The sequence below is a fragment of the Rana temporaria genome, unplaced genomic scaffold (assembly GCF_905171775.1).
Source record: "Rana temporaria unplaced genomic scaffold, aRanTem1.1, whole genome shotgun sequence".
NCBI classification, from domain to species: domain Eukaryota; kingdom Metazoa; phylum Chordata; class Amphibia; order Anura; family Ranidae; genus Rana; species Rana temporaria.
This window is the reverse complement of record NW_024404540.1, coordinates 26,134-98,222: the sequence shown is the minus strand read 5'-3', so window position 1 is coordinate 98,222 and position 72,089 is coordinate 26,134. Positions and strand designations below refer to the sequence as shown.

Here is a 72,089-nt window from a genome sequence, read left to right as displayed (position 1 = left end):
GTGGGTTCTTTGGAGCAGGTCTCCTCATCTCAAAGCACCATGTCCCCACCTAGGCTGTGGTTGTGGGGGTATGCGGGCAGGAAGCTTATCAAAATATGAAACCAGATTTTTTTTATCGTGATTTAACAAGGGGGCACCCAGAGTATCCCCACCCAATCACCAAAAAAAGCGTCAAAAGGTAATAAAAACACAGACGCGTTTTTTGACAATTCCTTTATTAAAAACCCAATGTCCCCCAATGTAAATCCATTGTCAATCAAGGGTCGACCGCCTCCTGCAGGATCTTCTGTTTGACAGTTCTTATATAGGTAAGGGTGGGGCCACCTGGCGATGTCACCTGGTGGCATCACCCCCCTTGTGACAACACTGATGCAGCATTCACCAGCCCATGATGTCACAAGGGGGCAGTGCCACCAGGTGACATCACAAAGTGGCTTCACCCCTTACCTATATAAGAACTGTGAAACCGTGGAACCTGCAGTAGGTGGTTGGTCTTTGTGGATGGCAGGAGCATTTTTTTTTGTGTGCGGCAGGTAACATGATTGATGATGTATTTACATCGGGAGACACTGTTTTTTATTTTTTTAATAAAGTAATTGTCAAAAACTGTCTCTGTGTTTTTATTACTTTTTTATACTTTTTGGTGAATAATATGGGCCCGGATTCACAAAGCACTTACGCCGACGTATCTCCAGATATGCCGCGTAAGTGCAAATATGCGCCATCGTATCTATGCGCCGGACTCAGAAAGATACGCCTGAAAATAGGCTTCATTCGACCGATGTAACTTGCCTACGCCGGCGTAGCGTGGGCGCATATCAACTCTGGACGTATTTAGCACTCCCATTGATTTTCTATTCACATATGCAAATGAGGGAGATACGCCGATTCGTGAACCTCCGTCCGTCTGATGCAGTGCGCGTAAAGTCATACGTCCAGGGTAAAGTTATGCCCCATAAAGGAGGTTTAACCCAGCAGCATCCATGCAAAGGGCTGCACCAGGGAACACAAGCCGACGTATTTTACGTAGTTTACGTAGGACGGGAATATGACTAGGCGTAGGTTACATTCACACCGTAGGCAGTGATCCGGCATATCTTAGGGAGTAGTTCTGACGTGATTCTGAGCATGCGCACTGGGATGCGTCCACAGGACGGCACATGTGCCGTTCATTATACGTATCTGTCTGAGACTCAGTCCATCATTTGCATGGGTCACGCCTCATTTGCATGGCTCACGCCCACTTCCACATACGCCAGCTTATGCCTAGGAAACCCAGCGCAGATTTGGCAGCACTGGCTTTGTGAATCCAGTGCTTGCCTCTCTGCGCTGCATCGGCGTAGCGTAAAGGAGATACGCTACGGTGGCATAAATGTATGTGAATCCGGGCCGTGGTGTCTATGTACCCCATACTTATTCACATAGGGGGGGGCATGATCTGAGGACCTCCTTGTTGATGGGGGCTTCCAGTTTATGATAAGCCCCCTGTCCACATACCCCCACAACCACAGACCATCGTTGTGGGGATGAGGTCCTCCTTGTCCCCATCACGTGACTCCCAAACAAAATTGACGTCCGTTTTTCCCCACAAATAGAGCTTTCTTTTGGTGGTATTTGATCGCCTGTGCGGTTTTTATTTTTTGCGCTATAAACAAAAAAGAGCGACAATTTTGAAAAAAATACAATATTTTTTACTTGTTGCTATAATAAATATCCCAATTTAAAAAAACAAAAACATTTTTTTTTTCTCAATTTAGGCCGATACGTATTCTTCTACATATTTTTGGTAAAAAAAAAAATCGCAATAAGCGACTGGTTTGGGCAAAAGTTATAGCGCCTACAAAATAGGGGACAGAATTATTATTTTTTATAATTTTTTTTTTTTTTACTAGAAATGGCGTGATCTGCGATTTTTATTGGGACTGCGACGTTATGGCGGACACATCGGACACTTTTGACACATTTTTGGCGCCATTCACATTTATACTGCGATCAGTGCTATAAATATGCACTAATTACAGTATAAATGTGACTGGCATTGAAGGGGTTAACACTAGGGGGTGAGGAAGGGGTTAAATGTGTACCCTAATTAGTGTTCTAACTGTGGGGGAAGGGGGGTGACTGGGGGGGGGTGACCGATCTATGTCCCTATGTACAAGGGACACAGATCGGTCTCCTCTCCAGAGACAGCACCGCTGTCTCTGTGTAAAACGGCAATGAGAGATGATCTCACTCTGTGCTGGCCAAGGGACACGGCCAGCACAGCAGTTCCCCGCTGCGCGCTCTGGAGCGCGCGCGGGGAACGCGCAAAGGGGCGGACGTCAATCGACGTCCACTTGGATTTTGGGATCCGCGCTGTAGCCGTCATTTGACTATAGCGCGGGTCCCAAGAGGTTAATAGCCAGCAACTGCAACCGTGGGTCATTTTAAACGGAATTGTACTCTCATTTTTTTCTTTAGAAGTATAATTTTTGCTGCAGCAGGTTCTATACACATGAAAAGAAGGGAATAGTAGGTGTTGGCGCCTGCTAATATATACAAAAAAAAAAAGATGCAATAATGTGATAGATAAATAAATAAAGATGCAATAGTGTGGTATTGAATGATAAGCCCTCACTCCTGTAAGTGCACGTGTTGTGTTTGTATAAGTACACAAGTGCATATATGAAAAATCAAGTGCATTGCAAGAAACATATACATAAACACGTGATTTGAAAAATAAAAGGAAAAAAAAAAAATATATATATATATATATATATATATAAATATATATAAATTAGTCCGTGTGACTTTTTCCTTTTATTTTTCAAATCACTTGTTTATGTTTCTGTGTACTTACCAATGCACTTGATTTTTCATATATGCACTTGTGTACTTATACAAACACAACACGTGCACTTACAGGAGTGAGGGCTTATCATTCAATACCACACTATTGCATCTTTATTTATTTATCACATTATTGCATCTTTATTTATTATTTGTATATATTAGCAGGCCCCAACACCTACTATTCCCTATATAATACAATTTTACCACAAGCTCTTGCTACACAACATCATTATTCAACACTTATACTTAATAACACTCAGTAGATATCGTTCTGTGGCTCTACATACTTATGTAAATAGGCTAGGTAAAAGGACAATTTGGGAGAGATAAGCACTCTCCCAAAATAAGTAAGAAGTGTCAAATGCTGTTCAAAGGCAAGCATGCTAAACACAGATTGTTTTAAAGAAATATATCAAAAGGAAACAATTGCTGTGTGCTCACCAACTCTGCTAGTAACTCAGTTGGTGAGCACACAGCAATGTTTTCCTTACTGATATGAATATGTAATGTACTACTATATTATACTGTTTGATGTGTATTAATGATGTACTTTTATGTCCTTCACAGACCACTAAATTCAAAAGAAAAGTTCCAAGGCCCTGACGAAGCACCGCTGTGCGAAACTTGTTGGCTACCTGCATACTGTCACTTATTTTTGTAACTACTGTGGTCCATATTAATTTTTTTTAACAATTATTATTACATTTTGATATATTTCTTTAAAACAATCTGTGTTTAGCGTGTTTGCCTTTGAACAGCATTTGACACTTCTCACTTTAAAATCCCTTATTTTGGGAGAGTGCTTATCTCTCCCAAATTGTCCTTTTTCCTTTTATTGTACTTAACAATGGGACTGTGAGATATTGTCATCTGTATCTGGAAACAATCCCACTATCCATCTTTTTTATACTGTAAACAGGTTCGGTGTTGGCTTTAACACTTGTGATTCTTCTCAAAACAAATGGACCTCCAAGCTTACACTTTAAAAAGGCCTTAGACAAAATGTTATACTGTGCACAGAGCTTGACAATTTAATCCCCCCTAGAATATGGGTGTGGAAATGCCTTTCATGTCATGAGTGACATAAAACACATGTTATTTCCTGGATAACCCTTATAGAAAAAGTTATTTCCTTTATTCACCATTGCCAAACGGGGCAGTGTTTTATAAAAATGTACTTACAGTAGTTTAATTAGTGAATCACCTTTTGACTTTGGCTTAGGCTTAGCAGAAAGCCGTCAACTATCAAATATACTGTCTAAATTCTGTCATTCTCTTCAGACTTAGTGAAGATTCCTAAGATTCCTAAGATCTATTACTTTAAGAAAATATACCCACACTAACCATAACCCTCTAACCCTAACCCCGTAACCCTCTAGCCCTAACCCTCTAACTCTAAACCCTAACCCTACACATTTCCTAACTTACATTTTCAAATTTAAAATTTTCAAATCAACGCTTTTTGAATTTCGAATTTCCTAACTACAAATTTTCGAATTTCCAAATTTTAGATTTTCAAATTTTAGCATTTCCGATTTTTGAATCTCCTAAATTTTGAATTTTTGAATTCCAATTTTCCAATTTCCCAAAATTCTAATTTTCCAATTTCTGAATGTGGAATTTCCGATTTTTACAATTTCAAATTTTTGAATCTCAAATTTTAGTATTTTCAAATTTCACATTTTTGAATTATGAAATTTCCAAAATGTTGATATTCAGAATTTCGTATTATGGAATGTTCAAATTTTCGAATTCTTGAATTCTGAATTTCCTTAATTTATAATTTCCTAATTTCATATTTGTGAATTTCGGAAATTTTTAAATTCCGAAATTCGAACTTTCGAAATTTTGAACTTCCTCACTATTCATATTTCAGAATTTTCGAATTTCCGAATTTGCGAAATTCGAAATTTGGAATTCAAAATTTTAAATTTTGGAATTAACTAATTTGTCAAAATTTGTTAAAACATTTATTCGGAACTAAACAAATTGCATGTGTCTAATTGTATTGTATTAACCAGTTAGCAACCGCCCTATAGACGAAATACGTCTACAAGGCTGTTGCTTAACTCTGAGAGGGCGTCAATGTACGTCCTCCCAGAATCGCGCTCCCGCGCGCCCTGTGGGGCGCGCACACGGGAGTCTCCGTGATCGCCGGGTCCTCCGGACCCGACTGATCACGGATCACGGTAAATCGCCGCTGATAGCGGCGATTTACCACGTGATCGCTCCGTCCAATGACGGAGCGATCACTAGTAAACAAACCGGCGTCATGTGATGACGCCGGTTCCTCCCTCTCCTCTCTGTACCGAACGGTACAGTGTGAGAGAGGAGAGGGGAGAGAGCGGAAGCAGCAGCAGCTGCTGCTGCTGCTGCGGGCTGGATCTGTGACACATGCAGTCACAGATCCAGCCATCGATCCCTCCCTGTGCAATACTCTGCAGTACCAGCCATACTCTGCAATGCCCCCACACTCTGCAATGCCCCCACACTCTGCAATGCCCCCACACTGTGCAATACCCCCACACTGTGCAATACCCCAAAATACTCTGCAATGCCCCCACACTCTGCAATGCCCCCACACTGTGCAATACCCCAAAATACTCTGCAATACCCCAAAATACTCTGCAATGCCCGCAATACTCCGCAATGCCCCCAATACTCCGCAATGCCCCGCAATACTCCGCAATGCCCCGCAATACTCCGCAATGCCCCACAATACCCCACAATACTCCGCAATACCCCGCAATACCCCGCAATACTCCGCAATACCCCGCAATACTCCGCAATACCCCGCAATACCCCGCAATACTCCGCAATACCCCACAATACCCCGCAATACCCCGCAATACCCTGCAATACCCCACAATACTCCGCAATACCCCACAATACTCCGCAATACCCCACAATACTCCGCAATACCCCACAATACTCCGCAATACCCTGCAACGTTGTCTATGGGGATTTTTAAGTAGCAAAGTTTGGCGCCATTCCACGAGCGTGTGCAATTTTGAAGGGTGACATGTTGGGTATCTATTTACTCGGCGTAACTTCATCTTTCACATTTATGCAAAAAAATGAAGAAAAAATACTAAATTTGCCAAATTTTATAACAGAAACAAAGAAATTTTTTTTTTCTTTTACAGAATTTTCAGTCTTTTTTCTTTTATAGCGCAAAAAATAAAAAACCCAACGGTGATTAAATACCACCAAAAGAAAGCTCTATTTGTGTGAAAAAAAGGACGAAAATTTCATTTGGGTACAGTGTTGTATGACTGAGTTATTGTCATTCAAATTGTGAGAGCACCGAAAGCTGAAAATTGGTCTGGTTATTAAGGGGGTTTACGTGCCCAGTGGTCAAGTGGTTAAGTTTCAGGACTTACCCGAATGGTCCAACATCATTGATCATAATGTAGTGTGGTAAAGTACTTGGCACCTTGTATTTTTATATCAAGCATTGATCATATATGGCACGGGTTGGCCGTACATATACACTCGTTTATTGATCTGCATAAGATCGGCATATAAACACATTGACCATTTGGTGTAAGAATACCAAGTATAGGATTATCATAAGAACTGTGCACCGCCCCACAATGTTCCCTTCCTTCAGACTCTTAATGATTTCCACTAGAGAATCATAACAAGCGAGGGGGAAGACAGCGATGCCGGATATAAATAAGAGGTGGGTCTGGATCAGACGGAATCCTGGCAATGTGTATGTCTGTTACACCAATCACACAAATCTTTTACCAACCAGATTTTTGAACTCCATGAAAACGTCTTTTTACCATGTGTGTGGGATTTCCTGAGACTCTTCTATAATACATCCTGTCTGCGAGGAATATTAATGCCACAGGATTCTTCCAATCTTGTCCTATTTATACCTGGCTGGGTACATTTTATTTATTAGTACCTGGAGGAAGAATGACCTTGTGTGGTTCTAATATTCTTACTACATGTAGCAGTAACTAAGAGGATTTGAGGGCTTCATGTTCATTTATGAAACTTCATGGGTTTCCTTTTACTCTGGACCACAATGTGGAATTTACCGGATCCATGTGTGTAGCAAAGTGATGTCATATATTGTAGCCAATGTAAACGTGACATTTTGAGTCATTGATTACCATGAATATATGATTGGCTGTTTTCCCCACCATAGAAATGGATAATATGTATTTATCAATATATTATGACTATCAGAGTCATTATCCAGATCATGGAGCCAATTATCCTGAGGGTCTGAAGATCTATTTATTTTAGGACTGGCCAACTATTCTAGTAACTTTCTACTAATGTAATTATATTCCCGGCATAAATCTATTTGAACCTTTTTAATATTTCCCAGGTCATTGACCTTTAGGGAAGAGAACACCTTACCATACACCTTTCCAATCCTGGGAAGAGTTGAGTATAAAGACTGAACCCATTAGAGTCAGTATATACTGGATGGAGGGGAATAGTGAGAACATCACCTTCCAAGCAAACCTCTCAACCTTTTCCAGGGGACATACGTATGGTATGATCCTCCTGTCCACCATCTGTAGTGGCAGTTGGAGTTTCTTGTAAAAAGATGCCACCTAGAATTGAATTATTCCATGAGGTGGATCTCACTAGAATCCAGTCTTTCCTCATCACATGGCAGTTGCACCGATTGAATATGGGACTGGGAAGGTTCATATTTAATGGCCTTTTCACGTGAGACCAGAAAACCTTTTTAACAAAATCACAACATGGGATTTAATCTTTTAAGAAGATTGATACTAATAATGAATCGATCGTAGGGCACATTGACACACGTACCCCCCTGTCGCCATCTGGTACCCCATGAGTTGGCAGCCACCCTCCCCGCCTCTTGTGTGTTTTTTTTTTTAGGTGAGCAGTCAAGTCCTTTTGTTCCCCTATCTATTATCTTATGATGATTATGTAATATTTAATTGTTTGACGTTTTGTCATTTTAATTGTAGATGCTCTTCTGATGAAGCGGCAGAAGCCGCAAAACTAGTAAAGATGCTCGATATGACTTTCAACCCACTGTTCCTCCCCCCTCCAGGGACTACTACACCGGTGTTATGTTGGTCTTTTTGTTTTTTAACTCTGTACCCTTATTGATATTGTATTCAATAAAATATGTTTTTTTTATTACTTACCTGTTATTTTTCATACTCTATACCTATGTTATCAGTACTGTGATAGTCCAACCTTGGCCCCAATTTCCCCTCATTTGGCTCTTTGGCTCGGGGACCTTTGAGCCAATATATATATATATATATATATATATATATATATATATATATATATATATATATATATATATATATATGAATGAATGAAAAATTTATATAGCGCGGCACATGCGAACTGAATCGCTTATATATATATATATATATATATATACATGAAAAATATACGTTATAAAGGCCTTAGGGATTAATTATTTTTAACCCCAATAGTCCTGACAGGCCCATCCAGGAAAGGCTCAAAATGTGTGCTGGAAATCTTTAGTTTTTTGGACTTTAGTCTAAGGAGATAGATAATAATAGACTAAATATGGATGGCAGATTACCAGATGATGTTGACCATTTTTAATCAAAAAATAGGTCAAATGCGCTTAATGCAGGATGCACCTGCTAGATGGATCAATCAGTACACCTTACAGATCTCCAAACCGAATATGTAAAAACGAAAGGATATACCGCAATAGTGTAATCTTGTTTTATTAAAATTGTGTATACATAAAAACAGCCAAATGGCTCCTTACTTGAAAGAGTGCCCCGAACTCGACACTGAGGCTGTATGGCATGTCATGGGTGGATGAGCGTCCCAATGCTGTGTAAGCTGACATGGACTTCGTTATATATATTTTTTAATTATAGTATGTAATGGAACCCCAAATGGGACAGGGGTTAACGCCGTTTAAGATATTCCATTCCCGAACCCAAGACAGCTATCGACACTCCACAGTCAGGCAAACGAACCCCAATAACGAGACACACAGCTCTGTTTGAGGTTCCACATGAATAGACCCTTTATTGAGAAAATTAGGCTCTTATATACAGTTAGAGGAGGTAACCATAACATAAATTAACATGAGCTAATTAACTAATCATTTACCCAGACTAGGTGACTCCGAGATATTACCTTACAAGGTAGACATCCCGGCTCCTCTCAGTTTCTATACAATACACATTACCATAAGTGACACCTCCACAATAGCCGGGTCAATTAGCATCTAACAGTATGTGTCCCAACATGATGAATGAAACACTCTTACAATTAACCCGTTGAGTTCAGAATCAACAACCTGTAAATAGTTCTTACAGATATCCTGGAATATATTGTGGATAACAATTACTTAATAGTCCCATCTCAGGTAGTCCAAGATATATTCTGACTGTCCATCATTTTCTGGCTCATGCTTTCTAAGAGCTTCTGGGTCCCACGGGCCCTCCCGTTACATAGTAATTGATTGTTATGTATAAAGTGTTAACATGTATCCTTTATATATAATCATATATACGATCCGGGTCAATCCAGGGTCATGTAGGCTGAAGCATACTAAGCTGGTATTCACTGGGGGGCGTGTCCAAGATGGCGATGGGAGCAGACGTGTAACTGCTGAGCTCCCGGTCCGGAATCCCATCCTGCCTTAATCCTGTGCAGAATCACCCATTCCTCCTACCTACACCTCTGCCCTTCCTTGACGGAGTCTCCGGGGCATGCGGGGGACTAGATCCGGCGGCCGGGGGAGACGGAACAAGCCTGCTGCCCACAACCCACCAAAACTCGGGCCTACTACTCCACCTTTTGCCGGAAGCATGGAGGCACAGAAGGAGGCCCCGCCGGACGTCGCGATCCTCGCTGGCTCCCCGGCTTTTCATGCACTAATGCTGGCGATCTCGAACTGCCAAACCGCACTTACCACCAAGATAGACCATGTCCAGATAGAGACGGCCCTCATCCGTCGGGACATGGACGTGTTCCGTGAGCGGGTGACGGAGGTGGAGCGCAGGGTCTCCGACGTGGAGGACGTGCAGTGGGATCAACGAGCGGATCTGGTCTCCCTGAAATCCAGGGTGAAGGTGCTGGAGACCAGGGCGGAGGATGCCGAAAATCGGAACCGCCGCAATAATTTGCGGGTCCTGGGCCTGCCGGAGGGAGCGGAGGGACCGAATCCCGTCGCCTTCATGGAGCGGCTGCTCCCCTCTCTACTACCTGCTGCACGCTTCTCCCCGCATTTCTCCATCGAACGGGCCCATTGCATGCCGGCGGGCAGGGGCCCGCAGGGGGCCCCCCCGCGCACCTTCATCTTCAAACTGCTTCACTACAGAGACAGAGACACAGTCCTCCGCGCAGCCCGGCTCCAGGGGGAGCTGAAGTTTGAGAACACCAGACTCCTCATATTTCCAGACTACTCCGTGGAGACCCAGCGCAGCGTAAATCCTTTGATCACGCCCGCGCCCTGCTCCGGGAGCGTGGAATCCACTATAGCATGCTGTTCCCTGCTAAACTGAGGGTGCAAGATGGCGAGCGCGTACAGTTCTTTACTTCCCCCCGTGATGTAGTGGCCTGGGTAGAGACACTGCCGCACTGAAGGTGGACTGCAATTGCTGCCTGTGCTCCAACTTGTGAGTATGCTGTGGGGGGCCCCTACAGTTCCTTTGAGGGGGTCCTGGGTGTGGGGTGGGCGGCCTGGGGACACGTTTTGAGACTTGGCGGGACGGAGGTGGCGGTACCGAACTCTCTGACCTTGATGCTATTCCCCTCTCGAGGTGCTGTGCTCCTAGCCTCCTTCTCCTGTCCTTGGGGGTTATAATGGTCACCAATGAGATGTCGGAGGACACGATGCTGCCCCCCTTCCGGACCTTGCCCCCCCTTTTTTCCCTGCGTGTACCTGGGACGGACGCTCTCTCTCTGTGGCCCTCTGTGCTGACCCCTCACTGCTACCCTCCCCCGTCTGTTTAGGCATGGGGTTCCCTCAGGCTGACTGTTCCTGTTTCCCCACCCTGCTGCTGGACTATGCAGACCACTGGGATGCTCGGAGTGTGTCCCTTCAAGTTTGTACCCCCGGGGCTCCGGGTGATTCGCTCATTCCTATTTTACCAGATGCCTTAAAGGACTTTCTGTTGTTTGTCCTTTGTTTTGTTTGATTCTTTATTTTTCTCTCTTGTGACGCTCTTGGTCCAAGGGAGCGGACTGCCTTCTGTTCACTGCCCTCAGGTCTGGCCTGAAGGCTGGTTGTTTTTGGGATGAAAACTCTCCTCTATGTTTTGGGGGGGGGGGGGGGGGGGGGGGGGGTTGGTTACGTGGAGCCGCTCTGCTGGCTCCCATGTTCTTGTTTTTGTTTCTGTTCTATGTTGCATGACAGTAATTTTCTCCTCATGTATTGCTGCACTGGCAGGGAGGCGGGGTCCTCCTCTCAGCCCTGCGATGGCTGCTGGGGTTTCCCGGCGTCTCCTATCCGGTGTTGATCCTCTCATTATTTATTTTATCAGTATGTATGGCTACTCTTGATATCCTCTCCTGGAACACACGGGGGCTGAACGCCCCGATTAAACGCTCCTTAGTGTTTCAATTTATTAAAAAATATCATCCGCATGTGTGTGTGTTGCATTTGATAGGGAGTAGGACCCTCAGTCTTAAGAAGCCGTGGGTGGGACACCATTACCATTCCACCTATTCCAGTTACGCCAGGGGCGTGAGCATCCTTGTCCTCAAGTCGCTCCCCTTTAAGCTCCGTGACCTAGTTCTTGACCCGGATGGCAGGTATGTAATAGTGTATGCGTTGATCCATAGCTTACCGTGGGTGTTGGTGGGCCTCTACCTACCACCGCCTGTCTCCCTTGGAGTTTTGAACCTCCTTGCATCTAAAATGGCACAATTCCAGACTGACAACGTCGCATTGCTGGGTGACTTTAACCTTGTTCCGGACTCTGCTATGGACCGGTGCGCCGGACCGGGTGCGACCCGACAGGGACTGGCGGCCTGGGCGGACACGTATGGCCTTACGGATGTGTGGAGGTGGAGGTATCCGGGTGTCAAGGCCTTCACTTGCCATTCGGCTACTCACAAATCCTTCTCTCGTATAGACCTGGCCTATGTGGGGGCTCCGGTCCTGCCCAGGGTCCGGGATGTTCTTATCCTACCTAGGGGTATATCCGACCACGCGCCGCTGCTCCTATCACTGACAATATCGACTGACCCGACTGATAGACTCTGGAGACTTTCCAGATTCTGGATCACGGATGCGGAGGTGGAGCCTCGGTTCCATGACTCTCTCAGGCAATACTGGTCTGACAACCCGGGCACGGCGGCAGAGACCTCTGTATGGGACGCCTTTAAGGCCTCCTCCAGGGGACAGTATCAGTTGATCATAGCTGCAGTGCGACGGGAGCGCAGGGCGGAACTTGTTAGAGCCGAGGGGGACGCGAGCAGACAGGAGGCCCTCTATATTCGGACTCGGGACCATCGCCACTATGACCGGTTGCAGCTATTGACGAGACAGACTCTCCTACTGCGGACATCCCTGACGGAAAAAAGACTACTACACCAGTCGCAGCGTATCTTCGAGCAGGGGGAGAGGACGGGTAGACTCCTGGCCTGGCTGTCCAAGGAACAGTCCGGGGTCACCGCTATTGCTCAAATTCTGGACTGTGCGGGGACTTCCCACTATACCCCGGGGGAAATCAACCGATGTTTCGCCACCTATTATCAGGTACTTTACAGCTCTAGAGTGGATTACGAACAATCTGCCTTGGTTGATTACCTGGAGGCGGTGGACGTCCCTGTCCTCACCCCCTCGGTGGCGAAGAGGTTGGACACCCCAATCAAATTAGAGGAGATCCAGCGGGCACTAAAAATGATGCAGGGGGGAAGACGCCGGGCCCGGATGGGCTCCCGGTGGAATTTTATAAGACCTATGCCGAAGACCTTGCCCCCCGATTGTTGTCCCTCCTGTCCCGGGTGTCGGAGTCCGGGGCTCTCCCGGACTCGATGAATGAGGCGGTGATAGTGGTCATCTCCAAGGCTGGTAAGGATCCTGTCCTTTGTTCCTCGTATCGACCTATCTCGCTTCTTAACGTCGACGCTAAGATCTTCGCGAAGGTACTGGCCAACCGCCTGAATACTGTCATTACGGCCCTGGTCCACCCGGACCAGACGGGCTTTATGCCTGGTAGAGGCACGGATATCAATCTGCGTCGACTGCACACACATCTGGCGATTGCGGGACCGGATGCTCCGGGTGTGGTGGCCTCACTCGACGCTGAGAAGGCCTTTGACTCAGTCGAGTGGGGCTACCTCTGGACGGTCCTCTCCCGCTTTGGCCTTGGCCCCCGATTCCTGTCCTGGATATGCCTGCTCTATGCGCATCCCAGAGCTCGTGTCCGCACTAATGGCGCCCTGTCGGACCCCTTCTCCCTTGGGAGGGGGACTAGGCAGGGCAGCCCGCTGTCCCCGGCGTTGTTCGCACTGGCGCTCGAGCCCCTGGCCGCCCATCTGCGGGGGGACTCGGGGGTTAGGGGGATCCGGGTGGGACCCTTGGAGGAAAAGCTGTCCCTGTACGCGGATGATGCCTTACTGTACCTGGCGGACGCCTCCTCCTCTCTGCGTAATGCCCTTGCCCATTTTGATAACTTTAGTCAATTCTCGGGGATTCGAATCAACTGGGATAAGTCGGTACTGTTCCCGCTCCATTCGTCGGTGACCCGGGCGGACTCGCTTACTCCCCTCCGCTGGGTTGAGGAATTTACCTACCTGGGGGTGTGGGTGGGTTCACAACCGGGTAGCTACCTTACTAGGAACATACTCCCAGTGTTGGAACAACTTACTAAGAAGTGTGCGACGTGGAGGAGCCTTCCCCTGACCCCAGTCGGACGGGGGAACCTTATCAAAATGGTATATTTACCCAAATTGTTGTACTTTTTCAGGCAGACCCCGGTCCCTATCCCTCGGTAATTTTTCCGACAGTTAGACAGTATAGTTTCGACCTTTGTCTGGGCTGGGCGTCCACCGCGGGTGGCGCGGCGCACACTTTATCTCCCGTTATCGAGCGGGGGGGCTGGTGCTCCCGAACTTTTTGATTTATTACTGGGCGGCGGTGCTGGTCACGGTGCGATGGTGGTTCTCCCAGCCCAGGCAGAACCCGGCGGTGGTGTTGGAGGCGGCGGTGCTGGGTTCATATGCAGCACTCTCCAACCTGGTATTTAGGGGTCCCAAAGCGCATCCGTCGGTTACCGGCCCCATGAGGACTGTCCTACTGGTCTGGCGCACCTCTAGGGTCAAGCACATCAAACACGGGTCCATCTCTCCCCACACTCCCTTATGGGCCAATCCTCTCCTCCCCCACCTATACAGTCTCCCTGATCCTGCGTTGTGGGCGAAAAAAGGAATCCTCACCCTCCGGCACCCTTCCAATTTAGATACTGCCAGCTCAGGCATGCCCTCGCCTCACATTTCACGGCTCCTGTGACCCTCGAGCCTGATTCAATTGAGCGCCTCTTGATCTCGGGGGTGATGGGGAGTCCTTTGTCCTCCCTTTACCTCCGACTCACGGTGGCTCATGATGTGGACACAGCTGGGGCTTTGGGCAAGTGGAGTGCGGATATCCCTGATATTGACGAAGAGGTGTGGGAGGATTGTGTCTCCTCTTATATCCCCTCTATGATAGCTTCCAGAGACCGTTTCATCCAGCTGAAATTTTTGCATAGAGCATACTACACACCGCAGAGGTTGGCTGGAATGTTTCCCTCTAGGAGTCCGCTTTGTACCCGATGTCTGACTGACACTGGGACGTTTTTCCATATGGTTTGGTCCTGTCCGAAACTACACACGTTTTGGAGAGAGGTGGCTGACACTCTGTCCGAACTCTGTGGGGTGGACTTGGCTATGGATCCTCGCATATTCCTACTTAGCTATTTGGGCGAGATTGAGGGCAATAGGTACGTCAAGCTTTGTATTACTTTTGCTTTATTTTATGCTAGGAGGGAGATTCTTCAACGTTGGAGAGGCCCGGAGCTCCCCACAGTGTCTTCATGGCGGGCAGCGATTGAACGGGTCCTCCCGCTATACAAGATTACATATGAAAGCAGAAACTGCCCAGCAAAGTTTGATAAAATCTGGTCCAACTGGGTCGATGCCTCTGGCTAGATGCCCTCCTCCTCCCCCCCCATGGTGATGGTGTCCCATCCCCCCCCTATATGTGTGGGTGTATCCCCCTTTTTCCCCGGTCCTATCCCCTCCTTGTGGGTGGCTCTCCTCCTGGTTGCCCCCCCTCCAGGGGGTGGGGGTACATAAGCTCGTGAAACGACGACTGGGGTGATCTGTTGACTTGAACCCCCCTGCTTGATCCTACTGCTTTGTTGATTTAGGTTCGGCTCACCTCTCTATTGGTCTGTGGCCCTTACTACTGCATCTGCCTCTGATTCCCCTACTTGAATTGTTAATGCAATCTTGACTGACTGTGTTCATGATGCTTTCAACTGTCATTGCTTCCTGTCACTTGTTAATTTTTCAATAAAGAGAAAACTTTTTACTGTCAAAAAAAGCTGGTATTCAATGCAGTTTAGCCGCTGGAGCCGGGACATGGGCTGTTACTAATCTCCTCCCCTTAGTTAATTTGATTGACACATTTAAACCCATTCAGTGCGTGACCAAGTACGCTTCCTGAAGACGTGGCAACGAAACATACGTCGAGACGGTACTCGGTCACGCACGCACCAGCGTAACTTGCGGTCCCGCTGGATCGCAGTGTGAGAGAGGTGGAACGCACGCCAGCTTACACAGCATCGGGACGCTCATCCACCCATGACATGCCATACAGCCTCACTGCCGGGATCAGGGGACTCTTTCAAGTAAGGAGCCATTTGGCTGTTTTTATGTATACACGTTTTTAATAAAACGAGATTACACTATTGCGGTATATCCTTTCGTTTTTACATATTGGGTTTGGAGATCTGTAAGGTGTACTGATTGATCCATCTAGCAGGCACATCCTGCATTAAGCGCATTTGACCTCTTTTTTGATTAAAAAGGGTCAACATCATCTGGAAAGCTGCCATCCATATTTTGACCACATTGGGTGTCACATCACGGACGGTGACGGTGGATCTCTGCACTTTTTATTTGTACTTATAGGAAGAACAGTTTGAATTTTGATGGACTTTATTTTTTATGAAGCACTGTATTCATAGGAATTTCCTTGTACAGCAGTCAACTGTATTCAAGTTTTTTTTGCATTGGTATTCTCACTATTGGTTAATGAGTATATGTTGCATTATTATCCAGTATATTGTTTGTTTAGTTGGGTAGTACCATTCCACATCACATTAATACCCGTTATAGGGATAGTTTTTTTTTTGCTTCACATCATATTGAATGGGCAGCTGGTGTGTTTTATTTTTGGTAATTAATATAATTAGTTTTTGTTATATCACCTACTAAATGTATATTAGTAATTTTTATTAATTAGGTCTTTAGCGCCCCACAAAAATTTCAGCCAAACGCCTGTGATTCACAAACCTTACGAAATCCCAGAAATTCACCACAAATCTATGGTAGCTGCCAAACCTTATACCTACACCTGTATTTATATAACAATAATAATATTATGAATAATAATAATAATAATAATAATAATAATAATAATAATAAGCACAGAATTATTGGCCATACAACTATTTTTTACTGTTTCATGTACAATATATCATAATGGTAATTTTATAACCTTCACTTTCTACGGTGCTGACAAAGATGGATTCTGTGTATTTTAGGTTTGGCCTTTTTTTTCTTACTCTATAAGCAGATTCATATTCCAGTCTATCAGTAATAAATAACAGAATTATTCTTTATAAACCTGACACTCTCACAGCCTTCAGCTCATCCATGAAGTCAGTGTCAGGATCCTGGGCTGCTGTCAGTGATGATGAGGTCGGGAGAAGAGGAAGAACTCATTGGAGTCTATCAGAGACTCGGCCATGTTGTCTTCAGATATCCACTTAGAATATTGTGCTTGTTGTCTTTGTGTGTGACCCCCTGCATATCTGACACCCAGAACTCTGCTCACCGATGTGATATGACTATGAGGAATTATACATTTGAGTACAAGTATTCTCAGGATGGAGACATCATTATAGGAGGGATATTCGCTGTACATTCTGTAGTGACAGAGTGGAAGCAGAAAGAAAGTCTTAGTTATAATCTCATGTGTTCAGGGTAAGTGAAATATGAAGTGTAAATCTTCCAATCTGATCTACAGAGCTGTGTCTTTAGGAGAGATGTGTGATAATGTGCAGGACTCGTTCAGTCTGTTACACGGCATTTATATAAAATCAATGTATATCCTTCAATGTGTTAGCTTCACATTTAGGTGTTCCATTGCCGGGTGTTAATAGTCACATTCATTCATTATGAATAGCTGCCAATGTACCACAATGGATGAAAAAACACACAATACCTGTTTGTTAATAAGGCAGCACACCACAGAGCATGGTATGTGTATTATGGAGCCAAGAGGTGTGTTGTGTGTTGGGATCTACTGTACAATGCATTGGGGTGCAATTCACAATGAATGACATCGCATTGCACTGCCCATAGAGAAGGGGCTTTGCCATACATTGTTATGTGTTAAGGTGTCAATTTTTACCACAATACACAAGTGTGAATGGGACCTTAAATGAGTTTGGCCCTTAATGACTCCATATCTTTTTTTTTACTTTTGAATAGAGTTGGGAAGGATAAAGAATCTTTGTCAGGTTTTGTACTGCTCTCTGGGGCTCCATAAAAGAGATTTCCCTCACAGAAATACTATATAATATATGTGGTGCCTTAACCGCTTGCCAACCAGCCACCGCGATATCACGTAGATCTACGTCATCTCGCCGAGCAGCCAATAGGGGCGCGTGCGCTGCCGGAAGCGTGCTCGCCCCTGACGCCGACATGCGTGCCCGGTGGGCGTGATCACCGCTGGGCACCAGCGATCGCTCGTTACAGAGCGATAACCGGGAGCTGTGTGTGTAAACACACAGCTCCCGGTCCTGTCAGGGGGAGAAATGCCTGATTGTATGTTCATACAATGTATGAACAGCAATCAGTCATTTCCCCATGTCAGTCCCACCCCCCTTCAGTTAGAACACACCCAGGGACCATACTTAACCCCTTCCTTGCCCCCTAGTGTTAACCTCTCCCCTGCCCCCTGTCCACCATAATGTTGCAGTACCGATAAAAATCGCTGATCGCCGCCATTACTAGTAAAAAAAAATATTAATAAAAATGCCATAAAACTATCCCCTATTTTGTAAACGCTATAACTTTTGTGCAAAAAATTTAACAAATGCTTATTACGATTTTTTTAACTAAAAATATGTAGAAGAATACGTATCACCCTAAACTGAGGAAAAAAATATTTTTTAAGATATTTTTGGGGGATATTTATTACAGCAAAAAGTAAAATATATTGCATGTTTTTCAAAATTGTCGCTCTGTTATTGCTTATAGCGCAAAAACTAAAAACTGCAGAGGTGATCAAATACCATCAAAAGAAAGCTCTATTTGTGGGAAAAAAAGGACGCCAATTTTGTATGGGAACCAAGTCGCACGACCACGCAATTGTTAGTTAAAGCGATGCAGTGCTGAATCGCAAAAAGTGGCCTGGTCTTTGACCAGTAGGGATGAGCCGAAACACCCCCCTGTTCAGTTCGCACCAGAACACACCAAAGGTTCGTGTGAACTTTAGAACCCTATTAAAGTCTATGGGACTCGAACATTTGAAATCTAAAGTGCTATTTTTAAACGCTAATATGCAAGTTATTGTCCTAAAAAGTGTTTGGGGACCCGGGTCCTGCCCCAGGGGACATGTATCAATGCAAAAAAAAGTTTTAAAAATGGCTGTTTTTTCGGGAGCAGTGAATTTAATAATGCTAAAAGTGAAACAATAAAAGTGAAATATTCCTTTAAATTTCGTACCTAGGGGGGGTGTAAAGTTAGCATGTGAAATATTGCATGTTTCCCGTACATAGAACTGTCCCTGCACAAAGTGTCATTTCTGAAAGAAAAAAAGACATTTAAAACCGGCTTTGCGGCTATAATGAATTGTCGGCTTCGGCAATTCAGAGCAAATTCATTCATAAAATTTTTTAAAAAATAGCGTGGGAGTTCCCCCAAATTCAATTACCAGGCCCTTCAGGTCTGGAATGGATATTAAGGGGAACCCCGCCATCAATTTTAAAAAAAATTACGTGGGGTTCCCCCCAAATATCCACTCCAGACCCTTCAAGTCTGGTGTGGATTTTAAGGGGAACTCCACCCCAAATTTAAAAAAAAAACTGGCGTGGAGTTCCCCCAAAAATCCACACCAGACCCCTTATCCGAGCACGTTAACCTGGCCGGCCGCAGAAAACAGGGGGGACAGAGTGCGGCCCCCCCTCTCCTGAACCGTACCAGACCACATGCCCTCAACATGAGGAGGATGTCCCCATGTTGATGGGGACAAGGTCCTCATCCCCACAACCCTTGCCCGGTGGTTGTGGGGGTCTGCAGGCGGGGGGCTTATCAGAATCTGGAAGACCCCTTTAACAAAGGGGACCCCCAGATCCTGCCCCCCCCCTATGTGAATTGATAATGGGGTACCATTTTACAAAGGGAGTGTAAATAGTTGGAAAAACACACACCGTAGAAAAAAGTCCTTTATTAATAAAAAATAAATAAAAAAAATCCAGCGGTGATAATCCACTTGTTCCCGGCTTCCTGCTCCAATGTTGTCTGTATCCAGCGATGGATGCGGGTGATCTCCGGTCCAGCGATGAGAAGATCCATCCATCCAGAGCGAAGCATCGCCGACCTCCTCTCACTGCTGGACACAGCCCAGCGAATGACGCGGGTGAAGCTTTGACATTTCTTATATAGGGAAGGCGGGCCACCTGTCACGTGACCCTGCACCATTTAATTTGACGCAAACACCCCAAATTGTTTGTTGTTTGCCGAACAGGCGAACAGGCAATGTTCGACTCGAACATGAGTTCGACTCGAACTCGAAGCTCATCCCTATTGACCAGCAATATGGTCCGGGGCTGAAGTGGTTAAAATGCACATCCAATCAAAACTTTTTTTTTTCTTTTGGACAGACACTATCCAGGGCTCCATTAGAGAGATTTCCCCTCACTTCCTGTCCTGCAGATAACATTCTACCATAGAAAGTGAGGGAATGTCTTCAATTGCAGCACAGAAATAAACTATTTTTTTATTAAAGTCCTGGAAGTCTGGAATCCCTGTCAGTCTTGTATTTCTGTCCATGTCCCTATTGTATATATTTCCTCTCCTCCTGTCTGTAAAACTGTTATGTGCAGGACAGGAAGCAGTGTCGGCCCATCCAAAGCGGGTGCAGGGGCACTGCCCCCCAAACTGTTCTTTATTATTTATTTTTTAAATGGTCACTTGTTTTTAACTTATAAACACCAAATCTCAGACAGAGGCTTGGTCCTTAAGTGGTTTAGAGTGACCAGGCGCCGGACACACAGCGGTCTATGGGAAGCTTCCCAGCTTGCAATCAGCTGATTGCAAGCTGAGAAGCTGATTTTCCCATGTTTAGGGCATGTTCGGGGGGGGGGGGGGTTAAAGCTCTGGGCCTGCAAACACTCCCACTCCCCACTCATTTGTCTTTGGCTTGTGTCCTTTATTTTAATTGGCCGGGCCTGGAGGACAACTAGGCAGTGCTTTTTCGGCACCAATGCGTCACTTCCAGTGTTGTGGAGTCGGAGTGGAGACACCAGGACCCTGTGTCAGGTGGGGAGTGGGTCACTGATTCAGCGGATGGGTGCGGAGCTGACAGTGCCTTAAAAACAGAAACGAGTGGACAAGAGTGTACTGGGAAACAGATACGACCTGACTACATGCCCTGAAAGACAGATACGTACCCACAAGCACCAACTGAACACCAGAAAACGATCTGAAAAGCACGGAGACTGAAAAGCGCAAATCGTCTCTCACCAAACTTTTTCTAACATGCGGTAACACAAAATCAGCAAAAGCAGCCCAAAGGGTGGCGCCGTTTGATTTGAACTTCCCCTTTATAGTGCCGTCGTACATGTTGTACGTCACCGCATTTTGGACGGTCGGAATTTGGTCTGACAGTGTGTATGCAAGACAGCCTGAACGGAATTCCGACAGAAAATTCCATTGGATTTTATCCCATCGGAAATTCCGATTGTGTGTAAAGGACTTTAGATATTGGTTGTTAGCCATGTAGCCGATTTGTCTATATGGGGTTAATGCATGCAAGGTTGAGGTGATCAGGGAATTGGGATATACACCCGTGGGGTTACACCCTGGGGTGGGATAACGGTATGATGTTTTGTGGCAGAATGTTACACACGGCCTGATAAGCCTGACAAAGGGCAGTGATGCTCGTAACTGTACAGTAGTGTACTGGCATTACATGTTTGTATTTTTCACAGATTTACCAGTAAATGGATTGCATCGGAGTGCGTGTCCCGTCTTTTTTCCTTGACTGAATTTATATATATATCTTTTTTTTACTATCTAGTTATGTATCAATTGCTACGTGCCATGTCATGTTCTGATGATAATAAACATGTTTACATTTTTTCAAATTGCTGGTCCTATGGAGCAATAAACACGCCCACCAATCCCACCATAGATCTTCAGTTGAAATGTGTTCTACATTTTGCCATAAAGAAATTCGGCTTGAACCCTTGTCCTGTAGACCAATGAAAAACTCTCCATTTTCTGCAGGGTTTATGAGAGAGAATACAGACATCTCCTGGCTTTTATATTTGCTATTGATGAGATAAACCGCAGTCCAGATATTCTTCCCAACATAACTCTGGGATATCATGTGTATGATTCTTGTGGACATGCGAATAAAGCTATAAAAGACGTTCTACAGATATTGTCTGGACATACAAAGGAAGCTCCAAATTATTCCTGTATGGAGCGGGGTGCCCTGGCTGGTTTCATTGGAGATCTCCATTCTGACACCACTCTCCAAATGGCCCAGCTGCTGAGTCTATATGGTTACACCCAGGTAAGAAAAGAAGAATTTCCTATATTATGTAACGTCAGGACAGCGAGTCGTCTTATGGTGAGGTGGGTCAAAAGGGTGCAAATAACCTTTGTGGCAAAGCATCAAAAAATATAACATTGTTCTAAAAAAAGAAGGCAGTGCTGTGTAGGGATGGGCCAATGGTTCAGTCTAATCTTTGACTTTTATGACATTTGGAAAACTGCCTGAACTTTTGCCCATTAAGTCCCCTGATGATCATACCCTATATTACCAAAAGTATTGGGACACCTGCAGTTACATGCACATGAATTGTATGGCATCCCAGTCTTAGTCTGTAGGGTTCAATATTGAGTTGGCCCACCCTTTGCAGATTTAACAGTTTCAACTCTTCTGGGAAGGCTGTCCACAAGGTTTAGGAGTGTCTATGGGAATGTTTGACCATTCTTCCAGAAGAGCATTTGTGAGGTCAGGCACTGATGTTGGATGAGGAGGCCTGGCTCACAGTCTGCACTCTAATTCATTCCAAAGGATTTCTATCGGGTTGAGGTCAGGACTCTGTGTAGGCCAGTCAAGTCCCTCCACCCCAAATACACTCATCCATGTCTTTATGGACCTTGCTTTGCTCACTGGTGTGCAGTCATGTTGGTAGAGGAAGGGGCCGTCCCCAAACTGTTCCCACAAAGTTGGGAGCATGAAATTGTCCAAAATGTCTTGGTATGCGGACATCTTAACCTCCCTGGCGGTATGATTCTTTCCGAAAAAACATGCTGAAAGCGGTACCATTATTTGCAAGGAAATTTGGCGTTTTATATTGTAGGTCTGTAATTTTTAGAAATAACTCACTTAAATCTGACCAAACAAGATTCTAATAGGCATCCCGGGTATGACATTTTTTTTAAAAACAAAATTATAAATTATAATATAATAAATAATTATAAATAATTATAACAAATAATAATATAATTATAATAAAAATTATTCAATAATGTAATCAAATTAAAATCACTGAAATTTGCTCAGTTGCAGAATTGTCGCTGTCATTATTTTTTTTTTTTATGACGAATTTCCCCACAAATTGCTATCGCACAATTCTGCAAGTGATTATAATTTATTATCGCTGTTTTTTAGCTGATCTAAAACTATTTTTGACATAAAGGGACACTTTTGGTTGCTATGGACAATCTACAGTTTGCAGGGAGAAAAAAAGGTTTTTATTATATAAAATGACATGCATGACACAGGACAGACCACTAGGGACAGGGGGGGTGTGTTTTTTTTTACATACAGTACTGTAATCTATAAGATTACAGTATACTGTATGTAATGTGTTTGTTTACTTTTTTGAATTTGGCGCCGTTCTCCGTCCCCGTGCGTCGTAACGTCTCAGGGAACGGAGATCGGCGTCACACGGAGGCACTATGTGAATCGAGCAAGGTCCCGCTCGCTCACACAGCGCGGTGGCATCGCTGGATCCAGGGACAAGGTAAGTAAAAAGTGCCTGTGGATCTAGCGAGGCAAGCCCGAGACTGACTCGGGGTTACCGATCGTAGCAGGAAAATCTAACCCCGAGTCAGTCTCGGGAACACCGCCAGGAAGGTTAAGAGTTCTCTTCACTGGAACTAAGGGGCCAAGCCTAACCCCTGAAAAACAACCCCATCCCATAATCCCCCCTCCACCAAATGATTTGGACCAGTGCACAAAGCAAGGTCCATAAAGACATGGATGAATGTGTTTGGGGTGGCGGAACTTGACTGACCTGCACAGAGTCCCAACCCGAAACCCGAAAGAACACCTTTGGAATGAATTAAAGCTGAGACTTGAGCCAGGCCTCTCAAATGCACTACCGGAAGAATTATCAAACATTCCCATAGACACACTCCTAAATCTTGATGACAGCCTTCCCAGAAGAGTTGAAGCTGTTCAGATTTTGTTCTTTCTATTTGGATATTAAGAGTTCCACATTATTTATACAGACTGTTTTCTTTCTTTCTAGATTAGTTATGGAGCCAGAGATACTTTGCTGAGCGATAGAAAAACGTATCCAAACTTTTTCCGGACAGTTCCGGATGATGAGATGCAATATGTGGCCATAGCAAAGTTACTGGAAAGGTTGAAGTGGAACTGGGTCGGGATCCTTACATCTGATGATGAATACGGAGAGAGGGAATTCCGACATCTCAGCAAACATTTATCTGATCATGGAATTTGTATTGAATTAAAGATTCTGGTGTCTGTAATGGATAAATATCCTCCAGAGCTGTGGAGCTCAACCACGGAAGTTCTTATTATTTGTGGCTCCGTTAGGATGACTTATTACCATGTTTTGTATCATAATGTCCCTTATTACACAGAGAAAACATTTATTATACCAGATTCTTGGTCAATGAGCGAAATGTTTTTTGATCTCAGTAACTGCAGCTTGGCGTTTTCATTCCCCCATCTCTACATAAAGGGATTGCTGGAACATTTTTATAGTATTCATCCATCCAACCGCCCAAATGACCCCCTGATAGAGGATATTCTCATATCTCAATATGGATGCTTTTCAAAAAAACAAATAAAAAATTACCTTATTCCACGCATACATAGAATAACTCTTAGGAACTGCAGTTTGGAGGAACTTCAACTTGATTTATATTATCCTGATGAGAAAACATCCGATAGAGTGTATATCTCAGTCTACATTTTGGCTCAAGCATTACATGACATGGATTTCTCTTTTAAAATAAATAACAAAAAATCTGAAATAAATCCACACACACTAAAGTATAAGGTGAGAGCGTCCAATGAAAGTTTACCAGGGATCTCATACTGACAGCCCTCCAGCTGTTGCAAAACTACAAATCCCATGAGGCATTGTCAGGCTGACTCCCACACGCAGAGGCATGATGGGACTTGTAGTTTTTCAACAGCTGGAGGGCCACCTGCCCTAAACAGTATACAGTACAGGTGGTTCTCAAAAAATTAGCATATTGTGATAAAGTTCATTATTTTCTGTAATGTACTGATAAACATATATTTTAGATTCATTACACACAACTGAAGTAGTTCAAGCCTTTTATTGTTTTAATATTGATGATTTTGGCATACAGCTCATGAAAACCCAAAATTCCTATCTCCAAAAATTAGCATATTTCATCCGACCAATAAAAGAAAAGTGTTTTTAATAAAAAAAAGTCAACCTTCAAATAATTATGTTGAGTTATGCATATAATACTTGGTCGGGAATCCTTTTGCAGAAATGACTGCTTCAATGCGGCGTGGCATGGAGGCAATCAGCCTGTGGCACTGCTGAGGTGTTATGGAGGCACTACTGAGGTGTTATGGAGGCAATCAGCCTGTGGCACTGCTGAGGTGTTATGGAGGCCCAGGATGCTTCAGTAGCGGCCTTAAGCTCATCCAGAGTGTTGGGTCTTGCGTCTCTCAACTTTCTCTTCCCAATATCCCACAGATTCTCTATGGGGTTCAGGTCAGAAGAGTTGGCAGGCCAATTGAGCACAGTAATACCATGGTCAGTAAACCATTTACCAGTGGTTTTGGCACTGTGAGCAGGTGCCAGGTCGTGCTGAAAAATGAAATCTTCATCTCCATAAAGCTTTTCAGCAGATGGAAGCATGAAGTGCTCCAAAATCTCCTGATAGCTAGCTACATTCACCCTGCCCTTGATAAAACACAGTGGACCAACACCAGCAGCTGACATGGCACCCCAGACCATCACTGACTGTGGGTACTTGACACTGGACTTCAGGCATTTTGGCATTTCCCTCTCCCCAGTCTTCCTCCAGACTCTGGCACCTTGATTACCGAATGACATGCAAAATTTGCTTTCATCCGAAAAAAGTACTTTGGACCACTGAGCAACAATCCAGTGTTGCTTCTCTGTAGCCCAGGTCAGGCGCTTCTGCCGCTGTTTCTGGTTCAAAAGTGGCTTGACCTGGGGAATGAGGCACCTGTAGCCCATTTCCTGCACACGCCTGTACACGGTGGCTCTGGATGTTTCTACTCCAGACTCAGTCCACTGCTCCCGCAGGTCCCCCAAGGTCTGGAATCGGTCCTTCTCCACAATCTTCCTCAGGGTCCGGTCACCTCTTCTCGTTGTGCAGCTTTTTCTGCCACACCCAAACTTTTTCCTTCCCACAGACTTCCCACTGAGGTGCCTTGATACAGCACTCTGGGAACAGCCTATTCGTTCAGAAATTTCTTTCTGTGTCTTACCCTCTTGCTTGAGGGTGTCAATGATGGCCTTCTGGACAGCAGTCAGGTCGGCAGTCTTACCCATGATTGCGGTTTGGAGTAATGAACCAGGCTGGGAGTTTTTAAAAGCCTCAGGAATCTTTTAGAGTTAATTAGTTGATTCAGATGATTAGGTTAAGAGCTCGTTTAGAGAACCTTTTCATGATATGCTAATTTTTTGAGATAGGAATTTTGGGTTTTCATGAGCTGTATGCCTAAATCATCAATATTAAAACAATAAAAGGCTTGAACTACTTCAGTTGTGTGTAATGAATCTAAAATATATGAAAGTCTAATGTTTATCAGTACATTACAGAAAATAATGAACTTTATCACAATATGCTAATTTTTTGAGAACGACCTGTATATTTTCTGAAAGCAGAGACCCTGGAGAAACAATGTTTGCCGTATCATTTTTCTCTGTCACATGATATTAGTGCAATGGTTTACCAAACATTTAGGGCATAAACATGTAATATATTACCCACTTATTTGGTAAAATATAAAAGATGAGGTTGCACTGAATAAATAGATAGCCAGTATGTCAAGTCAAACAATGACCGGCGCCTCTGACATGGTGACAAACTTTAGTACCTTCACTTTTCCATAGGTAATGCTTTTGGAACATGTTACATGGCACATCAGTATTTATGGTGTAAAATGTTCCAGCACATGTTCCCTCACCCCCAAACCCCCCCATACCAGTGGGTAGATCAATTATTCGAAATCTCATGCCCTAAATGTGTCACTCACAATGAATGATGTAGATTGCCGCCAGAACTCCTTTCCATTCCGTTGGAACAAGAAAGCCATTACATATCTTGGTATTCAAATTACGGCAGAGTTAGCTCATCTATACAATGAGAATTTCCTAATTGCCTTGAAAAAAAGCCCAACAGGATTTAAAAGATTGGGGCACCTTAATGTCTCGTGGTTTGGCCACTCAGCCCTCCTGAAAATGATAGTTTTGCCACACCTTTTGTTCCTTATACAATGCATTCCGATTAGCCTGCCACCCTCCTTCTTTGCGACATACAAGAAGGCATGCTCAATGTTTAATAACATTCAATTACAATATGACTTGAGCTATTGTGTACACTATGGGCCAGATTCACAGCGGAGATACGACGGAGTATCTCTCAGAGTATCTATGCGACTGATTCATAGAATCAGTTACGCATAGATAGCCAGAAGATCCGACAGGTGTAATTTTTTTACACTGTCGGATCTTAGGATGCAATACCGCGGCCGCCGCCTGGTGGAGTTTGCGTCGTATACCAGCGTCGGGTATGCAAATTAGCAGTTACAGCGATCCACGGATTTTCGCGTTCGCTACGTCATCGGTAGTATAGTTTCCCGTCGCAATTTTAGGCATCGTTTGACCTGCCCTAACTTTAGAGAGCACACGTATGTGCTCTTTAAAGTATGGCCGTCGTTCCCGCGTCGAAATTGAATTTTTTTTTCTTCTTGCGTAAAACGTCCGGGAATACGAAAGTACGCTACGCACGTCGCACGTCGTCGCCGTTCGAAAAAATGACGTCACTTCGCACAAAGCACAATGGGAATTGCGAAACGGAGCATGCCCAGTAACGCAATGGGTGCGTGCGCCCCCTAGCGGCTTTAAATAACAGGATGTCATATGACGTCCTGTCAGAACACTGGAGTCTTTCGCCCGCCGTCATTTTACGGCGTGCGGTTGACTAGTGGTTAAGTAAATGCAACATTTCAGTAAAAATCGCACTAATGTGAACTTTAGGCCAAACAAATGCAATAAATATAAAAGATGAGGTTGCACCGAGTAAATTGATACCCAACATGCCAAACCTTACATTTTTGTGCACCCATGAAATGGCGTTAACTCTCAGTACCCTATATTTTATATAGGTGACACTTCAGAAGCCTCCTATAGGTATCAGGTTAGCATTAAGGAGGAGGTCTTGAATAAAAATTATTGATCTCACTGCCTGTCAGTTTCACATACAATCCCAGTGGCTGCAATCACTGGATTGTGTGCAATACCCCCGCCATCAGGTCCGTACGACATATGCACCCGGCGGCAAAAGGGTTAAGTGGCTCTTCTCCAGAGTGAATACCTGTAATCTATCAGTCCTCATAGCTGAGGTCCTCTGTCCTCCTTGTTCATTGTGTTGCCCTTTACTGAACTCTTTCTAATTCATCGACATCTTTCCTGAGGATTGGTGACCAAAACTCAACTGTATATCCAAGATGAGGCTGAGCCAGTGTATTGTAATGGGGAAGAATTATTGATTTATCTCTGGAGCGTTCACATTCACAGAGCAAAATATTTATAAATAGTCCCATTACAATGTATCTGATTATAAAAGATCAGCAAACAGGTTATCTGATCCCGATGACATTCTCTGATTGAGATATAACTAGATAAACAATCTATACTCAACAAAATTACTAAACCTTCTATATACCGTATTTATCGGCGTATAACGCTCACTTTTTTCCCCTGAAAATAGGGGGAAATCATGGGTGAGCGCTATACGCCGATAGCATACCTCGGAGGGGAAGGAGGGGGACGAGCGCCTGCCGGAAATCACCGAGCCGTCATCTTCTCTCGGCTCTCACTCGGCTGTCACGTCACACAGTCCCGCCTTCGCCACCAGCATTGGACCAGTGTCCTCTCTGTCACAGGAGATGGTCCAATGCGGATGGTGGAGGCGGGACTGTGCGTGTGTGACGTGACAGCCGAGTGAGAGCCGAGGGGAGATGATGGCTCTGTGATTTCCGGCGGTGATTTCTGGAGGGCGCTCGTCCTCCTCCTTCCTCTCTGAGGTATGCCATAGGTAGTTTCTCTCCAGAGGAGTACCCCATCATTAACTTGTCGGGCTTCTGCACCAGGCGAGGCAAGTATTTTTTACTCAATAAAGATTAGAAAATGCCAAGAGGGAACATATTTATTTTTTTACGGCTAGTCACACACTTATCCTTTAAAACAACTCAATACATGGATTGTAAACCTTGTTATGAGCTTGGAACAGATTGCACCCACCAATAGATGCAGCACCTACTTCCAGAAAAAAAAGGAATATAGCACAGACTGCTGAAGCCTGCTTAGAAGCCCTCAGGTACTGTCCATTTTATTCATTTGTGAATGTGATTGGACCTATTTTATTTTATTCATTGTTGTGGAGGAGCACTTGTCATATATTCACTTGGTGCACACTATTGCATGAATTATTTGGTATGCATCCTATTTAATATTGCATATATTTCACATAATTTACTGTTTTTACTGTACATTGCTGCTTATCTTAAAAAAAATAGTTTTTCCAGAAAATTCCCTCTTAAAATTGGGGCGCGCGTTATATGCCGGCGCGCGTTATACGCCGATAAATACGGTACTTGTTACCTACAATAATGTCTGTCATTATTTAAGCTGTCCCGCTATGTAAAAGAAGTCCAGTACAAGGATCCGAATGGCGAGGTCATGATTTTTAATGATAAAGGAGAACTACCCAGTCCAATGTTAATTGCAAATTGGATTACAAGTATTAAAGATACAAATCGCACTGAATGGATGATTGTGGGTCACTTTGATGGGTCCCTTTCAGAGGGTCAGCAACTTACACTAGATCCAGAGCGAATATCATGGAAAGGAGACAAGGTGAGTTACACTGGGAAAGCTGATCCAGAACTTATACAAGAAACATTCTAGTTTTGTCCCTAAACCCATCTCCATACAAAACCTAACCCCTCCCCCCATCCTGTTCATAGAACACCAACATCTTCCCTGACTCATTCCATGGTGATTAGATGAAGGTGTCAGGTCTAGATGTGTGGATATAAATGCCGGGATATGTTCCCATCACTCATTATACCTGAAGAAGTGGATGAACTACAAAACATCTTCTACATTACAGAACAAGTCCAGCTGAATGTGACTGACTACTATTACCTCCCCCCCTCCTCATCACACAGACCGGGACATAGGCCCCGTACACACGAGAGGATCTATCCGCTGGATTTGATCCGCGGACCGGCTCCAGCGGATAGATTCCCTGGTGTGTACAATCCAGCGGATCTTTTTCCGCTGATTTTTATCCCCTGGGATGGATTTCCAGCGGATAAATATTTGAAGACATGTCTTCAAATCTATCCGCTGGAATCCATCCCAAAGGATTGATCCGCTGGTCTGTACAGACTCACCGGATCAATCCGTCCGAAGGGATCCCCCGCATGCGTCGTAATTATTCGACGCATGCGTGGAATTCCTTATATGACTGCGTCGCGCACGTCGCCGCGTCATCATCGCGGCGACGGCGCGACACGTCATCGCCAGAGGATTTCGGCGCGGATTTCGATTCGATGGTGAGTACACTCCATCGGATGGAAATCCGCGGAAATCCTCGAGAGGATTTATCCGCGGAAACGGTCCGCTGAAGCAGAAGATGAAAGACTTTGGAATGGAATGACTACCAGTATTATCTATGGCCAGATTCTACTCAGACCTTCTGAATTCATTAGGCTGTAAACAAAACAAAAAAAAACAGTTCAGAGTAGTAATTCCCCCAATCAGAAATTTGCAGTTACTGTGAAAACAAAAAACATGGAGCTACCTGGATTTCTGTACGAGTGACTCCTAAAATGTGGTCAAATGCGGTTGATTTTCTCTTTGGATTTTTAAAGCAGCATTTATGCTTGGGACTAGGGATGAGCCGATCGGTTCGCACCAGAACCTGCGAACAGACCAAATATTCGTGTGAACTTTAGAACCCCGTTAAAGTCTATGGGACTCGAACATTTGAAATCTAAAGTGCTAATTTTAAAGGCTAATATGCAAGTTATTGTCCTAAAAAGTGTTTGGAGACCTGGGTCCTGTCCCAGGGGACATGTATCAATGCAAAAAAAAAGTTTTAAAAATGGCTGTTTTTTCGGGAGCAGTGAATTTAACCACTTAAGCCCCGGACCAAAATGCAGCTAAAGGCCCAGGCCAGGTTTTGCAAATTCAGGCATTGTGTCGCTTTAACAGACAATTGCGCGGTTGTGAGACGTGGCTCCCAAACAAAATTGACGTCCTTTTTTTCCCACAAATAGAGCTTTCTTTTGGTGGTATTTGATCACCTCTGCGGTTTTTATTTTTTGGCGCTATAAACAAAAATAGAGCGACAATTTTGAAAAAAAATCAATATTTTTTACTTTTTGCTATAATAAATATCCCCCAAATACATATATAATTTTTTTTCCCCTCAGTTTAGGCCGATACGTATTCTTCTACCTATTTTTGGTAAAAAAAATCGCAATAAGTGTTTATCGATTGGTTTGCGCAAAATTTATAGCGTTTACAAAATAGGGGATAGTTTTATTGCATTTTTATTAATTTTTTTTTTACTACTAATGGCGGCAATCAGCGATTTTTTCCGTGACTGCGACATTATGCCGGACACTTCGGACATATTTGACACATTTTTGGGACCAATATCATTTTCACAGCAAAAAATGCATTTAACCACTTGAGACCCGCGCTATTGACAAAAGACGTCAACAGCGCGGCTCTCAGGTGCCAACTGGACGTCTTTGGACGTCATTTAAAGTGCATTACCCGTGCGCGCCTCTGGGGGGCGCGCAGCGGGTAAACACTGTCCCGGCGCATTGCTGGGAAGCCGATGTGTGTACCTGGCGGCCGCGATGTCTGCCAGGTACACGCGATCGTCGGAAACACAGCAGGGATGTGGAGCTCTGTGTGTAAACACAGAGCTCCACGTGCTGTCAGAGGAGAGGAGACCGATCTGTGTCCCTTGTACATAGAGACACAGCATCGGTCACCTCCCCCAGTCACCCCCCTCCCCCCACACAGTTAGAACACACCCAGGGAATACATTTAACCCCTTCCTCACCCCCTAGTGTTAACCCCTTCACTGCCAGTGACATTTATACAGTAATTAGTGCATTTTTATAGCACTGATCGCTGTATAAATGTGAATGGTCCCAAATTTGTGTCGAAAGTGTCCGATACGTCCGTCGCAATATCACAGTCCCAATAAAAATCGCAGATCGCCGCCATTACTAGTAAAAAAAAAATCATAATTCTGTCCCCTATTTTGTAGGCGCAATAACTTTTGCGCAAACCAGTCGCTTATTGCGATTTTTTTTTACAAAAATACGTCAAAAAATACGTATCGGCCTTAACTGAGAAGAAAAATATTTTTTTTTTAAAAAAATTGGGATATTTATTATAGCAACAAGTAAAATATATATTTTTTAAATTGTCGCTCTTTTTTTGTTTATAGCGCAAAAAATAAAAACCGCAGAGGTGATCAAATACCACCAAAATAAAGCTCTATTTGTGGGGAAAAAAGGACGTCAATTTTTTTTGGGAGCCACGTCGCGCGACCACGCAAATGTCAGTTAAAGCGACGCAGTGCCAGAAGCTGAAATTTCGCCTGGGAACGAAGGGGGTTTATGTGCCCAGTAAGCAAGTGGTTAAATTGCATTGTTTATTGTGAAAATGACAGTTGCAGTTTGGGAGTTAACCACAGGGGGCTCTTAATGAGTTATGTTTCACCTAGTTTGTGTTTACAACTGTATTGGCATGTGGCTGTAGGTCTGACGTCATCGATTGTGTCTCCCTATAAAAGAGATGACACATTCGATGCAGCCGTGTTTACATACGGCTCTCCCCGTTCTTCAGCTCCGGGGAGCGATCGCGAGGGGGCGGCTAGAAACGAATAGCCGCGCTCTCATCCCGGATCGCTCCCACATGATTTCCGACCACCGCATGTACCTGGGGGGTCCCGATCAGACCCTCGACCCGCAGAAAGGCAGGGAGGTACATGTACGCCCATCTGCCTGTACGTGCCATTCTGTGGACGTATATGTACATGCGGCGGTCGTTAAGTGGTTAATAATGCTAAAAGTGAAACAATAAAAGTGAAATATTACTTTAAATTTTGTACCTAGGGGGGTGAAAAGTTAGCATGTGAAATAGCGCATGTTTCCGTACATAGAACTGTCCCTGCACAAAGTGTCATTTCTGAAAGAAAAAAAATCATTTAAAACCGGCTTTGCGGCTCTAATGAATTGTTGGCTCCTGGCAATTCAGAGAGAATTCATTCATTAAAAAAAAAAAAAACGTGGGGGTCCCCCCAAATTCAATTACCAGGCCCTTCAGTTCTGGTATGGATATTAAGGGGAACCCCACCATCAATTAAAAAAAAAATGACGTGGGGTTCCCCCCAAATATCCATTCCAGACCCTTCGGGTATGGATTTTAAGGGGAACTCCACCCCAATTTTTTTTAAAAAATGGCGTGGAGTTTCCCCAAAAATCCACACCAGACCCGTTATCCGAGCACGTTAACCTGGCCGGCCGCAGAAAAGAGGGGGGGACAGAGTGCGGCTCCCCCCTCTCCTGAACCGTACCAGGCCACATGCCCTCAACATGGGGAGGATGTCCCCATGTTGATGGGGACAAGGGCCTCATCCCCACAACCCTTGCCCGGTGATTGTGGGGGCCTGCAGGCGGGGGGCTTATCAGAATCTGGAAGACCCCTTTAACAAAGGGAACCCCCAGATCCTGCCCCCCCTATGTGAATTGGTAATGGGGTACATTGTACCCCTACCATTTCACAAAGGAAGTGTAAATAGTTGTAAAAAACACACACACACACCGTAGAAAAAAGTCCTTTATTAATAAAAAAAAATTAAAAAAATCCAGCGATGGTAATCCACTTGGTCCCGGCTCCCTGCTCCAACTTTGTCTGTATCCAGCGAAGGGTGATCTCCTCTCCGGTCCATGTTGAGGGCATGTGGCCTGGTACGGTTCAGGAGGGGGGGTGCACCCCCCTCTTTTCTGCGGCCAGCCAGGTTAACGTGCTCGGATAAGGGGTCTGGTGTGGATTTCTGGGGAACTCCACGCCATTTTTTTTTATTTGGAATGGAGTTCCCCTTAAAATCCACACCAGACCTGAAGGGTCTGGAATGGGTATTTGGGGGGAACCCCACGTCATTTTTTTTCATTTGATGGTGGGGTTCCCCTTAATATCCATACCAGACCTGAAGAGCCTGGTAATTGAATTTGGGGGGACCCCCATGCTTTTTTTATGAATGAATCCTCTCTGAATTGCCGGGAGCGGACCATTCATTATAGCCTATGGGTAGTCTGCCCATTCCTGGGGCAGGGACAGGTATCAGGTGGCCCCAATGTGGGTACTGTGGTCCCTAATAGACTGAATAGGGCCGTGTGTAAATGTAGGCCCCAATATCCTGTGGGGACTGGTAAGCACGGAAACTGTGGACTGGCAACTACACTTAGAGTGCTCTAGTAGTGTGTAACATGTGTTGGCAAATATGCAAGGGTGTCCACTCTATAGAGCGGTATAGTGCTAGTCAGTGGGATGTGTATAGTACCCTTATATGGCAGTATATATTCCTAAATGTCAAAAGGGAGGCGTCTGCCTCTATACAACAACCATCTCTGGAGGGAGAGCTCAGTCTGAGAGGCATGCTGAGCTGAACAGGACAGGTTGGAGACTGTCTTCTTTGGAGAAACAAGGTGACAATTAACACAGTGAAGAGGATAACAGCAGCATTCTCACTAATTGGATGTATCTGCATGCTCGTACAGAACTGGCTGTTTAGAAAATACAACTTCCTGGCACAGTGATAGTATGAACTATTGGACAACAGGGAGATGAAAGGAGAGGTTCAAAGCATCACCTTATGCCGAAGGAGTTGAGGAACCAAGGAAGCTGGACTTTTTGGATCGTTTACAGCACAAAATCCATCTGGAGGAAGGAGTGAGCAGCAGAGTGGAGTAGCGACTGCAGGAGCTCTTGATATATGCATGTTACCCCAAGAGGGGACCTCTATCTGGTGAGTGGGGAACCCTGAGGGGAGCACCGGGACCACGTCGTACTGTGTTGTAGGAGCACCCCTTTCACACCCAACTTGCCTGCTGGACTCCAATTGCTTCACCAAGAATTTTTATATGCTTTTGCCAGTATAAAATATGGTCTAGTGGTTACGGATGAACTATAGATGCAAATATTTTCTCCTTAAATTCAAGGACCACGGACATTATCTACAGTTTATATTTATTAGATCATATATTGCACTATTATTGCTGGTTTCTCTCCTATAGGGGGCAGTAGCCCAAACACTATTACTGCATCTGGAACCCACCCATTACTGCATGGACTTATGCTTTATCTCCCATTATAGATAATTGCAATTTAGTATGATTTGTTTTTGCAGGTGCCGGACTTAGACACTTGTTTTGCATATTTGTCTTTTTTCCACAGAGGGCAATTGCCTAGGCATCAGCTTTACTTTTAGCTTCCATCTGCATTTGATATGGTTGTTGTATAGAGGCAGACGCCTCCCTTTTGACATTTAGGAATATATACTGCCATATAAGGGTACTATACACATCCCACTGACTAGCACTATACCGCTCTATAGAGTGCACACCCTTGCATATTTGCCAACACATGTTACACACTACTAGAGCACTCTGAGGCCTGGTACACACGATAGGATTGATCTGCGGATACGGTCCGCCGGACCGTTTCCGCGGATAAATCCTCTCGAGGATTTTGATCCGATGGAGTGTACTCACCATCGGATCGAAATCCGCGCCGAAATCCCCTCGCGATGACGTGTCGCGCCGTTGCCGCGATGATGATGCAGCGACGTGCGCGACGCTGTCATATAAGGAATTCCACACATGCGTCGAATCATTACGACGCATTCGGACGGATTGATCCGGTGAGTCTGTACAGACCAGCGGATCAATCCGTTGGGATGGATTCAAGCGGATAGATTTGAAGGCATGTCTTCAAATTTGTATCCGCTTGAAAACCTTTACCAGGGGAAAAAAATCCACGGAAACAGATCCGCTGGATCGTACACACCAGGGGATCTATGCGCTGGAGCCGGTCCGCGGATCAAGTCCAGCGGATGGATCCTCTCGTGTGTATGGGGCCTCAGTGTAGTTGCCAGTCCACAGTTTCCGTGCATACCAGTCCCCACAGGATATTGGGGCCTACATTTACACACGGCCCTATTCAGTCTATTAGGGACCACAGTACCCACATTGGGGCCACCTGATTCCTGTCCCTGCCCCAGGAACAGGCAGACTACCCATAGGGTATCTATGAGACAGGTGTCCATTTAGGCAGCGCTAATACCCCTATCCATATATCTACCATTTTATCCTGTCCCTTAGGGGATAGTTTCTAGGGAGGCAGCAGCCTATAACCTCAGGTATCCCAGCGCAGGTTTCTACACATTCCTTAATTCATTATAGCCGCGGTTTTAAAAGAAATGACACTTTGTGCAGAGACAGTTCTAAGTACAAGAAACATGCGCTTTTTCACATGCTGACTTTACACCCCCCCAGGTACGAAATATAAAGGAATATTTCACTTTTATTGTTTCACTTTTAGCATTATTAAATTCACTGCTCCCGAAAAAACATCAGTTTTTAAAACTTTTTTTGCATTGATACATGTCCCCTGGGGCAGGACCCGGGTCCCCAAACACTTTTTAGGACAATAACTTGCATATTAGCCTTTAAAATTAGCACTTTAGATTTCTCCCATAGACTTTAACAGGGTCTTCCGCGGCTTTTCGAATTTGCCGCGAACACCTCAAATTGTTTGTTGTTTGCCGAACAGGTGAACAGGCAATGTTCGGGTCGAACATGAGTTCGACCCGAACTCGAAGCTCATCCCTACTTGGGACAAATTATTAAAGGTTACGTGAAATCACTGAGAAAACAATGTTAAAGGGCAATTGGATAACAAACTTCATGTGGTGGAAACAATAGTGTCAACATCAACATTCTTCTGCCACACAGGTTCGATCAGAGAAGGTGTCTGTGAGGACCCGAGTCTAGGATACCTAGTACGATCGTATGGAGTGGATGGGAAGCTTGGTTGTAGACGTGTCATTTGGTCACGGTGACCACACAAGCCTGATTTGACTCCCCCTGTCATGTGATAGAGATGATCAACACCGTCTGGTGAGTCAGGATCCATATCCCGTTTACCTTGTTTTTTACCTGTGGGAAGAAATGTCACAGTTGTAATTCTTGGACAGGAAAACAATTTGTATTAATTAACTTTGGACTTTTAGGCCTTGTACACACGATCGGTTAACCAGAGGACAACGGTCTGATGGACCGTTTTCATCGGTCAAAATCGATTGTGTGTGGGCCCCATAGGTTATTTATCCATAGGTTAAAAAAAAGCAATCTTGTTTTAATTTTAACCGATGGATTGCTAACCGATGGGAAAAAAAAACGATCGTTAGTAGGCACAACCATCGGTTAAAAATCCACACATGCTCAGAATCAAGTCGACGCATGCTTAGAAGCATTGAACTTCATTTTTTTCAGCATGTCGTGTTTTACGTCACCGCGTTCTGACACAATCGTTTTTTTAACTGATGGTGTGTAGGCCCAACGGACCATCAGTCAGCTTCATCGGTTAACCAACGACAGCGATCCATCAGACTGTTCTCATCGGATGGACTGATTGTGTGTACGAGGCTTCAGATTTGAGTTCACATTGAGAATTTTGATGTTGACACTATTGTTTCCACCACATGAAGTTTGTTATCCATCTGCCCTTTAACATTGTTTCCTCAGTCATTTCCCTAACCTCTAATACTTTGTCACTTCATATATATATTTAGTTTCTTGTAGATATCACCGATTGCCCGGTGTCACTTCATCCCAGCAAGCGTTGTATATCACGGAGTCTATCCAGTGTTGTTGAATTTTCCACCATACTATCAGTTGTTACAGAAGATGCATTTAACACAACATTTATAATTTAACTATTTTTAGTAATCAAGGTGCAGGAACTAGGGGTCAGATTCAGGTAGGAGATACGACAGCGTATCTCCTGATACGCCGTCGTATCTCAGAGATACGACGGTCGTATCTATGCGGCTGATTCATAGAATCAGGTTACGCATAGATCTCCCTAAGATCCGACAGGTGTAAGTGACTTACACCGTCGGATCTTAGGATGCAATACTTCGGCGCCCGCTGGGTGGAGTTTGCATCGTTTTCCGCATCGGGTATGCAAATTAGCTGTTTACGGCGATCCACGAAGCTACGCGCGTTCGTCGCATTCTCTTACGTCGTCGCTGGTCGGCTTTTCCCGTCGTAAAGTTACGAGTCCTATTTAGATGGTGTAAAATTAGACCATCCATGTTAAAGTATGGCCGTCATTCCCACGTCGAATTAAAAATTTTTTTGCGTAAGACGTCCGGAAATACGAAAGGACGTAATGCACGTCGCCGGTCAAAAAACACGCCGGGGCGCCGTAATTTCGCGCAAAGCACGGCGGGAAATTTTCACACGGAGCATGCGCAGAACGTTCGGTGCGGGAGCGTGCCTAATTTAAATGGTACACGCCCCATTTGAATTAGGCGGGCTTGCGCTGGACGGCTTTACGTTACACCGCCGTAAGTTTACACGCAAGTGCTTGGTGAATCAGGCACTTGCGCTGAAAAGTTGCGGTGGTGTAACGTAAATGAGTTATGTTACGCCGCAGCGCAGGTACCTGAATCTAGCCCTAGATGTTTAGCACATATACACATTTTTGAGTTTTTATGTTTGTACTGATAGTTTTGTTGCTGTAACTTTTCTAATGAAAGGATTCTAGTACTCCTAGATGTCTAAGGCCCCATACACATGAGAGGATATCCGCTGGAAACGGTCCGCTGGACCGTTTCCAGCGGACATTCCTCCTCCGGATTTTGATCCGATGGCTTGTACACACCATCGGATCAAAATCCGCGCGGAAAACATCCGTGGTCACGTGTGGCGCCATCGCCGCGACGATGACGCGGCAACGTGCGTGACGCTGGAAGGTAAACACTTTCACGCATGCGTCGAATCATTACGACGCATGCGAGGGATGGGAGCGGACGGACTGATCCGGTGAGTCTGTACAGTCGACCGGATCAGTCCGCTGGACTGGATCCCAGCGGATAGATTTTGTATCATGCTACAAAATTTTTATCCGCTGGGAATCCATCAGCTGGATTTTTATCCAACGAAAATTGGCCTACACACGACCGGATCTATCCGCTGGAACTGATCCGGTGATCAATCCCAGCGGATATATCCGGTCATGTGTACGGGGCCTTATTCTGTCTTCTGGATCAGAACATATTCTGTGGTATCCAGACTAATGAAGGGCCACCTTCTGGAATGGTCCATGTGTTTCCACCAAGGTATACTGTACATGCTGCATCATTGTAAACATCAGAAGCTCGGCTTCCCTACACTATTATATCTGTACTTTTACTCTTGAATAGATCATATAGCTCTATATTATCTCAGGTCCCAAGAGGTCAATGCTCCGAGGAATGTCTTCCGGGGTTCAGAAAATCTGTAAGAGAAGGATATCACCCATGTTGTTATAATTGTGTTCCGTGTTCAGAAGGAGAAATATCAAACCAATCTGGTAAGTTTTATGTTTCTATGGGCCAGATTCAGGTAGAAGTGCGGCAGCGTAACGTTACACCGCCGCAAGTTTTCATCGCAAGTGCCTGATTCACAAAGCACTTGCGATGAAAACTACGCCGGCGGCCTCCGGCGTAATCCCGCGTAATTTAAATGGGCGTGTGCCATTTAAATTAGGCGCGCTCCCGCGCCGGACCTACTGCGCATGCTCTGTTTCGTAACTCCCGCCGTGCTTTGCGTGAAGTGACGTCATTTTTTCGAACGGCGACGCGCGTAGCGTACTTCTGTATTCCCGGACGTGTTACGCAAATGACGTGAAATTTTAAATTTCAACGCGGGAATGACGGCCATACTTTAGACAGCAATGACTAAATTTAAGGCACCCAAAACGACAACTAACTTTGCGACGGGAAACTAGACTAGCGGCGATGTAGCGAACACAAAAAACCGTTGTGGATCGCCTTCGCATTCGCATTTTTTTACGTCGTTTGCGTTCGCTTTTTCCGGAGTATAGTTACCCCTGCTATATGAGGCGTACCAATGTTAAGTATGGACGTCGTTCCCGCCTCACATTTTGAATTTTTTACGTAGTTTGCGTAAGTCGTTCGCAAATAGGGATTTGCGTAGAATGACGTCACCGTCGTAAGCATTGGCTTGTCCTGGTTTTATTTCGAGCATGCGCACTGGGATACCCCCACGGACGGCGCATGCGCCATAAAAAAAAAACGTTGTTTATGTCGAGTCACGACGTATTTACATAAAACACGCCCCCATCACATCCATTTGAATTCCGCGCCCTTACGACGCCAAAGATACACTACGCCACCGTAACTTACGGCACAAATTCTTTGAGGATTCGAAAAAAAAGAAAGTTACGGCGGCGTAGTGTATCTTAGATACTCTACGCCCGGCGGTAATATGCGCCGCTGTACGTGAATCTACCCCATTCTGTACATACTTTACACTTTGCAGGCTGAACATCTCCCTAAATTGTATGAAATTAATGATTACTGATGAGTAGGGTTGAGCGAACCCGAACTGTAAAGTTCGGGTTCGTACCAAATTTTGTTTTTTTTTGGACCCGAACCCGAACCCAAATAATTTGCTGAAAGTTCGGGTTCGGAGTTCGGAGTTCGGCTATGTAATGGCACTGCACAAAGTGTCATTTCTGAAAGGAAAAAAAGTCATTTAAAACCGGCTTTGCAGCTATAATGAATTGTCGGCTTTGACAATTCAGAGAGAATTCATTCATAAAAAAAAATAAAAAATTGTGTGGGGGTCCACCCAAATTCAATTACCAGGCCCTTCAGGTCTGGAATGGATATTAAGGGGAACACCGCCATCAATTTAAAAGAAAATGACGTGGGGTTCCCCCCAAATATCCATTCCAGACCCTTCAGGTCTGGTGTGGATTTTAAGGGGAACTCCACCCCAAATTTAAAAAAAAATTGCGTGGAGTTCCCCCCAAAATCCACACCAGACCCTTATCCGAGCATGTTAACCTGGCCGGCCGCAGAAAAGAGGGGGGGTTCTCCTGAACCGTACCAGGCCACATGCCCTCAACATGGGGAGGATGTCCCCATGTTGATGGGGACAATGGCCTCATCCCCACAACCCTTGCCCGGTGGTTGTGGGGGTCTGCGGGCGGGGGGGCTTATCAGAATCTGGAAGACCCCTTTAATAAAGGGGACCCCCAGATCCTGGCCCCCCCTATGTCAATTGGTAATGGGGTACACTGTACCCTTACCATTTCACAAAGGAAGTGTAAATTCTTGTAAAAAAAACCACACAGACACTGTAGAAAAAAGTCCTTTATTAATTAAAAAAAAGAAAAAAAATCCACTCTCGATCCGGCTCCCCAGTCCTATCTTGTCTGTATCCAGCGACGGGTGATCTTTCTGGTCCAGCGATGAGAAATCCATCCAGAGCAGCACCGCCGACCTTCTCTCTCCGCTGGAAACATCCCAGCTGAATGACGCGGCCAGAGTTTTGAGATTTCTTATATAGGGGAGGCGGGGCCACCCATCATGTGACCCCGTCCCCCTCTGACGCACACTCTGTTACATCACTGGGAAAGCCCAGACATTCCCCTTGCGTCAGAGGGGGCGGGGTCACGTGACGGGTGGCCCGCGTCGCGTCATTCGGCTGGGCTGTAGGGGAGGTTCAGGAGAGGGGGGGCCACACTCTGTCCCCCCCTCTTGTCTGTGGCCGGACAGGTTAACATGCTCGGATAAGGGTCTGGTGTGGATTTTGGGGGGAACTCCACGCCATTTTTTTTTTATTTGGGGTGGAGTTCCCCTTAAAATCCACACCAGACCTGAAGGGTCTGGAATGGATATTTGGGGGGAACCCCATGTCATTTTTTTTTTAAATTGACGGCGATGTTCCCCTTAATATCCATGCCAGACCTGAAGGGCCTGGTAATTGAATTTGGGGGGACCCCCACACTATTTTTTTTTTTTTATGAATGAATCCTCTCTGAATTGCCGAAGCCGACAATTCATTATAGCCGCAAAGACCGTTTTAAATGACTTGTTTTCCTTTCAGAAATGACACTTTGTGCAGGGACAGTTCTAAGTTTATTTCAATGGCGTTCGGGTTCGGGTTCGGGTCAAGTTCGGGTTTCGAACCCGGACTTTTTTCCGAAGTTCGGCCGAACCCGCCGAACCCGAACATCCAGGTGTCCGCTCAACTCTACTGATGAGGCCTTTCTGCACTTTTATTCTATCTCTGACCTTAGAAAAAACAACACACACACAGTACACAAAAACACTGGCTAGGCACACAGATAACGATTTTATTGTCTCTGATGTTTAACCCCTTCCCAGCCAGTGTCATTAGTACAGTGACAGTGCATATTTTTAGCACAGATTACTGTATTAGTGTCACTGGTTCCTGCAAAGTGTCAAAAGTGTCAGTTAGTGTCAGATTGTCTGCCACAATATCACAGTCCCTCTATAAGTCGCTGATCACTGCCGTTACTGGTATAAAAAAAAATCATAAATATATACCAAAGTTTATTTACCACAGTTCACATAAACCAATCAATATACGCTTATTGGGATATATTTTTTACCAAAGACATGTAGCAGAATACAATTTATGAGGGAATGCATTTTTTTTTATTGAATGTGTTTTTTTTTTTAATACAAACGCTTTTTATTGAGAAAATAATATCATGAACAATGAGCATCCAGTAAAGGATATACACGGACATAAAACATGTAACAGAGTGCGATAACAAAAATCGGACCATTTTGGTCCACTTACATGACTGAAGTTACATAGTGTGGAAATCATGTGGCATCAGCCAAAGAGGGGAAAACAGTAAACAAACAGAGGGTGTTGTTGGCCTTTCCACATTATCATGACACTACTGCTCAGAAGTGAAGAAAATACAATAAAATACAAAGAAATAATAAAAAGAGAACAAAGAAACCAAAAAAAAAATACACAATCCAAAAAAGGAAAAACAGAGCAGGTTACGGGAAGCCATTTTCAAAGGTGCCAGCCTAAATGCAAGTAAGTGAGAGGGTGCAGGGGTGAAGTGACCATGATAATGAACTAATGATCAGGGAGACCAGGGCCTCCATTTTAAATCATAAACGTGCATAGTATTCATAATGGTGTGGAAGACCCTCTCCATGATTTGAATGGCGGCCATACGCTTAAGGACCTGGTCCCAGGGGACTCTAGGAGTTCACCAAAACAGGGCATTGGACCAATGAACCGCACTGAAGAGTGTGTGTGATAGTTTCTGTCCAGAGGGGGTGGAACTGGGTATCTCTGCGAATAACAAGCACATCTGATGTGTTAGCAGGGTTCGAACCCCCGTGACCTCTACCACCTTATCGGTAACCCTATGCCAAAGGTCCCTCAGGGCTGTACAGCTCCAAAAGATGTGTACGTGAGTCCCTTTCTCCGGACAACCCCTGAAGCAAAGCTCGGAAACCGTGGGGAAGATTTTATGCAATTTAGCAGGAGTAAAATACCACCTGGTATGAAGCTTCACCATCGTTTCGTTCACCGCCACAGATTTTGTGCATTTGTGCATATTGGAGATCCTATCAGACCATTCCTCCGGGGAAGCAACCACACCAGTCTCCAGCTCCCAGCCAAGCATAGCTGCAGATTTTTTTTTGGGAGGCCAAGACCGCCCAGGAAACCATATAGACGGGAGATGGTCCCTCTATCTCTGGAGGAAGGGCCACAGAGACCCTCAAATGTAGTAACAGGGCTAGTAGTGGTACCAGAGTATTGTGAGTTAAAAAAAAATGTCTGATTTGCAAATATTTGTAAAATTCTGACTTGGGGAGGGAGTGGGAGGATTGTAAGGATTGGAATGCGTATATCACCCCATCCTTCTGAAGAGAGTACAGGGTCACCAAGTTCTTTGAGATCCAAAGGGCAAATGAGGGGTCGCCAATATAAGAGGCTAGACTGGGGTTGGGAGGGAGTAAGGAGAACTTATTCTTATATAAGGACCAGAGATACAGGGATTGGCCCACTACCATGTTTGAAGTGGAAATATCTTTGGGGCAAATTGATTTGGCCCACAGCAGGCCCGGGAGATAATAGGGGGCTATAGAAATCCGTTTGAAGCGCAGCCAAGGGATACCGCTTGGGGGGGGTATGCCATTGTGCTAATTGCAGTAGTCTAGCAGAGATATAAAAAAGCCAGAGGTTAGGCAAACCCAGACCGCCCAAGGCCCTTGGTCTATAAACCATTTGTTTACCTAGACGGGGTTTCTTATTGTGCCAGACAAATGTATTCACATCACGCTGTAGTAGCTTGATTGTTTGACGAGAAACATAGTTGGGAAGGGCTCTAAATAAAAATGGAAGCTTGGGGAGAACAGACATTTTTGCTGCCTGGATTCTGCCTAAGAAGGTGATATGGTATGGGCTCCATGTATGTAGCAATTGTCTAATGCGTATAAAGGCAGGCGGTTAATTGGCCAGGTACATTTTGTGGAGCGAAGGCGCTAACCTAATCCCCAAATACGATGAAGTCTGTGATTCAATAGAGAAATTAAAATTAGATAGGGGAGAGGAAATAGTGTGATGAGGGAGGTTTATGGGGAGGGCGGAACACTGAGATTAACTCCTAGACTTGAGATGTCCTGAAAGATGCGTAAGGTGGAGATAAGATTGGGAATCGAGACTATTGGGTCAGCCAAGAATAGGAGGACATCATCGGCATATAAGCTAAGTTTAAACTCCTGATCACCTTTAGTGTATCCCTTAATGTTGGGGTCCAGGCTGATTGAACGGGCCAGGGGTTCGATAGCAAGGACGAATAAAAGGTGATAAGGGGCACCCTTGTCGCGTTCCCCTACCTAGCGTAAAGTAATCAGACTTACAGCCTGGGAGTTTAATCCGAGTGCATGGGTGATTGTAAAGTGTCCTGAACCCGTGGACAAAGGCCCCAGAAAAGCCAAATTTAGCTAGGGTTAGTTCAAGGTACGGCCACAGAACGCTATTGAAAACCTTGTGGATATCCAAGCTTAGGAGCAGTACCCTGCGAGTGTGTAAATCAGCATCTGAAATGAGGTTGGAAGCAAGCCTGATGTTATCCGTGATCTGTCTGGTTGGGATAAAGCCTGTCTGATCTGGGGAAATTAGGGAGGTAATGATATTTGAGAGTCTGTCGGCTAGAATACGGCCAAAGATCTTAAGATCAGTATTAATGACCAAAATTTGTCTATAGTTTTGGGGTAGGGAGTGATCCTTGTTGGGCTTTGGGATCAGGGACATGTTTGCAAGAAGCATGTCATCCGGAAAAACATTGCCTTTAAGAATATGGTTAAAGAGGGATTTTAGGTGTGGAATTTTCTTTAATTTTTTTTATAGTATGGGGCTGAGTACCCATCAGGGCCTGGGATTTGGAAGGCTTTAATGATTTAATAACTTCAAGTATTTCAGACTCTGAGAAAGCAGCATTTAGCTCTTGTAGGTGTTCTGGTGTAAGAGCGGGAAGAGGCAGGTCATCTAACCAAGACATAAGTGCAGGGTCAGGGGGTGAGGACGGAGGGGAAAGAAGCTTTGTATAAAACGTTGAAATTTTTTGTAAAACCTCCGATGGGTGGGAGACTATGGGCCGGATTCACGTAGAGCGGCGCAAATTTAGTTTGTCCTAACGTATGTCATTTAAGTTAAGGCGGCTGAATTTTGTGACGTAAGTGCCGTATCCACAGAGCATTTGCGCCCAAATGTGCGCCAGCGTAACGTAAATACCGAGGCGTAAGGCGGGGTTATTGCAAGTGGGAAGGAAGTGGGCGTGCTCCATTGAAATGAGCCGTGACCCCATGCAAATGAAGGGTCGGCCGTACTGTGCATGCGCGCACAAATCTGCACCTCACTGGGCATGCTCAGAACTCGGGCCGGCGCAATCAGTGAGATAGGAAAAAGGCCAAGCAGACTTAGTGAGATACGCCCTGTGTATAAATAGCCCCACACAAACGCATTTCCATTGCAAAAGTACATCCCTGTGTTCCCTTTCCTAAAGCAAGTTGCTTTTGCTCTGTTGTCTGTTGGTGTGTGTAGTATTGTTAGATAAAAGATTTATAGAAGTAAGGAGGTTGTAGTAGCTGTGTTTTTTTTCTGAGTGTTTTTTCTGTTTGTTTTTTCTGTGTTTGTTTTTGAATTTGTATTAGCTGTCTGCTTGTGTTGTTTGATTTTGGTGTCTTGTGTTTGTGGTTTGATTTTTGTGTGTGTGTTGTTCTGTGTCTTTTTGTGTGTGTTTGTTCTGTGTCTTTTTGTGTGTGTTTGTTCTGTGTGTATTTGTGTTTGTTTGTTGTGTTAGATTTTTGTGTGTGTGTTTGGTGAGATGGCACCAAAGAGACGAAAGCTGAATTTTTCGGTGCGAGAAAAGCAAATACTTGCCAGGGCGATCACCCGATATGGGCGATATTTGCATGGCCCTGAGAGCCGGGACCCCCCCGGCCAGGAAGAGGGCGATCATCCAGGAGATAACTGATCAGATCAATGCGGGGGGGAGACGAGGACCCCCAGTGGGATAGCTAAGAAGATCAATGATCTCAGGAGCCTGGTCCGTGACAAGATGGCCAAGATAAATACTGGCGGAGTACTGGCGGAGGACCACCCTGCTCCGTCAGGCTGACTGAGGAGGAGTGGGCAGTGGCCCGGTGCTTCCACAGACAACAAGTGGTGGGCCTACCTGGCTTTGACTCTGAGGAGGGCGGGAGGACAGGTAATTTATTTTTTTATTCTATCTGGTGAGTAGCATGTGTGGGGGGAAGGGAATATGTGCCAAGAGTGTGGATCCTCCAACCTGTGAATGTTTTGTGTCATCCACAGATGGCCAGGAGATTGCTGGGCCATCAGGCCAGTCTGCTCCATCCCCTGGACAACAGGCTGCTTAAGAGCCCCAAGAAAGCCATGAGTCCTCAAGGGAGGGGAGTGGCCACACCTCACATCATGAGGAGGTTGAGGGGGAGGAGGATGAGGGGGAGGAGGATGGGGATGATCGGATGAACCTTGCCAGGGAAATCCTTTTGACTTCAGATGTGGTTCCCCCTGAGGCTACCCCTGAGGCTACCCATGTGGCTGGCAGCAGTCAGGCCTCCATCAGGGATAGCCCCTCCCACTCCTCCCCCAAGTGTCTCTCTCTCCCCTCCTCCCAGGCCAAAAGCCTCAGCTGCAGGCAGGAAGGCTACCCAGAAGACCAGGGGGTGGCCGAGCCAATCTTCAGAGGGACCAGGCCCGGCAGACCCAACATCTGGGTCAGGTCACCCGGACTTTGGCCCAGATGGAGGACAGCCTGGGCTCAATTAAGGACTCGGTCAGTGAATTGAGCACAAACTCCTTGGCGGTCATAACATGCATTTGTGACCTGCAGACCGCCACAGCAGGCGTGTCCCTGGAGGTGAGTGCCCTGACCCAGACTGTCCACGCAAACACCCAGGCTGTCCAGGCCAATACGGCTGCCCTCACTGTGGGTCTGACCAGGATATAGCCGTGGCCTTGGAGGGCAGGCCAGCAGGAGGACAGTCACCAGGGGCGGCTCCTCCTTCCCCTGCTCCCCCCCCATGAGTCTCCCTGGTTGGCCGTGGCCGTGCCCGTGGCCGGCCCAGGCGTAGCTCACGCCGCCGCCATTAATTTTGGTTGTACTTTTTATTTTTTATTTATATTCTTTTTTTAATTATACTGGGATTATGATTTGGTTTATGTGTGTGAATGATGTATGAATGTGGGGGTGACATTCCTGATGAAAAAAGGGTGTCACCCTCAGTTTTGGTGAAGTAGGGATCCCCAGGACCAGGGAGAAGTGATCCCAGGTCCATGTGAATGGTGTATGAATACACAGTAACATAATTGGAGCCATGGCGTGGCGTTGCTGCTCCCTAGTACCATGGGGGGGTACTTGGGTCTAATCCAATTTGATGAGGATGTGATGTGTCTGTGCTAGGGACCACAGTGGGTGTGCATGCATCCATTCTCATTGTGCCATGATTAATGTGTGTGTTTACTGTGCAAAGATGCATTCTGCGAGGCATCTCCTGGCTGCTGTTCCCGCAGAAGAGGGGGTACCCTCGGTTACTAAAGTCACTAGTATAGCTATGAGCATGGATGCCCCTGGCATGTTGGGATACAGATTGTTGTCCTGCAAGTGTGTGTGCTCAGCTCTTCCCTAACGGTGTTGCTTTAGCTGACATTTACATGGCTGGTGTAAAGTTAGGGCAGCTTTTATAAGGTGTAATTTTACACCATGAAACTAGCAGATGCGCACAGGGCCTAGCCTACGCCGCACAAGCATACTTTTGTGGATCGCCCTATCTCCTTTATTTGCATATTAGCATAGAAAATCAATGGTGTGTCTAGCGTATGTTGCGCTTCAAGATGCGCCGGTGTAATCGTTTTACGTCGGATGGAAAAATCTGGTTTTCAGGCGTATTTCGTTTTGAGGATCAGGCGCAAAGATACGCGCGGCGCATTTTTCAATTACGCCACGCATCTTTAGATACGTAGGCGTAAGTGCTTTGTGAATCTGGCCCTAAGTTACCACTGGGATTTCTCAATTTGTAAGTGTGAGGGGGTTGAAGTGATTGATTAAGCTTTCTGGCAAACATGGTCAAGGTCGAATTACTGTGCAACAGGAACCTAGCCTTAGACCATATCAGGGATCTTTCGGTCTGGTCGGAGAGAATTTTATCAAGTTACCAATCTACAGTTATTAATTTGTAGTAGTAGGTCAGGGGTGTGGGTGTGCATGTGTAAATGGTATAACTTATCTAGTTCAGTGGTTAGTCTAGTAATATCAATCAATCTTTGTTTTTTTTCTTCTCTGCCACTAATTGGATATGGTGTCCTCTCATTACCGCCTTATGGGCAGCCCAAAGGACTGAGGGGGAGATGTCATTCATGTTATTGATGGCGAAATATTCTGTCATATGTTTTGCAAGCTGTGAGACTATAATGGGGTCAGTGAGTAGAGACTCTTTCAGCCTCCAACCTGCTACGGAAGGTCTAAGGCCTATGTGGGAAATGTCCAAGGGGACCACCTGATGGTCCAACCATGGGCAGGGGTGAATGGCTGCAGAGGTGGAATTCTGCAAGGAGTATAGGAGAGCAAAACAGGTAGTCCAATCTGGAGTAGCTGTCATAGGGGTGAGAGTAAAAAGTATACTCATGGGCACCTTCATTGTGAGCCCTCCAGGAGTCCACTAGATTGTGTGAGTGCAACAGCGTCTTTAAAGTTTTGGGGAACGCATTGAAGGCACTGCCAACCCTGCTTCTGTCAAGAGCAGAGTGCGCCACCAAATTGAAGTCCCCTCCCAGCAACAAGTGCGGAGAACTGTATTTGTCTAAGATCCGAAAAAAATTCTTAAAGAAGGTTGCTTGGGAATCATTAGGGGCATAAACATTAGATATTGTGACCCTCTTACCTTGTAAGGAGCCCTGCATGACAATAAATCTACTAGCTGGATCTTTATAGATATTCTCAACATCAAACATCAAACTTTTTAATGAATATTGCCACTCCTCGGGACCTAGCCCCAAATGTTGTAAAATATCCCGGGCCAAAAGATCTATCAAAATATGTTTTGTGGTTATTTTCGGAGAAGTGAGTCTCCTGTGATAGAATGATGTCTGCCCGCAGGCACTTGTAAGCGGAAAATGCTTTTTTTCTCTTTTGAGGGGAATTAAACCCCCTAACGTTATGGGAGATAAATTTAATGCCCATTTTAAAATTGTAAGACAGATATGCCCATATATAATTGGGGGGGGGGAGTCCCAAGGAGTAGGCTACCGGTGTCCCGCACCCCTGTATGGTGGGGACAATCGGGAAGGTCTGTAGACGAGCATATACCAATATGTAAAAGGGTCTAGCATAAGCCATAAAGGCAAGTGTCATGGATCTTAAGATATTAAAGTGTTTCTACTTGACATCTGTTACACAGGAGAGGGACATTCAATGCAAGGACACCGGCTATTGAAATGCTAAGTGGAACCAGCTAGAGAAATACCTTTTATTGTGCTCTGCAGGCTAAGAGCGGGTGTCGGAGACACTCCGTCTGGCTAAAAAACTATGGATTGAAGGTTAATTGAATCTAGAATGTATGTGTGAAGATGTATGTGTTTATTGTTCTAAAGGTCAGAAGCCTCCTGTCAGCTGTATTGAATTAGCATTCTATTGTCTAAAAGGAAGGTAACCTCTCAGAGGTAGTAATTAAGTAGACCGGGTTATTGTGTACATTGATTACCCCCTGGGGCTTCTGTCTCAATACACAAGTCTTTCTATCCAAGCTATTGGACCAATCCCTGTTGACAATTTCAAGTCCTCATTTGCATGGTCAAGGAGGACTTGAGTGAAGACTGGATATACTTTACAATTGACCAATAGGAAAGCGGTTGTTGGGAGTGGGATGTTCCAAAATTCTGTATAAAAGTGTGCTGTGTACTTGAAATAAAGAGTCCTGCTTGAACTTACATACAGCCTGCCTGGTGTTTGTTCTTAATGGGTCTGAATGGCACATAGCTGTAGTTCGGACCCCGGAACCTTGGATGACTGGACCATCAGACGCTGCAATCTGCAAGCTGACTCACTGGTAGCAGAGGAGTGTCGGGAGAGCAGGACCTGGGCGAGGAAGGATCTCGTCACATTGGTTGGCAGCGGTGGGATTTGCTCTCCAGTTACTGGGACAACTCCAAACCACCACCATGAATGACCAGCTATGCAGCCTGGAGGAGAACCATGCTAAAAGACTTGCTTGAGAGCCGTGGAGGGACCGGTGGGAAGAACAAGACCACCCTGATCATTGCGCTAGCCGAGATGGATCAGAGGGATGGTGATGCAGGACCCCGGTCAGTTGAAGACTTGTTCCAGCAGCGAGTTCAACAGCGGTTGGCATTATATGGTGCGAACCCATCAGAGACCGCCATACAGAATACCATTAGAGACCTCCAGCGGCAGGATGAGAGAGAACGAGAGCGACAACAGAGAGAACGAGAGCGGCAACAGGAGCTGAGAATTGCAGAAATACGGCGATCGGTGACAACGCCTAAAGAAGCAGCACCAAATGAAAGAAGAGGAGAGGTACAGATATCAGTAACCATGGAAGAGGAATTCAGAAGGAGGTTGCGAGAGAAGCAGATACAGCACAGAGGACCAGTATCAGAGGAGGTCCTGCTTGGATGGTCTGATTCGATCCGCTGCGAACTCTGGAAAGAAGCGCTAGCCCGCGAGCAGCGACACCAGGGAAAAGCTCTCCCCTCCATCCATGTAAGGTACTGGTCACAGTATGAAGTACGGATGCTGTTATTGGGGGAACAACCAAAGCAGGAGTGGACAGCAGAGTTAAGCAGGCTGATCCGGGAAGAGATGCGGTTGGACGAGAGCTACAGAGCCCTCCGGTGGTATGTAGTCCAAGAGTGCCCGTGGTCAGCGGATGACAGCCCCACGGAAGGCTTTGACTATGATGGCCTGGGATTGTTGTATTGGAGGATGTCCAGGGATCCCAACTTTGGGAGCGATCGGGAGTGGCGTTGGGAGGAAATTATGGAGCACAGAGAGCGAAGACTGAATGTCCCGGAAGTGCACTGGTTACAGGAAGATTTGGAATTCCTGGCCGCTCAGGAATGGGAACTGGAAATCGCCTACAAACAGCTGCTAGACTCCGCTCAGCAGCAGGGTGAGGTTCCCTTTACCTGGGACTATGAGGAAATATCAGCTGACAGTGATGAAATCCTGGCTGATGAATCAGCAGTGGAAAATCGGGAGCTTGCCATTCCCAAAGCTGAAGTGCTGACCGCAGGGCCGAGCTCTGCTAACCTCTGCTCAGTACCCATAGCATCTTCTGGGTTCCATGGACAGGAGATGGTGAACCTCTATCCCCAGACACCAGTTGTAGAGACAGGGGATTTGATAGACTTTTCTGCTGAGGAAGAACAACCTGGGGAGCCTCCAACAGAAGAGCTGGTATCAGGGCCAAACTTCACTGTGCTCTGCCCAGCACCAAGGACAGTATTTGTGGAGTTACAAGGAACTTCCCCAGCTGAAGCGCTGGTCACCGGACAGAGGGATCAAGACCTCTGCCCCACCCCTGTGGCAGTTCCGGAGGCTCAGGGTGAGAAGATGGCGATCACTCCCCAGCCACAGATTACAGAGTGTATGGACTGTTCAGAGGATGTTATGGATTATGCACCCCCAGCAGAAGTGCTGGCAACAGGGCAGAATGCTAGCCATCTCTGCCCAGCACTGGGACCAACTGTGGAGTTCCAGGGAGCCGGGGCGGTTGGCCCCCCTCCCCAGCAACAAGCTGAGGTGGTAAAGCTCGTACTCCCAGCTGAATCACTGGCAGCAGGACAGGATGCTACTGGCGGCTGCACCCCACTACAGCTTGAGCGGATATCGGTGGATGGGACTGTGGAAGAGCTGGCAACAGAGCAGAGTGCCCCATGCCTCTGCTCTCAACTAACAGGAGAGGGGGTTCCTGTGGTAGTGGATGGGACTCCGATCTCCACGGACACAACCCCAGAACATGGTGCGGCACTGAGACAGGAGGATGTCGGCTTTGCTTTGCAAGCACCGCGGGATTTTTACCTAGCATCAGTGGATGGGACTGCAGTCTCCACTGGTATACCCCAGGAATGGTGGCCAGTTGGCCCAGATTCCCAACGGCATGATGAACTGAGCCCAGCCACCCTGTCTTCTCTCCAGCGGCTGAAAGGACTCCAGGGAGAAGGGCCAGTCCAGGCCTCTCCCCAGCGGCAGGCGTGTTCTCTGATAGAGGCAGAGATTGGCTGGGTGAGTAATGCTCCGTTTGGGACAAGTTATCTGGGGTACTGGGTGGGTACCGGAATTGGGGTCTCTCCCAGTGTTAGTCTCCTGCCAAAGGGGGAGATGTGTGACAGACCTAGCCGGGACAGGGGCTTTTGGAGAGGACTGAATGTGAGCCTCTTGCCATCCGATTATGGGCCAGGACCTCAAAACAGGAAGGCAGATGGGTCATCCCAGTGGACAGTCCTGGAACCTTAAGACTACTTTTCCAACATCCTCGAGTTGACCCGTTTGGGTCCCACTGCGGCTGTTGGACTGTTTCCCAGGGGAAGTAATGTCATGGATCTTAAGATATTAAAGTGTTTCTACTTGACATCTGTTACACAGGAGAGGGACATTCAATGCAAGGACACCGGCTATTGAAATGCTAAGTGGAACCAGCTAGAGAAATACCTTTTATTGTGCTCTGCAGGCTAAGAGCGGGTGTCGGAGACACTCCGTCTGGCTAAAAAACTATGGATTGAAGGTTAATTGAATCTAGAATGTATGTGTGAAGATGTATGTGTTTATTGTTCTAAAGGTCAGAAGCCTCCTGTCAGCTGTATTGAATTAGCATTCTATTGTCTAAAAGGAAGGTAACCTCTCAGAGGTAGTAATTAAGTAGACCGGGTTATTGTGTACATTGATTACCCCCTGGGGCTTCTGTCTCAATACACAAGTCTTTCTATCCAAGCTATTGGACCAATCCCTGTTGACAATTTCAAGTCCTCATTTGCATGGTCAAGGAGGACTTGAGTGAAGACTGGATATACTTTACAATTGACCAATAGGAAAGCGGTTGTTGGGAGTGGGATGTTCCAAAATTCTGTATAAAAGTGTGCTGTGTACTTGAAATAAAGAGTCCTGCTTGAACTTACATACAGCCTGCCTGGTGTTTGTTCTTAATGGGTCTGAATGGCACATAGCTGTAGTTCGGACCCCGGAACCTTGGATGACTGGACCATCAGACGCTGCAATCTGCAAGCTGACTCACTGGTAGCAGAGGAGTGTCGGGAGAGCAGGACCTGGGCGAGGAAGGATCTTGTCACATAATATGTAAAAGGGTCTAGCATAAGCCATAAAGGCAAGCATACCAAACACATCACGATTTGCGACATCTGCAAAAAGAGTCCTGCAACCTAAAGCAATAAAACAGTAAAAGAAAACAAACGACATGAAAACTAGTGGGGTCGGGAGGGGAAAGACCATCCCGACAATAGGCAAAGGTAGTAACCTGTCAGACGTTAAACTTCTTGACCAATAGGACTGAACTGTCCAACACTCTTGGCAACCTGTTGGAGGACAAAAATGAGAAGAAAGAAAAAAAAAGAAAAGAATGAGGAAAACTTAGAGTATCTTCAAACTTCTCTTCCTCTGTCTTGAGGGTATCCACAAGAGTGGGGGGACAACCAAACGTGCACCGCTGTACGTCAGCACAGCGGGAAACAGTTGGGGTGAAAATGGTGCAAAGAGGAGTAAGCTGATTTCCAGGGGGGAGGGAGGAGACCCTGATGCAGGAAGGATTCAAACCCGCGAACACCTCCCCCGTAAATAATGTCAGTTCTCCTCAGCTGTCAGGGAAAGATCCTCATCCAGAAGAGGGAAAACACGTGGTGGGTCTGGGATAAGCGGGAAGAAGTATCCGATCAATTCAATCGCTCCCTGAGATCCTGCCTCTGTCTTCTGCGGTCTCTCTACGAGGATGGGGTGGACCAGATGGCAGACGGGCGGGGGGGGAAGGGCATACTAGGAAGATCCTTTTTTGCCATGAGCCCAAGCTTGATGAGGTGTTCCTTCCCCTCTTAGATGGTGACCACTGTGTATGTGGTCCCCTGGTGTGGGACCTGGAGTTTAAAAGGAAATCCCCATCTGTACCTGATTCTAGCCTCTTGGAGAGGTGTGGTGATCTTCTTAAATCTGCATTGCTTATCCAAAGTGGCCGGGGAAATATCCAGAAAAATTTGAACCCTGGTTCTGTCCAGCACAATGTTGGGGGTATTGCGGGAAGCCCTTAGGATCTCTTCCATCACCAGGTAGTCCTTAAGGCAATAGACTACGTCCCTGGGTGGTTTATCCACTGGAGGCTAAGGCAAAGGGCTCTATGAATCCTATCACAAGCAAAAGCATCCACAGGAAGCAGGGACTGGAACAACTTGTGTATGGCAGGGATAAGCTCTGTGACCGCCTCTGGGACCCCTCTGATCCTCAAATTTCTCCTCCTGTTTCTGTTGTACAAGTCCTCTAAATGGGACTGGAGCTGGGACACAGATTCAGTGAGAGATTTATGATCACTGCGGAGGTCAGAATAAGCTAGTTGCAGCTCATCGTGCTTTGTTTCCAAAAGATCCGTTCTGCCGCCCAGAACAGCCATCTCCTGCTGCAGAGTTTTAGTTGATTTGTGGAGCTCAGTCTGAAATTTCTCAGCCAGCTTCGTATACATGGCTGCTAGGCTGTCCTCAAGGTCTGCCTTAGTGAGCTGCAGATTGTACTCACTTTCGACGGACGAGTGTGCAGGGGAGGCCGCCAGGCTGTGTGCAGAGGTCTGAGCACGTTGTGATCCGGCGCCATCTTGAGGCTTCCCAGCCATCTCCCGGAACTCTAAGGCCCCATACACACGAGAGAATTTATCCGCGGATACGGTCCAGCGGACCGTTTCCACGGATAAATCCTCTCAAAGATTTCCGCAGATTTTCGATGCGATGGAGTGTACACACCATCGCATTGAAATCCGTGCGGAAATCCTCTGGCGATGACGTGTCGCGCCGTCGCCGCGATTATGACGCGGCGACGGCGCGACGCTGTCATATAAGGAATTCCACGCATGCGTCAAATCATTACGACGCGTGCGGGGAATCCCTTTGGACGGATGGATCCGGTAAGTCTGTACAGACGAGCGGATCCATCCGTTGGAATGGATTCCAGCAGATGGATTTGTTGTGCATGTCAGCAAATATCCGATCTGCTGGAATCCATCCCAGAGGAGATTTCTCCGCGGAAACAGATCCGCTGGCGTGTACACACCATAGAATCTATCCGCAGAAACCCATTTGCTGGGATTTATCTGCGGATGAATTCTATCGTGTGTATGGGGCCTAAGGAGGTAGTTCGTTGGGGTCTTTTGCGCTGGTTTCCCGCATCGAGACTTGGAAGACGGCATGCACGGCTCTTTCCCCCGGGGGTGCAGGTAGGATTGGGTGCGTGTATCGCAGTAAATAGACCCAGAGAAGGCGCTGAAGTCCCCGCTGTGCTCGGAGCTCTTCTCAGTTGCGACCGTCCAGCTTTGTGCCGTGCATGCGCCCCATTGAATGTGTTTTATAGCAGAAAGTATATTTTTATTTTATATTTTCAAGATTGTTGGTCTTTTTTTGTTTATAGCACACAAAGCGCAGAGGTGATTGAAAAATGGCCTGGTCATGAAGGGGTTAAATCTTCTGGAGGTCAAGTGGTTAAGGAAAAATGCAAAAAAAATATTTAATACAGTGAAATAGCGACCATGCCTAATGTTATTTTCACTTCTTTTTACTCTACAGACAGTGAACTCTGCAAGAAGTGTCCTGAAAATGAATGGCCTAACAAAGCTAAAACTATTTGTAGTGACAAGGTCAATGAGTATTTATCATACGAGGAGGACATTCTAGTTTTATTTTTTTCTATAACTTCAGTCATATTTGCTACAACATCTCTCCTTATACTTGGACTATTTGTTTGGTTTCGGAGCACTCCCATAGTCAGAGCCAATAACCGGAACCTCAGCTTCATTCTGCTCCTCTCCCTCATACTGAGCTTCCTTTCTGTATTCCTGTTCCTTGGCCGTCCTGTGGATATTACCTGTATGCTGCAACAAGTCACTTTTGGAGTTCCCTTCACCATCTCAGCATCTTCTATCCTCGCCAAAACCATCATGGTCTTCATTGCTTTTAAAGCCACCAGACCTGGAAGCTCTTGTAGAAAATGGGTGGGAGTCAAACTTCCCAATACAGTCATGTTATTCTGCTCATCCATTCAGGTTATGAATTGCATTCTCTGGTTGTCCATCTCTCCACCATTTCAGGAGTATGACATGGACTCCTATCCTGGGAAGATCATCATTCAGTGTAATGAAGGGTCAGTTATCGGCTTCTACTCTATGTTGGGTTATATGGGGTTTCTGGCAGCTGTGAGTTTTCTTCTGGCTTTCATGGTGAGGACATTACCGGACAGTTTTAATGAGGCCAAGTACATCACCTTCAGCATGCTGGTGTTCTGCAGTGTCTGGATTGCCATGATCCCGGCCTATCTGAGCACCAGAGGGAAATACATGGTGGCTGTGGAGATATTCGCCATACTGACCTCCAGTGCTGGAATATTATTGTGTATGTTTTCTCCAAAACTCTACATTTTACTTTTCAAACCTGAACTGAACACAAGAGGGACAATGCTGGGGAAGAGAATTATGTAAATGTAACACATTGATTCAATGTATAATGCTGTAGATCAGATTAAACAAATTCAGTCATATTGTTTCCATCATCATCATTATGAATGACATCATCATCAGAATTATGATTTTTGGGGACATTGACTGCCTTCTGTCTGCCTATTGTACATAAGTGGATGGAAGGTGGATGTCACAGGATTGGATGATATTTTAGAGCTTCATTTTTTTTCTTGCTCTTACACGCCCCCCAGCATGCACAAGCAAAGTACTGTCACTGCATTGTCCATTGGACGGTGCTGATCACAAATAAAATGCTGTGACCAATCAAAGCATGACACAATGTAACCAACACCTGAAGATATCAGCTTGCCCCCACTTTGCCCTCACACACTGATTGGAAAGTGATAGAAAAGAAAGATTCCAGATCACCAGCCAGTACAAGTGGAATCCAGTACCAGCAGTACCAGAAACAGCTTCAGTCTTCCTTCTATTATCATTCATCCCTCTACAGCACAGATATCAAACACAAGGCCCACAGGCTGAATACGGCTCGCCAGGCCTTGACATGTGACCCTTCAACCCAGTTTTGTAGCCGGAATGTGGAACTCCATTCTAGTTCTCACCCTCCGCTCCTCACTATCACTTGTAAACACAGAAGCCTTCTATGTTTATAAGGGACATCTTTGTGTTCCAGCATGACTGTCCGCCTGGGCACAAATCAATCCAGCTCCATAAAGACATGGATTGATAAGTTTGGTGTGGAGGAACTCAAATGTCATGAACACAGTCCTGACCTCAGCCTGATTGTGAGTCAGGTCTTCTCATCCAGCATCAGTACCTGACCTCACTAAGGCCCCGTACACACGAGAGGATCCATCCGCTGGAATTGATCCGCGGACCGGCTCCAGCGGATAGATCCCCTGGTGTGTACAATCCAGCGGATCTTTTTCCGCAGATTTTTATCCCCTGGGATAGATTTCCAGCGGATAAAAATTTGAAGACATGTCTTCAAATCTATCCGCTGGAATCCATCCCAAAGGATTGATCCGCTGGTCTGTACAGACTCACCAGATTAATCCGTCCGAAGGGATCCCCCGCATGCGTCGTAATGATTCGACGCATGTGTGGAATTCCTTATATGACAGCGTCGCGCACATCGCCGCGTCATCATCGCGGCAACGGCGCGACACATCATCGCCAGAGGATTTCGGCGCGGATTTCGATCCGATGGTGAGTACACTCCATCGGATCAAAATCCTGGCAAATCCTCGAGAGGATTTATCCGCGGAAACGGTCCGCTGGACCGTATCCGCGGATAAATCCTCTCGTGTGTACTAGGCCTAAGGTTCTTTTGGTTGAATGGGCAAACATCCCCACAGATACATTCCAAAATCTTGTGAACAATCTTCCCAGAGAAGAGGAGACAGTTATAGGCACAGAGGTGGGGGGGCCACTCAATATTAATGACCATCATTTTGAAATGGGATGCCCAATCAGCCCATATAGGTGTGAAGGTCAGGTGACTACACATATTTGGCCATTAACCCCTTCAGCTCCGGAAGGTTCACCCCCCTTCCTGACCAGACCATTTTTTGCAATACCGCACTGTGTTTCTTTAGCTGACAATTGCGAGATCGTGCGACGCTGTACCCAAATAAAATTGCTTTCTTTTGGTGGTATTTGATCACCTCTGTAGTTTTTATTTGTTGTGCAAAAAAAACGATAATTTTGAAAAAAAAGATGTATATTTTTACATTCTGCTATAAAACACATCCAATAAAAAATAAATTATAAAATCAAATGTATTCATTAATTTAGGCCAACATGTATTCTGTTTTTGGTAAAAAAATCCCAATAACCATATATTGATTGGTTAGCACAAACTTTATAGCATCTACAAACTATGGGATGGATTTATGCAATCTTTTTTTTTCACTAGTAATGGTGGCAATCAGCGATTATTAGCGGGACTGCGACATTGCGGCAGAAAAAAATCTGACATTAATTGACACTTTTTGGAGACCAGTGACACCAATACAGTGATCAGGGCTAAAAAAAAGTACTCGTACTCCCGCAAATACCCCCGATACCAAAATAGAATACTTCCCCCCCCCCGCCGCCGACGCATCCCGCCGCTACGCCACATCCCCGCTTGGTTAATACGGGCGGGGAACATTACAGATTTCATTTGAATAGCTGTAGTGTTTCCCGCCGTGCCGCGTATAGACACTCCCCCTTGCTCGGGTGAACTGTCCAATCCCGAGCAAAGGGGGAGTGTCTATACGCAGCACGGCGCGAAAGACTACAGCTATTCAAATGAAAGCTGTAATGTTCCCCGCCCGTATTAACCAAGTGGCGGCACGGCGCGGCAGCATGTACGGTAAGGGGGACATGGCTGCATATATGGGGGGGACATGGCTGGATATGGTGGGACATGGCTGCATATGGGGGGATATGGCTGGATATGGGGGGACATGGCTGCATATGGGGGACATGGCTGGATATGGGGGACATGGCTGGATATAGGGGGGACATGGCTGGATATGGGGGGACATGGCTGCATATGGGGGGACATGGCTGGATATGGGGGGGATATGGTTGGATATGGGGGGACATGGCTGCATATGGGGGACATGGCTGGATATGGGGGGGACATGGTTGGATATGGGGGGGACATGGCTGCATATATGGGGGGACATGGCTGCATTTGTGGGGGGACATGGCTGCATTTGGGGACACATTTAAAAAAAAGTATCGGTATTCGGTATCGGCGAGTACTTGAAAAAAGTATCGGTACTTGTACTCGGTCCTAAAAAAGTGGTATCGGGACAACCCTAGTGTGCGCATCCGAGACCTGAAGAGAAAAATCTTGTACAGTTTTGTGGTTTTGCGTTGAAGGGCCGCCCTGCCGCAGTATATGTACGTGGGGCGGTCCTTAGGCAGTAACACATATCTGCTGAATGGAATTTCCTGAGGAATTTGCATTTCTGAATATTATTTCTGTGAACATTTCTACTTATATCTCATTGTGCTGCTGGATTCTTTCCTTGTCTCTTTCACAAAGTTAGATTCATAATTTTTCAGTGTTGATCAGTATGTCGGGTGGCCCATACCCACTTAAATATACTGAATGGGCTCAGGATTTTCAGATAAGTTCCTAGTAAGTTCCAGAGGCGATTCAGTTCGCATGTGTTGCGCTTTACAAGTTTTTCACTCACTCACTCACTCATCTCTGTAGGTGCAGACACTGTGGAGTAATTAACCATCAATGTTTCCAGCAGAAGTAGTTTCATTCTGATCCACCTTCCATGCTTGACAGCCTGCCAGACTTCTAATCTCTAATGTAAACACAGATCAGGTACACAGGAGGAGTAGAGAGCAGAGTGCTGAGCCCTGATTAATGGCTACATTGATTCTATTAGGAAATTAAGGATGAATTGCTCCATGATGTTAGATTATACCCCAAAGCATTTTGGGGACCCCAAGCCATTTATTTTAAAACGTTTTTGTTTTTACGGCATTTTGTTGTTTACATTTCAACTGTCGGTGGGGATTAAGCCCGCTGACAGCTGATGAGTCATCGGTTGTTAAGGATGAGGTGGCCGGCTTTCCGTGCCCGCCGCTTAACAACCAGCTATTCTTCACACAGAATTAGTATCGGTCGATAATTTTTCGTCTGTTTCGAATTGTAATTGTTCTGAAAATTTGGAATTCATTACAAAATGAATAAACAAAATTAAATTGAATGAATTTAAACAAAATTTGTTACTATTTGTGAAAATTGTATTCAGGGATTCAGATACAACCAAATCTCCGAATAACCAAAAACTTGTCAGAATTTGTATTCACACCGAAACAAATCTCACATGTGTAATGAGCACGGCTTGGTTTCCTCCAGACATAACATTTAGAATTGAGGCCAAACATTTCCATTTTGGTTTCATCAGATGAGAGAATCTCGGTCCTCACAGTCTGAGATTTCTTCAGGGGATTGTTTTGTGATCTCCAAGAGAACCTTTATGTGTTTTGCACTGAGGAGAGTCTTCCATGTAGACACTAGACATGTGCAATTCATTTATTTACACATCAAAATTCAGACAACATTTTCATCAATTGGAGAGTCGGATGTCTCTGAATTTCCAGATCACAATCATAACAAATGTCAGCTAATAAATTATAACAAAATGAATTATACAAATGAATTTGAATTTGAAATAGAAACATATTACAATAACACTGGACTACAAAGAGTAGAAAGGAAATGAAATGAAAGTAGCAAAATGTTACCAGAATTGTGTCACTAATAAAGGAAAACGAAGTCCTGAGTATTCATTGGCTCCAGTTTCCAAGATACAACTTCAGGTCAAAACTGCATCAAAATAATTCAAAATTATGAGGAGGATGTGCGATTATACACCATGGGGTAAAAGACGCAGGGCCAGATTCACAGAGCACTTACGCTGGCGTATCTCGAGATGCGCAGCGTAAGTGTAAATATGCGCCGTGCGTATCTATGCGCCGTATCCCCAAAAACAGATACACCTGAAAACCAGCTTTTTCCGACCAACCTAAAAAGATTACACCGGCGCATCGTGGGGGCAAAAATACGCTAGACACACCATTGTTTTGCTAGTCAAATATGCAAATGAGGGAGATACGGCGATCCACAAAAGTACGTTTGTGCGGCGCAGGCTACGCCGTGTGCGCATCAGCTGTATGTCCGGTCTAAAGTTACCCCTTATAAAAGCAGCTTTAACTTTGCACCAGACGTGTGCAGGTCAGCTGAAGCAACACCGTTAGGGACGAGCTAAGCACACACACTTTCAGGACAACAATCTGTATGCCAACATGCCAGGGGCATCCATGGTCATAGCTATACTAGTGGCTTTAGATGCGCGCAGAAGGAGGAGGGAACAGAGGAGGAGGGCATGGGAGAGGATATACCAACCGCGCATAGACGTCTTTGGCATGGCTGATTCTGAGGTGGTTTGCATCTTCAGATTCAGCCCTGATGCCATCCTGGAATTAACCACAACCCTGAAAGATGACATCACCAGCCCAACACACCGCTCACATGCAGTGCAGCCACTGGTCAAGGTACTGGCAACACTCCATTTCCTCACCAGTGGATCTTTTCAGCGTACAAGTGGAGTTGTGGATGGGATGTCACAATCCTCCATTAGCAGATGTGTGCACCCGGTTGTCCCCGCAATCCTCAGACGCATGGCCAACCAAATCATCAAACCCACCCAGGAGGACTTGCGGATGAAGGCAATGCGTGATTTCTACAGAATTGCAGAATTCCCACGCACCGTGGGGGCCATTGATTGCTCACAGGTGGCACTACAGCCCCCCGTGAGACAGAGCACATATACCACAATCGTAAGCATTGGCATTCCATCAACATACAGGTGATAGTCGATGCCCAATGCCTCATATGGCACGTCCGTGCCAAACACCCAGGGTCCAGCCACGACAGCTTCATATATCGCCAGAGCAACATCCCAAGAGAATTTGAACAGAACGTGTATGGGGACAGCTGGCTGGTTGGTGAGTGACATGGGTGTCAGGCATAACTGTCCCCCCCATGATGCAGACATCACGAGGGGCACATGCATGACTAACATCCTTCTGTCTTTTCCCATCCAGGTGACTCTGCATATGCTCTTGGACCCCATCTCATGACTCCATTCCGGAACCCCCAAACCCCAGGAGAGGAAAGATACAATGAAGCACACGCACGTACCCGTGGAGTGGTGGAACGCACCTTTGGCCTCCTGAAGTCCCGTTTCCGATGCCTAGATAAGTCTGGGAGTACCCTGTTGTATTCCCCAAACTTTGTGTGCCAGATCATCGGTGCATGTTGCATGCTGCACAACTTCGCCATGAGAAAGGGCCTGGAGATTGACCTACGTGATGACCTGACCCCCGGACCAGACAATCCCCCCCTGACCGAGGGTACTCCGTTTTCTGAGGGAGCAGCAGTCAGGAGACGCCTTGCAGAAGGCATCTTTGCACGTTAAACAAACACATTAATCATGGCACAATGAGAATGCACGCATGCACACCACTGTGGTCCCTAGCACACACACCCCAAATCCACATCGAATTGGATTAGACCGAAGTACACCGCACGGTACTAGGGAGCATCAACGCCATGCCAAGGCTCCAATTATATCAATGTACATTCATACACCATTCACACGGACCTGGGGATCACTTCTCCCTGGTCCTGGGATCCCTTCTCCACCACAAATGAGGGTGACACCCCTTTTCTGGCAGGAATGTCACCCCCACATTCATACATCATTCACAAACATAAAACAAATCATAATCACAGTAAAAAAAAACACTGAAAACAAAAATACACAAAAAATTTATGTCGTTGGCATGACCCACACCTTGGCCGGCCACGGCCACGGCCCCTCAGGGGAGACTCATGGGGGGGAATCAGGGGAAGGAGGAGCCTCCCCTGGTCTCTGCCCACCTGCCGGCCTGCTCTCCAAGGCCACGGCAATTCTGTTGAGGCCCACATATTGGCCTGGACTGCCTGGGTCAGGGCACACACCTCCTGACCCACGCCTGCTGTAGCGGTCTGCATTTCATTAAAGCAGTTTATGAGAGCCAGGGAGTTACAGCTCATGTCCTGAACTGAGTCCTTAATGGAGGCCAGGCTCTTCTCCATCCGGACCAAAGTCTGGGTGACCTGACCCAGATGGCGGGTCTGAAGGGCCTGGTCCCTCCACAGATTTTCAGGCAGAACTGGTGACCTCCTCCCCCTTAACCTCCTCCTCCTCATCCTCCTCCTCCTCATCCTCCTCATGAGGTGAGCTGTGGCCACTCCCCTCCCCTGAGGACTCCTGGCTTTCCTGGGGGTCTTCATCAGCCTGATGTCCGGGGGATGGTGCAGACTGGCCAGATGACCCCGCACCCTCCTGCACATCTGTGGATGACACAAAACATACACAGGTTGGAGGATCCACACACTTGTCACATATTCCCTCCCCCCCACACATGCTACTCGCCAGATAGAAAAAAAAATGTACCTGTCCTCACGGCCTCCTCTGAGTCAAAGCCAGGCAGGCCCACCACTTGCTGCCTGTGGAAGCACTGGGCCACTGCACGCTCCTCAGCAGTCAGCCTAATATTGCAAGGTGGTCCCCCTCCAGTGCCCCTAGCATGTGCTGTTAGCTTAGCCATCTTTCCACGGACCACGCACCTCAGATCGTTGATCTTTTTTTTTATCCCACTGAGGCTCCTCGTCTCACCCCCCAACGCATTGATATTATCTACAATGTCCTGCAGGATCTGCTTCCTCCTGGCCGGGGTGGTGTCCCGACTCTCAAGGCCATGCAAAACCGCCCATGTAGGGTAATGGCCCTGGTAAGAATCTCCTTCTCCCGCAGAGAGAAGATCAACTTCCTCTTCCTTGTTGCCATCTCTGCAACAAACACTCAGCACAAACAGACAGCACAAACAGACACCAAAAACAGACAGCAAAAACAGACAGCAAAAACAGACAGCAAAAACAGACACCAAAAACAGACACCAAAAACAGACACCAAAAACAAACAGCAAATACAATCTCCAATAACACGCTCCAATAAGACTTTCCAATAACACTCCGACACAAACCAACAAACACCAACGGACAACAGAACAAAAGCACCTTGCTTCAGGAAGGGAAACACATGGATGTACTTTTGCAACGGAAGGGCGCATGTCTGGGCCTATTTATGCCCTGAGCGTATCTCACTAAGTACGCCGGGCCTAGTTCCTATCTCACTGATTGCGCCGTGCCTGAGTTCTGAGCATGCCCAGTGAGGCACAGAACATAGTAAGCGTCATGCGCGCATGCGCAGTCCGGCCGGCCCTTCATTTGCATGGGGTCACGGCTCATTTCAATAGAGCACACCCACTTCCTTCCCACTTTCAATTACCCCGCCTTACGCCTCATAATGTACGTTACGCTGGTGCATATTTGGACGCAAATACTCTGTGGATACGGTACTTGCGTCTCTAAGTTGAGCCGGCGTAACGGAAATGAGAATCGCTACGCCGGTCTATATATGCGCCGCTCTACGTGAATCTGGCCCGCAGTGCAGAGGGAATGTTTGGATATTCTTTTTTAGATCCCCTTTACAATTGGGGGGACCATGAAAAAATATCAGTCACTACTGAATGAATGAATGAATGACTTGTATAGCGCTACACATGCAAACTGAATCAACCTCTAGGCGCTTTTTGCAGCCAGTGTCTTCCTGGCTGGTGCGGTCATTTTACCCCGTAGAATCTTGACACGCTTGGGACACACAGTCGTACACACATATATACTGGGCCAATTTGGCCAGGATCCAATTAACCTACCAGCATGTCTTTGGAGTGTGGGAGGAAACCGGAGTACCCAGAGGAAACCCTCGCAGACACAGGGAGAACATGCAAACTCCAAGCAGATGGTGTCGTGGTTGGGATTCAAACCAGCGACCCTTTTGCTGCTAGGTGAAAGTGATAACCACTACACCACTGTGCTGCCCTACCACTACTATGATTGGTGGGTTCCTCCACACCATTGGGACTGGGAAAGACATGGAATTTTTCTTCTTGTTTAGCCAATGACTCAGATAAGTTGCACATGTAATGCAACAACAATGAGGGGCCCGACTCTTGTCCTGATCCCCTGATTTTGCATCCAAAATATAAGTGTTAAGTCTTTATTACCACTGCTGTCACTTTTGGGGTGCAAATGTAACATTGTCACAAATGTATCAGAAGTTATCTGTGTTGTTTACACAGTTTGGAGGCGTCTTGTCTAGACATGTGCTCTGCCAAAAAAAAAAAAATATTTTCATTTTATACATTTTTATTTCTGGGTCAATCGTTATGATCGCAATTTGTTGAAAATTCATACATTAAAAAATGTGATAATCTGAAAATAAGAAAGGAAATCCAAAAATGTGAAAGAATAACTAACTATCTAACTAACTAATAATATCTAACTAACTAATAGGGCCAGATCCACAGACGAAGTACGCCGGCGTATCTACTGATATCTACTGATACGCCAAAGTACTTTCAAATTTCCCGCGTCGTATCGTTGTTTTGAATCCTCAAATCAAGATACGACAGCTTCTGGGTTAGATCCGACAGGTGTACGTCTTCGGATCTAAGACGCAATAGTTCGGCGTCCGCTGGGTGGCGTTTTCCCGCGTCGGGTATGCAAATTAGCGATTTATGACGATCCACGAACGTACGCGCGGCCGTCGCATTTTCTAACGTCGTCTGTAGTCGGCTTTTTCCGGCGTATATTTAAAGCTGGTATTTTTCGGCGTATACATAGAATTGCCATGTTAATTATGGGCGTCGTTCCCGCGTCGAAATTTTTCTTTTTTTCTTTTGCGTAAGTCGTCCGTGAATTGGGTTGGACGTAACTCACGTCTAAGTTAAAAAAATGACATCATTGCGACGTCATTTAGCGCAATGCACGGCGGGAAATTTAGGAACGACGCATGCGCATTTCATTCGGCGCGGGGACGCGCTTCATTTAAATGAAACCCGCCTCCAACCCGCCCAATTTGAGATACACCACCATAAATACACTACATCGCCGTAACTTACGGCGCAAACTCGCTGAGGATTCGAAAATGCGCCAGGTAATGTACGGCAGCGTAGCGTATCTCTGATACGCTGCGCCAATGTATTTCTTTCTGGATCTGGCCCATAATATCTAACTATTAAATTATAGGTATTGGAATTTCCTTTCAGATTTCTCTGTTAGTGAACGGGGAGAATACGAATTTATCCGAAGTTATGAATTAACCAACCGAAATCTAAACAAATGGAACGGAACAAATAATTAATAAATAATAATTATATTATTATCATTGTTATTTATTATTATTAATTTGTCACGTTACTTTTGTTTAGATGCGGCATTCATTGTTTCGGATAATTTGCAACTTCGGATAAATTTGTATTTGTTACGTTCACTAACAGCCAAATGTGAAAGGAAATTCCAATACCTATAATTTAATAGTTAGTAATATATAGAAAAAATTGCGCCAAATACAAGAAAATAACAATAGCTGCTAAACACCACAATCTTAATGTCAGAATTTGCATTTTGAATACAAAATAATGGAATAGAATATAATAGAAAGCCATCTTTTGAAATGTAATCGTTTTGAATATAATAAAACAAAGTTAAATAGATAGAATATAGCTGTCTTCAGAAATTAAAATTTTGAAAGAAATACAGCCATCTTTTAAAATTTTTAATTTGGGATAGAAAATAATAGAATAGAATAGAATAAAAAAAAGACTATAGCAACCATTTGAAATTAAATGTTGAAAATTGATTTTCACATTTTGAATACAATAGAATAAAAACTATACAGTCATCTTCTAAAATCCATAATTTCAAACAAAATAGAATAGAATAGAAAAAAAGATAAAGCCAACTTCCAAAATTCAAATTTCAAAACTTAATTTTTTTATTTTGCATAAAAAAGATTAAAACATAATAAAATATAAATTTCTAATTTGAATAAAATTGACTAAAAAGAAAGCATATATATGTCCTTCAAAATTAAAATTAAAAGTTAGAAATTTTAATTTTAAATTCAAAACGTAAGAGAATGGAATAGAATAGAAAGTATATAGACATCTTCCGAAATTCAGATTTCAAGCAGAATAGAATAAAACAGAAAACATATACAGCTGACTTCCAAAATGTAATTTTGAAATAAGAATTTTGAATTTTATTATAATAGAATAGAATAAAAGAGAACAAATAGAGCAGTTTTCCAAAATTATAATTTCACATGAATAGAATAGAAAAAACATATAGACAACTTTTGAAAATTTTATTTTGAAATTTAAATGTCAAGTTAGAATAGAATGGAATAAAATAGAAAGAATATAGCTGGCGTCTGAAATTAAAACGTTGACATTTTATTCTTGAATAGAATAGAATAAAATAGAAAGGCTCTAACATCTCTTAAAGTTTAAAATTCAAAATTAAAATAAAATAGAATGATTATTACCATCTTTCAAACATCATTTTATTTCTATTTTATTTTATTCTATTTCATTTGATTTGAAATTTGACTTTTGGTTTGATTATTCTATTTTATTCTAAGTTCAAATTTTAAACTTTGAATTTCTATTGTATTCTGTTCTATTCAAAATTAAAATTTCAACATTTGAATTTCTGACGACAGCTAAATTATTATCTTTTTTATTACATTATATTCTAGAGTTGAAATTTAAATTTCAAAATTCAATTTTCGAAAGTTGTCTATATGTTTTTTCTATTCTATTCTATATGAAATTAGATTTTTGGAAACAGCTATATGTTATCTCTTTTATTCTATTCTATTATATTACTATTCTAAATTCTAATTTCAATATTACATTTTGGAGGTCAGCTATATATGATTTCTATTTTATTAAATTCCATTTGACTTCTGAATTTTAAAAGATGTCTATATTCTTTATATTCTATTCTATTATGTTTTGAATTTAAAATTTAAATTAATTCTTTTTATTTAAATTTTACAGGATGGATATATGCTTTCTTTTTTATTAAAGATTCCATTTTGGATGGCAGTTATGTTCTTTCTATTTTATTCCTGTTTACTCTATTTTATGCAAAATTTGAAATTTGAATTTTTAAATTTGAATTTTGGGAGTTGGCTTTTTCTATTCTTTTCTGTGTTGTTTGAAATGATGGATTTTAGCAGATTACTGTATAGTTTTTATTCTATTGTATTCAAAATTTTAAACTCATATTTCAACATTTAAATTTCAGAAGGTTGCTATAGTCTTTATATTTTATTCTATTCTATGCTTTTGTTTTCTATTCCAAATTTGAACTTTGAAAGATGGCTGTATTTTGAATCAAAATTCAAATTTAAAAATGTTATTTTGTGAAGACATCTTTATTCTTTCTATTTAACTTTGTTTTATTATATTCAAATTTTGAAGATTACATTTTAAAAGATGGCTTTCTATTGTATTCTATTCCATTCTTTTGTATTCAAAATTCAAATTCTGAAATTTAAAATGTAAATGTTAAAAGACAGATATATATATTTTCTTTTTTTTAATTCTATTTGAAATACACATTTTGGAAACCGGCTACATTATTTCTACTTTTTTATTTTCTATTCAAAATTTTAACTTCACAATTCAAATTTTGAAAGTTAGTTATGTATTTTCTATTTTATTGTATTCTATTTAAAATTTGAATTTCAGACAATGGCTATTTTCCTTCTATTTTACTTTGTTCTATTTAATTCAAATTGTGAAATTCAAAATTAAATTTTTTGATGAAAGCTATATTTTATTCTATTCTATTCTAAGTTTTAAATTCAATTTTTTGGAAGATGGCTACATTATTTCTATATTATTCTATTTGTTTCTATTCAAAATTCATATTTCAAAATTAAAATTTCCAAACATAGATATATATTTTTATATTTTACTGTATTTTAAATTCAAATTTTGGCTATATTCTTTATATTTTATTTTATTCTATTGTTTTAAAATTTAAAATTTGGGAAGATTGCTATATCATTTCTGTTTTATTCAACTCTATTCTGTTTTAATCTAGTCAACTATTGATTTTTAGAAGACAGCTATATTCTTTCTATTTTAGTACATTTTTCAAAATTTGAATTTTTATATTTCAAATAGGATTTTGAATGACAGCTATATTCTTTCTATTCTACTCTATTCAAAATGTAAAATACAAATTTTGAAATTCAAATTTTGGAATTTGGCTAAAGATTTTATTCTATTCTATTGGATTTGAAATTTTGGATTTTAGAAGGTGACATTTGAAATTAATATTTAAAGCTTTGAATTTCAGAAGAATGCTATATGCTTTCTATTTTATTAAATTATTTTTTTTCTATTCTATTTGTTTCCGCTCAAAATTATCATTTCAGAAGAGAGTTATATGGTATCTATTTTATTCTGTTCTATTTTATTCAAAATTTAAAATTCAAATTTCAGAAAACAGCTACATTCCTTCTATTTTATTCCATTTTTATTATTTTCTTTTTAAAATTACATTTTTGAAATTTAAATAAGAATTTTGGAAGACAGATGTTTTTTTCTATTTTTTTTAATTCTATTTGAAATGCTAATTTTGGATACCATCTACATTCTTTCTATTTTATTCTATTCTATTATATTCAAAATCCGAAATTTGAAATTCTAAATTCAAATCGTGAAAGTCACCTATATATATTTTTATATTTTATTCTATTCCATTTGAAATTTGAATTTTGGAAGAAGGCTGTATTCTTTTGATTCTATTCGAAATCTGATTTTATAAATTATATTTTTGTAAGGTGGCTCTATTTTTTTTTACTCTATTCTATTCAATTCAAAATCCAAACTTTGAAATTCAAAATAAAAAATTTGAACGAAAGCTATATTATTTATATTTTCTTCTGGTCAATTATTTTTTACATTTGAAATTCAAAATCCGGAAGATGGTTATATTTTTTCTTTTTTATTAAATTATAATATTTTCTATTCAAAATTCCTATTTCAAAATGTGAATTTATTCTTTTTTTATTACAAGGTACATTTGTCTTGGTCAGATCTACGCCTCATACAGTTACATCTGGTGACTTGTGAAAGTGTCATTGCCTAACATCAGTACAAGGATATACATCTGTGATGGTGACCAAGGAGGGCGTTCGGCCCATACAAGCCTTTAGGACCCCCCACCGTAAGGTGAGCTGCGGGTCTACTCCAGCTGGTAAGCGTATTCAATCTACTTTTATGCCAAGGATTATCTGCCTGGAGATGTATTGCTATTTGACAGAGGGGACAATGTATATTTGCACATCCATGAGAGTTTAAGGACCACCTTTGTATTTACACGGGACTATACACTTCACTACAATCTGTTTGATTACAGATTCACTAAAGTTTTGTTTTAACATATTGGTTTGAACATTATATTCATATACTTACTTCGGTAATATATGACTTCCAGCACTCTGTTTGCAAACACTGGGGAACAGATGTGAGATTTATGTCCTTTTTGTGATCGCAACATTATATCACTGGGGATCTCCCTTCTTAGGAGGACCCTCCTTCCTTTTGGCGCTGCACTTTTTTTCTATAACATTTCCAAGGGACAGTTGTGTGATATTTTCCCTCAGAAGCCAATTTCGAGAAATGTGTTAATCCGGAAATATCCAAACAAATGAAAACACATTTAACAATTTTTTCTAAATATTGGTAAATATGAATGTTTGAAAAATCATAAATTCGGAAATTCGATTGATATTTTCCCTCAGAAGCCAAAATTAGACTTGTGCAATTCGTTTTGATCCAAATTTGTTCTTTAACAAATTTTGAGAAATTTGTTAATCCGAAAATATCCAAATGAATGAAAACCCATTTAACATTTTTTTCTGAATATTTGGAAACTTGAAAATTAAAAAAATAGTAAATGAAAAAAATTGGAAGTTTGAATTTCCGAAAATTTGAAATTATGAAATAATAATTAACTAATAATAATTTAACTATTACAAACTGTTAAATTATAGGTATTGAAATTTTCTTTCAAATTTGTCTGTTAGTGAATGTAACAAATACAAATTCATCTGAAGTTACAAATTATCCGAAACAATGAATGCCACATCTAATCAAAAGTAATGTGACAAATTAATAATAAGAAATAACAGTAATAATACTATTTTTTTTTTTTTTTTTTAACTTTAAGTTTTTTATTTAGGTAGAAAAAAAAAAGGAAATGTATACAAAACATTGCCAATTGGGCATACCCTGGCCCAATAAACAGTTACGTATATTAAAGGGAGAAAAAAAAT

The 72,089-nt window shown here is 44.2% G+C and overlaps 1 protein-coding gene across 1 annotated transcript; it reads left to right on the top strand.

Annotated features, from left to right (window-relative positions):
* Positions 1–11,704: 11,704 nt before the first annotated feature.
* On the top strand, positions 11,705–57,255 carry LOC120922163 (extracellular calcium-sensing receptor-like). The gene is made up of 8 exons (XM_040334628.1): positions 11,705–12,645; positions 14,253–14,457; positions 16,883–17,043; positions 21,577–21,868; positions 23,841–24,080; positions 29,490–29,717; positions 39,413–39,536; positions 56,348–57,255. Exons 1-8 carry the CDS (start codon positions 11,705–11,707, stop codon positions 57,253–57,255), a joined length of 3,099 nt encoding a protein of 1,032 aa, XP_040190562.1.
* The last annotated feature ends 14,834 nt before the right edge of the window (positions 57,256–72,089 follow it).

What these genes read in the sequence shown, in the direction of transcription:
- LOC120922163 (XM_040334628.1), top strand. Translation starts at nt 11,705, where the DNA reads ATGGCACAATTCCAGACTGACAACGTCGCATTGCTGGGTGACTTTAAC. An exon ending in ACCCCCTCGGTGGCGAAGAG is followed by an intron (nt 12,646 to 14,252) that starts GTTGGACACCCC and finishes CTTCCAATTTAG; the next exon opens with ATACTGCCAGCTCAGGCATG. An exon ending in AATTAAAGATTCTGGTGTCT is followed by an intron (nt 24,081 to 29,489) that starts GTAATGGATAAA and finishes TCATTATTTAAG; the next exon opens with CTGTCCCGCTATGTAAAAGA.